Source organism: Vidua chalybeata, chromosome 4, assembly GCF_026979565.1.
Source record: "Vidua chalybeata isolate OUT-0048 chromosome 4, bVidCha1 merged haplotype, whole genome shotgun sequence".
NCBI classification, from domain to species: Eukaryota; Metazoa; Chordata; class Aves; order Passeriformes; family Viduidae; genus Vidua; species Vidua chalybeata.
The window spans coordinates 12,622,464-12,683,411 of NC_071533.1; the positions used below are offsets into that span (position 1 = coordinate 12,622,464).

The window sequence follows — 60,948 nt, forward strand, 5'->3', positions numbered from 1 at the left end:
CCCATCTCCAGAGGGCACTCCATCCCATTCCACAACAATTGTCACAATACAGAATTGCAGTCACCTGTCTGGTCACCGCTGAATAAATGAAATAGAGGCTTTTTGTCAGATAACTAAAGATGAGGAAGTCATTGCAGAGAGTGTCTCTGACCAAAGCAAACTATGCAATACATCAGTGAAAGCAAACCTCAACCTGCATTTGTGGAATGGTGGCTACAGCAACACAGCCATTCCTGGCCTAATTGTGTATCAACAGTTAGAGTGTTTTAGAGAAAAATAAAGAATATATTATAATTAAGTATAACTATGCTACAGATATTTACGTTCTGCTAAAGATAAAATGCTATACAAATGTAACAGTATTTTTTTCTCTATGATCAGAATACTCTTTTAAAAGCTTTATGAAGGAAAATATGTTCTTTTTCAAAAGCTTGGCTGAAACCCTTGGCTGAAGAGCATTAGCCCATCACTTACCTGAGAGACTAGCTTTTATGGATGACTATGAAAGGAAAAAATTTTGTCAAGCCTAATTTTATATTTTCTACCTTTGTCAGCTTGCATGAGTAACTTCCATCCCCTTTTCCACGGCTTTCAATATATTAAAAATAATGAATAAAGGGGGCTCTAATGGGAGAAGTCAAATATGACAAAATAATTAAATTACTAAGCATCCAGAAATCTCTTGCTTTCCAGATCTATGAGTTAAATATATGGCAATTCAATTTCCTTAAACACTTGACAGGACCTATTTTGTGTGAGATTTATTTGCTAACAGGCTTTCAGTCACATTAAGTGTTCACAAAGTGCATAGAAGCTGTATTTTACTGCACAGTCCTAATTGAGCTGTCTGGGCTAAAGTAGCTGAATGTTACAGAAATGTTTATTATACAAATCCATTTGCTCTCAAACTAGAAAAAGACATTCCTGTGCATTTGAGTGCAATTTATCCTACAAAAAAGAAAGCAAAAGATCTTTTATCACCTTCTTAGATCAGTGAGTTATGCTTATGGACTTCTTTTACAACTCAAAATCTGATTTCGCTCCAAACTGCAAAAGAGCAAAGTCTCAAATGCCTCTCAGTTATTTTTCAATTATGTTTAATATCTCTTTCTAAACAAGAAGTATAACTTAGTGAATTGCAGCATTCCATAGCTACCTCAGCAGCACTCTCTGACTGGGGAAATAATGTATTTTTGTTTTCAGAAAACATCTTGTTGTCCATTTTTGCTGTTTTTCCTATAATTTCATTCAGCGTTTGTTTTTCCAATTCAGTTGAGCATCTAACCATCCAATTTGAGTTAAATGTTTAGACACGCAAAAGTCATACAGAAAACAAGAAGTAAAAAATCCTAAAACTTGCATGCAAAGCACAACTGTAGCTGAAATGTCACACATCTCCAGAATCCATATCTACGTATCCCACAGGTTTTCCTCATGGCAGCAAAGGAGGTAGATGATGGAAATCAACTTCTCTCAAACAGGAGATTAAAATCCAATTCTATTACAGAGTAGGGATGCATTGCAGGACCCAATTCAAAAGGTAAAAGCTGTAGCAAAGGTATTTTAGATGTAAGGATCTTAAATAAAAACTTGACCTGTTGTCCTCATTTCTAAATACTTCTGTAATTTCTTATTTAAATAAATAAATGGTCTGAAAACAAACAAGCAAAAAACCCCACAAAGCAAAACAAAACCACAGCAAAAAAATTATATTTCTCTTGAAACCAAGCTTTTGCCTCAATCTGGTCCTAGTTAGGCAACCCAAGGTAGTTCAACCTGGAAAGACAAGAGGGCAAAAAACACTGATGAAAAGCAGAATTTGAGAAGTGTGTTCATTTGTAACCATAAGGATCCAAAACAAAGTAATCTAAAAACCACTTTTTTAGTAGGTCTCCTTCCCAACACACCAACACCATAATTATAGGCATGGATATTAGACCACAAGGTGGAAATGAGCTTGCACACAGGACCATAAAGTAGAGGAGACTTCTGCTCTCCTCTCAAATCCTCTTTCCTACCTCTGCTTTTCTAACTATCTGATTTTATTTTATTTCATTTACTTTTCTCAAGTGTCCTCTGATTACAGTTCAGTGTCCACACCAGAACTGCGCCTTGACTGACTGATTTTTCCCCCTCTGTCCATTAATTTAATAGTAATTAAAAATTTCTCTATTCACATATTCCTCTATACAGATAATCAAGAGGCAGTGACTTTGATTGATAGTCTCTGTCATGGAAACTGGAGGATGAAATTTTTTGAGTGAGTTGACTTTCCTTGAAGGAAATCTGGGTAGAATAATATGTTCCAAACTATCACTGAGACATATTTTTGCCACATGCCACGTTGCTTAGAAAGATGGTACAAATACCAGTGATTGGCACAATGAAGGAGATTTACTGCAGCCATCTGAATTCCTTCTGCATCTCATTTGCTCTGGAACATATCATCTCCTCAATATTCCTTGACCCTCCTTGGTGGCATGACTTATCAACAGAATGAGCAATAAAACTACAGTGAAGCAACTTGCATTGCAGAGAAATTAATAGCGGAACTGGATCTGATGGAATTCAAGATAATGATGAGATGTGTCAGCAAGGAACAGTGTCACAGGGTCTTCACAAGATGCAGATGCATGTCAAACAGAAAAACTTCATGGGCAGCATCTCAAATCCCAGCATGGAAATCGTTAAGATAATTCCGACACATGCTGGTGCCAGCAAAAGTTTCAAAAGGGAGAAAACATGAAAGCTGTTTTCCTCAAATATTAAGAGGTGTGAGTTAACTCAGTGGATTTGAAAGCATTTGAAGCTGAAATCTACCATTAAGCTCACCTTTAAACAAATGGAAAAAAAACCCTGAATACAAGATTAGTCTCCAGTAAAAAAGAGAAATCCCGCACAAAAATTTCTACTTTGTTGAACACCTTTCTCAGTTCTGTTTATTAATAATGTTAAACAGCATGACTTTTCATCTGAGACAAATTTGGTAATTTTGCCCTTCCCTCTTTTCAAAGCTGGACAGGAAATACCTCCTAATCTTCAGTAAAATATTGCCTGGGATTAATTTGAATCTTGCTTCCAAGTGGATTTAGCAAAGTGATGTGAACCACTTAATATAAAAGCTCTAGATGATCTTAAACATCACATATGTTAAACTAAGTGGTAACTATAAGTAACACTTTTAAGGGCTTCAGGACAGGTCTCCCTGAGATGAACAATTTGGTTGAAGTGCATATTTTGGGAAAAATTGTAGTGTTGGTTTGGGTTTTTTAAACACAGATTAACAGTTTATTATGAAAAAAAGAGCATCATGAAGATGTATTCCATGAAATAGAGTGTGGTGAGATACATTAAAACTTCTCCTCAGTGTTTCTTTTGCTAGCTTTAATATATTCTTGCTTTAAGGTTATTGCTTTAATAAAGTGCCCTCTGCCATTTTATGTTATAGTGGCTTTAGCTTTTATGCTGTGTAGTAAGTAATTCTGATTAAGATCTTCTGTCTGTTCACTTGCCATAATAAGTAATTCATCTTTTATAAATATGTCTGACTTGACACCACTAAAACTTGAGGGACAAAGCTGAAAACTTGAACCTAGGCAACCCTAAACCCCTTAAGCAAGGGGGACTTCTCAGCACCTCATGACTCAGCAGCAGGAAGGGCTTCTTTAATAAACCTTGTCTGAAGCTACCACTCCACCCATGACATCACCTAAACAATAAAAATTTAAATCTTCTAAGGAGACCTAAAATACTTTTACAAAGGCTTTACCTTGGTATTTTAAAATACAGGGATTTCTTTCTGCTCATGAACACTAGCTACAATGTTTTTACATGTTCTATTATGGTAGTTATTCTATTATTATTCCATTGTATGTAAAAACAGTATTAATAATGTTTGTGATTCCTCTATTTCACAAAAAGCCATTTTTGGACAAAACAGTGGGTGGATAAAATAGGAAATAGTGCAAGAAGCTGTTTATGAGGAAAGAGTAGCAGAGAGATGCTATTTCAGTCACATCTGCCACAAAAGGGACAGTTTAGAATCACACTGTCATTGCTGCTGCCACACACACTGGACAAGAAGACAGAGTAGAGATAAAATTCAACTTTGCTGCACTTTCTTTAACTCAGCAGGAAAGAAACACTGCCTGGCAAAAAGTGCTCAGCCTTTCCATTACACATTCCTACTAAGCATACAAAGCTGCCAGGCTTCCAGCTTCCTTCCACTTCAAACAAGTGTTAGGAATACCTTTGAATTATTAACACTTTGAATGTGTTAAAATGGACACTGGGAAATGCCACTGAACCCCTACATTGCAGGGAACAGGCTCTGCTTTCAGGCTTCCTTACCAGTTGTCATGGAAGCTACAGCAGAGAGGTCACAGTTGTAGGCACACCCCCTTTCCCTGTCACACACACCTGTGCTAGCTCCACTCTCACTGCTCCCATGGAGTTGTTATTCCAGCATTCTCATCACTGAAATGAAAGGAGGGAAGCAAGGCCTCAAAGCTTGTTTTTTCATGTTAGGCAGATCCCTCTTTCCCTCTCCCAGTAAGCACTTAATACAAAGTTTTAGTATGCTTATTGTTTCACAGAGACCAAACATCAGGTTTCTACTGAACATGACATCATCTGATCCCCAGAAGCCTTTCACACAAGGGATTTAGACACACAAGTGAAGTGGGAACTGAGAAGTTGCTCCATCTCTGCCTATATTGTGTCTATGAATAAAATTAATAAATGACTCCATGCTGCCAGGCCTTTTTTTAAACCCCAAAAAAAAAAAAAAAAGAGCAAGCGTCTGCATATTTGCAAAAAGTTACACTATTTTCTTTAAAAAAAAAAAAAAAAAACACTAAACAAATGAACTTTCCTGCTTTGGGCGGCTACCCTGTAGAACATTCTGGCCATTGCTTTTATCAATTCTTCAAAAGAGTATTTTGACAAACAAGTTGAACATTGAAACCAACAGCTGCAATTTGGCAGCCACGGGTTTTCTGCCTTTCATTTTAATAATGTTTCTGCCCAGCACTCACAGCTTTTGTTATTCCAGCTGCAGCAGCCATAACTCATGTCTCTGGGGCGGTTTTGTGTGTATGCTTTGGAGTAAAGAGGCCTCGCAGGACGTCTAATATGATGTCCTTTGCAATCCATTATTAGAGTGTGAATCACCTTGCCAGTTAATCACACCATTATGAATGCTGAAGGCATAAAAAAACCAAGAGGGATTGAAATACCTATATTTCCAGATTAAGGAAAGCTCTTTAAAAAAAATTGCAGGCAGACTAGTGAATATAGGTTTTTGAACAGTGCCAGATTGGCACGCAAAAGTGAAAAATTTTAATCAAAAGGGCTTTTTGTCTTAGTTGCTTGAAATGATACTGGAAAAGAAAGGGAAAAATATGCAAACTTCCATCTTCTGCTAAAAATGGATATGCTGAAGTGGGAATTCAGTGCACTTGGAGTAAACCCAAGATAATTTCAAAAAATAATAGACAAATACATCAACCTTCTATTTACCTGCACTGTCATTTGAAGCTAGCAGAGGCTGATGCAGTTAGTCAAAGTCATCAGCAGCACTGTGGAGCAACATTAATCTCTCACTTGTTTATGCATTAGTGGCCTCCTTACTTCCCTTGCGTGTACTTTGCTGCCACCTCCAGGATACACCGGATTTTAGCCTCGAAGTTTAAAAAACCTTTTCACCAACCAGAAGTTATTTTGCTCTGAGGTGCAGTATTTGAAACTGTAAGCATGGTTTTGGTTTCCTTGAAAAAGGAAACCCCCAAAACTCTGTTTGCAGACACCATACATAAGCATGGGTGTCAGGATAGCTTACAGATGTTTCTTCCTTAGAAAAATAAAATGATGCTTTAAAATAATAGCCTGTTTAGCATCATGCTAAATTACAGCGGAAACCCTATTTAAAAAAAAATTATGGCATACACTCATTGCAGAGTCTTTTGTGATTATTATTGTCCCTAATTCCAGGACAAGAAAAAGGAAACAGAGAGTTCTTAGCTGGAAGTATTTTATAAAGTTAGGATTTTGTTTTTCTCTTTCAAAGCAGTCATTCAAGGCACACTCCTAACCCTCAGAAGTAGGCAATAATTGCAATTTTAAAAAGGTTCCAAATTCTCTACAATAAGAAGGTAGTGGCCCTATCTTTCTCCTTTTCTATTAATGAGAGGATCAGGTTCAAGTGGATGGAGTATCAGGCATCATTAAGAAATTCTTTCTTCCAAAAGCCATAATGAGGTGTCACAGTGCAGAACTGTACACAGTGGACTACAGAAAATTTGTCCTAAAATTAAGACTAACATTAGACTAGAGGAAATCCTTTTAAGATGCTATAGAATTAGTAATATCTGCTTAATATAAACAATGCAAAAATATTCAGAAGTTGCTAAGTCTAATGGTATGGACTGGTTCCTGAAATAATATCTTTATTATTTTATTACTTGATCTTTTGGTATCTTCAAAAACATAAGATTTTGAAGTAATCATTTACAATCCTGAAGGAAAGCTCACTAAAGTGATTAATTAGTTTCTATATAAAAATAAGATTCAGTGAAAGCTAGGTCATACCCTACTAGGGCTTTCATTATTATTAAGAACCTTTCTATCTCAAAAGTATAGGATGAATTTCACTGTCTAACACCTATATTCCAGGTTTTTCTGTGCCTGATTAAAGACAGCAATGGAAAAATGAACATATCACACACCTTGGCAGAAATAGGCTGTGCCACTCACTGGATTAGGCATTGCCACATTCTTTCTCTGCAGAGAAGATCAGCACAGGTACTGTACACCACAGAATTTACAAAACAAGTTTAGTGACATTAAAGCAGGGTCTGTAATTCATTAGACTTTTGCAGAATTTACCTTACTAGCACAAACCACGTTTTGCCTGGCTTTTGCCAAAGCCTGTGGAGACAGAAGCTGCCACACAAAAAACAAACATCTTTCCACGGTGCAGCTCAAGCACTTTGCCAAGCATCATTAAAAATTATGTATTTAGGGTAAGCTGTCTCCATTTTTACTTTATTCTTACATTTATTAAATAAAGACTTCTGTTGCTTAAAATGAGGCGTGTGTTCACTGGGTTCTCCTAAAATTGCTTTGCAATAATCCAGCCAGAAAAAAGTATTTAATATGATTTCCATCGATTTCCTGTACCAATGATTACAAATTTATCAAGCCATAAAAATGCATAGAATAGACTCTTGCTGGCTTTACAACAATGCTGAACTTACCTTTTGGAAGTCAAAAGGCTCAGTTACTTTTCATCTATTTTAGATAGAATTCACTTGCTTTCCAATGTGACCAGAATTTGAAGAAGCTATTAATTGGTACACAGTAAATGTAATATTCCTTTATAGCTCAGGAGAGCAGTGTGAGAGAAAGAAAAGATAAAAAATTCAGTGGAATATTTGTATATAACCTGATGAAATTTGACCCTCAATCCAGAAAACAGAAATATGCCAATATTTCAGAATATTTCAGAACTACTACAAAAATTATAACACAGGAAAAGAACTGCACTCAGGGTAAAGACTCAGTTGCCTGAAAGATCAATCCATATTGAAATACTGCTCTGGGACCTTGGATTAATGGGATCATTTCCTGAAAATCCCTTTAAAAAGAATCATACTTTGAAGATACTAAAATTTAACATTTATTTATTAAATTCAAAAGGAAAACCTGTGCTAATTCACAGCATATCAGCACCTCATCAACATGGCACAATGGGAAAAGGGTGTGTCTGCTAAAAGAAATACAAACCATGAAGTAAAAAGGATTTTGGGGATTGTTTTCCTTTTGGTTGGCTTTTTTTTATTTGCCTTTTACATGCTCTGTAAATGTTAGAATTTACACCCCAAAATAAACCTGTAAATAGAGAAAAGGTAGAAAATAAAATAAAAATAGTAAATAAACTGAGACTTCCCAATTTTCTGTTATTCACATCTTCTTTTTCCTATATAGAACAGAAATAAAAGGCTCATATCCCCTTTAAAACATGTTTCTACAATACATTATTAAATCCATTTCTCTTAGGATACTTTATCCATTTTTTTTTCACAGCAGCAAGCTGGATCACTTTTTCCCTCACTACTGTAAACCTGCTATAGTTTCCCATAAACATAATCCTAATTAGATGTTCATCAGAGACAGACTCACTCCTGCTGTCAATACTCTTCACCAGAAGCCATGGATGTGACCTGCCCACTCTGACTGAAAGGTCAGGCATCAGCCACATGCTGTTTATTTGTCAGCTTCATTGATAATCCTTGTGCTTCCCCTCCTACTTCTAGGAGAGAGATTATATTGTCAGAGACCTCCTAACACAGATGCAATGAACTGCTCAGAACCATGAGATGAGTGTCCATGGCTGGAAGAGGAAAAGGCAGTTACATTCTCTAAGCATATCAAGATGCTTTTGCCATCCTGATTAATTAATTAATTATTTTTCTGGAATTTATGGCCCTAACAGAGTTTATACACTCCATTACCATGTAGTATCATCAATGTCCTCTTTTTCAGGTAAGCCTTGTCTCATTTGTTAAAATACAAAAATGCAACTTTTTTTTAATTGTTTACACTGCTGTTGTGACAGGACTGCTAATTACACTGCTAATGTAGAGAAGAGAAAGAGTTCCAGTCTCCTATGTGGAGTATTAATCCCAGTTTCTGACACATTTAAACCTTGTCCTCATCACATGAGGTTGAGTAGAAACAGTATTGCTTTGTGCTGAAAGGAGGAGTTAATCCTTCCTTAGCTTTGCTCTATGAACTCTTTGTTCATAAGAGTACAGCAACTCTAAAAAACCCAAGGGGGTATAATTTATCATTTCACACCACTGCTGCAAAAGGTGGTCAGAGTCTCTAAATTGCCTGAACACAGGCATAAAATTTATGATATCAAAGAATACAGGGAAAAAATCCACATCAAGATAAGCCACAAAGGAAAAAATTAAATTAGTGACCACTGTGGGCATAGTGCAACTCCTATTTCAGGCTAAATCTCATTGAGATGAGAGTCCCAAGACAGTCCTATTTAAACTAATTTAGCATAAAACACCACTCAATACAATGGTGGCAATATCTAGTCTCAACTGTCTCCTGCAATTTACTGTTAATCTGTAACAGTCCCCACCTTCTGTGTAATGTCACGGCAGAAAAAATAATAGTTATAAAGGCTACTTTAAAATAGCATTTCCAGTTACAGACAATTAGTTGTAATGACGCTGAGGTACCCTAGTGCTTCTATTGAAATGTAAATATTTGTGATTTTAACAGCTTACTATTCAAAGCAAGACAAGCTACTCATTTACCACACTTCCTTTATTCAGAACACTTTGAATAATATTTGCAGTAGAACACTTTGAATAATATTTACAGTCAACATTTTATTTTTTTCAAGGAAAGTAATTTTTTTTCCATTAGTTCCAAATTTATTGTCTTTCAAATGTTCTTATCATTATTGCTACTAAATACTATGGCATCTTTTTCAGAAATTATAACTGCAGGAAAAGGGAAAATATTTCAACCTCAAAAGCACATTGTAAACAGTAAATTGGCCAATTCATAACTGCTGTGCCTGAAATAATTGTAATAATTTCCTTCCTATATTTTTGCCTCAAGATCTCTATCAATAACAGGTTCTTCCCATTTGCCACCCCTTACTCATAGGCACCCTACCCAGTACGAGTTAGAAAGGCCAGCACAGCAAAAGCTAAATTTTAAGTGCTATTTCCCACTTCTCCCAACTCACCTCACCCAGCAAAAAGCAATGGACATGAGACAGCAGGAACAGGCAGCTGAGAAAAAGAATCACACAGAAGAGTGCCCTGAAGATCCCTTACTCCCTGGAATTCTGGCTCTCAGCACCCATGGAAGTCAATGCCAAATATTCCAGTAAGATCCCACTCTTTGAGAAAGCAGTTTTTGTAGAACCTGTACTTTAGCTGAGAGAAAATTATGCAGTATTCCATTATTTACAAGGACAAATGATTTATTGGTATGCTTTTTATTCCCCAGAACTTGTTTAGGTGTTCACTTCACAACTGCACTGAGTTTCTAATTCTGTGCAATTCTATGCTTGAACAGTAGGGATAGGTATCATTTTTTGTTAGTGTTGTATTAGAACAGTCCATTTTCTCCCCAATATGTGCTTCCTTAGGAATATTTTTACAGCTGCTCTTCAAGTCTTGAATTTTATTTTTCATAGTGGATGTTCTACTTGTGTCTTGTTCTCCCTTCAAGATTACACACAATCTAAGTAGACTGGAATACCTCTCTATCAATATTTTGCAGTTTAGCACATAAAACAGGCAAAAACATTTCCAATGGCCTCTAGGACACTATCTAGCTGAATATAAGTAAACAAGTTTAGAGATTCAAGATTATTCAAGATTATTTCAGATTATTGCAACATATTTCCCATTCATTCCTAGTCACTTTTTAAAGTATCAGCATTTTTTCAGAAGTTCTTAGCAATTATCATCCCATGGTAGTCCAGAAATTCTAATGATTTGCATAGAAACAATTGATACTGGGCAAATGTTTTGCACCGTGTTAAAGCACTGGGCAAGTTGCACGTCTGGAATAGCTCTGTTCTCACAGATATTGGAAAGGCATTTTCACTACTTTAACCACAATTCAATAATAATATGATGTGTAATTTTTTTAAAAAAATCTAAATTTATTACAAAATAGAATGCAAGACCTGAACTGCTATAATGGGAAGGGAGAGGATGGGGAAGTAAAAATGTTCCCCAAAAAGTCCCGGGTTTCATAGTTACTCCTTATGCCTCTGCCTTCTAATTCTTTTCTGTTCTTTTCCTTCCTACTTCATGGGAAAATAACAGACTTTGGACAACCCATTTTTTTCAGTCCAGCCATTCAAGCCAGGTTGCTCCCAGAATGGGAATGCACAGTAAACAGGATTCTGGTTTCAAATTTGTTGATCATTATTTAAAGATAAGAAGATGCTAGATAACACCAAAAAGTTAAAAAACCATCAAGCACAATTCGCTTTTCACTGAAAAAAAACAAAAAAAAAACCCAAAAAAAAAAAAAACAACAACAAAAAAAAAAAAAAAAAAAACAGGTAATCTCTGGAAAGCTTCTAAATGCAAATTTTGGTATTTCAGACTATTTGAGCTCTTAAGGGCTGTTACTAAAGGAAACTGCTAAGCCTGTCCTTTTGCTGGGTGTGGGAATATGTACATCCACAAACATATAACCTAACCAGAGAGAGTAAATACCTCAGAAAAGTTCTGTTTTCATTTTATAATGTATTCTACCTTTTAAAACTAAAGGGATATTCACAGAATGACAAATTTTCAAAAAGCAGCAAGATCAAAATTTGTTGATTGTATGGTCATAGTTATATATGAAACGGATTTTAGGCCAGAAATTAGTCATGATTGCATTTATACTTTAAAACAATGAGTTTTGGGTAATCATTCTCACAAGTTTCACAAAACCACATAGTTTCAAACTCAGTGGGAAGGTAATAAGAGCTCTCTTCTGTTCTAATTTAACAGAAGGGAAAGAGATGAAATTAAGAGATGCATGATGATTCCCAAAGTCTCCCTAAGGAAAAGCAAGTTATTTTGTTGCTGGGGCCACAGCAGCATGCCAAACAGCATTTTTGAACTTGGATACCCTTCTTAAAATTGCAGCAGTGCACTTAATGAGCCATACTTCAGAGGTGCATAAAATTAGGACTGAGGTAGACTGCAAACCTAATAAATCTTTCATTAGAACTTGTTCAGGTATCACTTTTCCCAATGTCATAATGAAACTACAACTGAGGGAAGGCCCACTGATTCCAAGGAAGAGTCACACTCCATTCCACAGTGACCCTACTGCTTGAGAAATGCTACCAAAGACTTAGATAAAACTCTGCTTTTGACAACAGCCTGTTTAATACAGGCTGAACCTGACACACAATCATTGGTTCACCCTGCCAGCCAGAGATACAGAATGCTCCTCAGGAGTCCACAGGAGTTAGCAATAAACATGCTTGCCAGGTATTTCCAAGGGTATTATGTTGAGTATTTTTTGCAAGCACTAAATTCAGTGAAATGGAATGGGGTTTACTAAAAGAATTGGCAATTATGAAATTAGCAGTGGAGTGTTGATAGTACCGGAGAGTCTTGCCTTCAAGACCCTCTCTAAGCAGCAATAAAGGGTTTAAAGAGAATCTAGCTTAGTGTGAACTTGCAAACAAAATAAATTTATTGATAATAGAATAAGCCGCAAGACCACTCAAGACTCCTTCCTCCTGCTGTCCTGTTGACCTTTTTCACCAGTATAGGAACAATTGGTAGATGGTAGAAACCTGCCAAGGAACTATGGAGCTGGTCTAGGAGTTTAAGACATATCACCATATCACCATATCTTATTTTCTCGCTTGAGAATGACCAGCCATGAATCAAAGTTCCATAATTTTGAGTCATTAGGAAGACATTTCATTCCATCATCATTATTTACTGTGACTTGACAAATATGGTGAACTGCTAAGAATAATGGCATCTATTTTCTTCTAATTTTTCTGGGAAAGAAGGAAGATATGTGCATCCCTACTAAAGGGCATGTGTCATATCAAGGTATATGCTACAGATGCAGAAAAAGACAAATAATTTCAAAGTGAAAGTTTTGGAAGACTTTAAAGGTCTTATTGCAGTATCTTCTATGCTACTCAGGTTCAAGTCATTTAATAAATTCAACAGCTTAAAGCTTAAAGGATTTAAGTAAGGACACATAGTAGGAAAAGACACATTAAATGTAAAAACCATATTCAGATGTAGCCATGCTAAAAAATAGAGAAATTGCAATGAGCCCTATGCTTAGGAGAGGGTATTGTGCAGTTAATGTAAGTAATGAACCTTTCATGTGAAATGATGTAGTGTCACAACTCATTTGCATCCCACTTAAAGTGTAATTAAGTTTCCCTGACAGCATGGCTTATGGCTGAAAGAACAGACCTGGCTGCTAAATTAATCCAGAATCCCTCTAGTTAAATAACACTCTGCAAAGAAAACTTAACACACTTTCATTTAAAGTTCCTCAACTTACATTTAAAGTGGCACTATACAGAATTTCAGAAAAATGTTTTCAAAGACTTCAAGATGCCCTCAGTCACACAGCTGACTTGAAAACAGGTGCGCTGAACCCACACCAAGGTTTGGCCCAAACCACAGTGTACAAGACAATGCAGTAACATGTCTAAATGTTACCATTTTGGGGTTATCTTGGAAGTGATCTACAACATTGTAGGAGCTCCTTTACCAGGACAGAGTTCTCAAGTGCAGAGAAAGATGAAAAACATAATGAAAAGGTGCTACTAAACTAACTACAGCAAAATAGATGACCATCAGTTAGGTCATTACCTGTAATGATACCAATGTCCGATTTTTTGATAGAGTAACATCCAGCAAAAATAAGCTCGGTATTAAACAGGTTTTTTGATTCTAATTGAAAGAAGCCCAACTGTTAACCACTCTTTTCAGCCACCTACAAAAATCATTCCTTAAAACCAAGTTACTAAAAATATGATAGGAGTGAGGAGCGAGTGACTTGTGATCTGGAGAGTCTCAGAGGGAGCATTACATTGTGGAGTAGTACTCCTAAACCACAACAGGGAGTAGCATGTTATGGTTTATGACTCAGTTTATCCTTTACTGATTTTCATCCTAAAGGTTCTATTTAGAGCAAAGTTGAAACACCCCAGAATATATATAATCCTGTAAAGTCCATATGGATCTAAGAAAAGTTAACTTATTACCATGAACCATAAGTATGGACTGTCCAGAATAAACGCTGTCATCCTATTTTCCATTTTATTCCTACCTGCATGTTACAAACAGTGAGGAATCTGTGCAGTCTCTCCATGATTCTGAAAATCTCATTAGAGGGAATACCATTGTGGCCACCGGAAATAATCCAATTTTAGCAGAGTCACAAGATCACTCCCAAGAGCCACCCTGAAACACACTGCATGAAAATCTGCAAAGTCAAAATCTGTATCAAAAAGGAACAGGTACATTGTGGCTATAATTAAACTGTAGCTCTTACAAAGGTCTGAGTCCTTTCCTACAAGGGGAGAAGTTGTAGCAGCTTTTATTTTTTGACTAGTGAAAAACAAAAATCGTGTTTGGCAAAATGATCTGATGTTCTGGAAAATTACTTTACTCCATAGTTAAAGAAAGGGCAAGTCGGTAGCAGTTAGAAATGTTCAAAATAGACACAAAAATCATGGTTTTAGAGACGGTAGTAACAGAACATGAACAACCACATCTCTGAATTTGAGATATTAAGCTATAGCTTTTTAATATAAATACCATCACTACTTAGAATATTGGGAAAAATAATTTCAAGTATTTTCCATTAAGGGATTGTTTCAGGAAAGTTTCTTGTGCCCAAGAAGAGAAGTTTAAAGCCCTGCTTATCCCTCTGCAGTCAGAATTTATAATAATCAACACAAAACAAAAGAAGTATTCAAGTGTAGCCCCTTAGAACTTGAACATTTGCCTGACTGTGATTTTCAGCATGAGACAACACAGTTTAACAAGCTGGATCAGATGTTTTTTCATGTAGTTTTAGTCATTACTTGGCGATAGGAACAGATTTATCCACATCCACAACAATAAGGCAGTTGGCTCCCAGATCTCTCCCAGATTCCATTTTTGACTTAACATTTTCAAATACACCAAATGGTAACTTGAGATGAAAAGAACAGGAAAATACTCTGCATGTAAATTCTATGAGTTCCCACAAGCAATTTCCACTTAAAAATTAAATTCTCTTAGGTGTGATGAAACCAGAATTTAGTCTCTGGCTTTCATATGAAGTCACTTGGAAGTCTACCACAGTACTCCAGGCCTCATATGTATCTTGCCAAATACTGCTGTGTATTGGACACACATTTCAGGGCAGCAAAATTCAATTTTGCTTTAAATACAATGAGGTTTAAGTTAGTGTAGCAAGTAATTATAAGGAGTTTGTTGGCATTAACAAACCAGAATTGTATAATAACAATTGTATAGTAATATTGTGTAACATTACAAACATAAATGCTATTATATTCCCACCAATCAGGTAGCTACACATCAAAATACTATTTTTTTTTTTTTTAAGCAGCATAAATATGGTTTTTTGACTGGGACTGAGCAGGAAATGGTGTTCTAATAGAGTTAACCAGAGACCACCTAGGGTCCTGGAGGGAGCCAGAAAATTCTGAGGTTCTGTGGAATCACCAAGCCTAAAATTAAGGAAGAGCTCCCACAGTAGTTTCGTCTCTAACAGCATTCTGCTCAAGTTCTGAAATCAGGACCACTGCACACTATAAATCAGCCCTGGACCTTTGAAGTCAATGGGTTCCCCCATGTAAATATACAAACAGCTAAATATATATATATATATATATATATATATATATATATATATATATTCTCCATCAGTTTATATATACCTTCTGTATTTCCTCTAAAACATTCATTCCTTGGAATTGTATGCAAATAATCAACTTACAAAGGATGCTCTGTATTCTCATTAGATTAAAGGTCCTATTGCAGATGACATTCTATTCTGAATTGAACCTCAAACACATTCAAGTCAAAAAGAAAAAAAAAAAAAAACTTATATTGGCCTTAAAGCCCAATCTTGTTTTTTTCACAAAAAGAAACTGTTCCTACTCACAAATCAGGTCCATGAATCTTCTTTAGGTATTGGATAAAATGGTTATATATTCTTCCACTCCCATTCAATAGTGTAGAATTCATTCTCCTTAGGTGGCAAAAGCTTTCAATGAATAAATGAAAAGAGAATCACAGAGTAATTTGGGTTGTGAGGGATCTTAAAGACCATCTCATTCCAACACCTTTGTCACAGACAGATTGCTCAAAGCCCAATCCCGTGCAGCCTTGAACACTCCCAGGGTTGTGGCACCCAGAACTTCTCTGAGCAACTTATTCCAGTGCCTCACCACTTCTCAGTGAAGAATTTCTTCCTTCCATTTAATCTAAATATGCCCTGTGTGTAGATATACTAAGAAATGCAGGCCTTCTATCAAAGCACTAAGTGGTACCATCAGTTTTTCCACTTTTAATTTCCATTTGAATTTTTCAAATTTCAAATTTTTCATTTGAAAACCACTGATTTTTCAATCAAACACTGATGCAAGGGTACAAATTAGTTTCTATGTTTTAAACTTACAAAACAGTGTGTGTGGACCTTTTGGGTCAAGACAGCCATGTCTAAACCACTACCACCCTGAAAGATAACTGCTTTTAAATGTTTCATTCACTCTTACTGGGGACAGTGCTCATAAAAGTAATACCTTTTTTCTTCTACAGCTCTCTCAAAGTCTCATTAAAAACAAAGAACAATCATGAAGTTGTCCAACCATGTTCTCTAACAACAGACAAATATAAAACATTAAGATAAATCAGGAAAATTACTCTCTTCTTTAGCCTTGATTACTGCATGGTTAGGTGTTACAATACCTGCAACAACCTTAGTGCTACCCATTAGGACAGAAAGTGGTGGATGACAAAGAATATTTATGTGCTTATAAGAGCATTGAGCTTCACTTTAATTCACTTCATGTCCTTGCACAAACACAAGATGCTGCAGACATGCATAAAAGTGCCTCCACATAAATCTAGGGTTAAAGGATACAAAAAAAAATCCTTTAGATGAGATGAAGTACTTTGTTGGAAAAGACATTCTATTATGCACTTAAGTGTGCAGTTAGCTGAAAGTCTGAGCTACTGAAAAAACATGTTTGCATTCTGCACAATGTGCCACAGTGAGGTTGGACTTTCTGACAATTAATAGCGGAAAATCAGCTCTGTATTTCATAAAGCTTAAGTGTAAACTTGAATATGAAGAGATACTCACAGAACAGTTTTCTGGTTTACTGGATAGCCTGAGCCAAATTACAAAGGGTACAGTGCTTACTTTTAGCATAGTAAAACAAATTAAATGAAATTTACAAGTTTTAGAAACCAGAAGGAAATAAAGATCACAGAGAAGATGGTGAAAAGAACAATGGTCAATTGGAAAACCTCTCTGTACATGGAAAAACTAGGAAAAACATTGAAAGAAGAGATACTAGAGAAATTAATTTTACCATTATGGTTCTCACCTATTTTTACATAATTAAAAAATCCACAATTATTAGAATACCAGATTGCACTTTTTACTGATCACAAGATGATCCAGGTGATGCCCAGCAAGTCTCAGAATTTGGCCCAAACTTGATTCAGTCTAAATGCTTGTAGACTTGAAATCCAATCAATATGCAAATCATTATAGCAAGGCAATTCTAACAGAGTTTTCTGGGAACAGCAGAGCTGATTTAAATAGCCAGAATGGACATTTGAAATTACAATCTTATCATCTACCACAGATTCCCTCCCATGCCCCTTGCAAAATTTGGTGTGACTTCCCTGGTTTCAGTTTTCCAATTCAACTTGATTCAAAGTGCTGTACAGGGGGGCTCGCTGCAACATAGGGCCTGACATAGCCAATCACAAATATCAGCATTCCAGATTGGGTAACAGGTGGCATCATTTGTTTCCTCAAAATTAGAGCTCTTCCTGTGTGCAATGGCTTTTAACATCCAGCCTTTCAGATCCACACATCACTTGAGACTCTGCCAACCTTTCACCAGGAGATATGGAGACAGCCTTTGATACCAGTGCTAATGGAGCTTAAGCAAATGTGAAAAGCTTCAGACTGCTTCAGAAAACTTGCTAAGATATCAAATGCAAGCAATGTAGAGCATACTAAAAGGTGACAATAGGCACACAAGCAAAGAAAGTTATCCTTAAAAAAAAAAAAAACCTCAACGTACTCCTGTTGTCTCCACTTGTGTGAAGCTGGTGATGGATACTCAGCAAAATCAGAGTCTGACAGAAATTACAAACTCTTCTAACCAGACCTAAGATTCTTAGGTGATTTCTAATGCAGTAGAAGGGCTCAGGGAACATGGAACACAAATCCAATGGAAAGCAGGCTTCACAAAACGGCTTTTAATTAGGATGTTCTAATTAGATGCTGAAGAGACACAATCACCCACAATTAATTCTACTCTTGATATGGCTTAGGGAACATCTAAGGAAACAGCTAAGTCAGAAAAAACACAGACGGTTTAACACTTTAACTTTCAAACCTGAATCTTCAAAGAGGCAATGGGAAAACATACCTTACTTTTTCCTCATTCACTAAAATTTCTCCCACTGTGTGGCCTATTGAAAACCAAAAAACTAGTTTTGCATAATACCTGCAATTTATTTTTAAACAATCCAGTCCTTATGACCATAATTAGATTCATTACATCTGCTGAAAAACTAGGCAATTAGTAGTTCTAATAAACTAGCCATTAACTTGTGCTTAGAAATGACTGATTTTAATTGCAGTATATTTAACAGTTTAAAGGAATCATCACATTTGTCAATTAGCACTATCAATTTTTAATTAAATGATCTTTCCACAAGAGGAGCAAAAAAAAAAAAAAAACCAAACCAGATGTTTCATTAAGTTTATACGGAGTAGAGAATTCTTCTGACTAAAATGTAATTTTTAAGGGCTGTTTTGGCTAAACCAACGTTTTGAGATGGAAATGTTGATACACAAGCTAAAGACAGAAAGGAGAAAAGTTGCACAGATCTTCAGACAAAGGTCTTCTCCATTCATGTTTTTGTAGTCTTGCTAATCAGAAAAAAAATAGATTTCATCAGAAAAAAAACCCGGACATTGTTGAAAGCTACAGAGGACTTTCAGAATACATCTATGAGTCACAGAGGGAGGTGTTAATAACCAAAGTGATTATTTACAAATCATATCGCATTACAGTGAACACAAAGCAGTCCGTCAGTGCAGGTGATACAGAATCCATGCAATAGCCCTCATTTTACCAGATAAATTGCACATCTTACAAGCAAGGCCATCAGGATTTGAAGCACTTCAGGCATTGTAGACTCAGGAGGATGAAAGCAAAGACTTGGCACTCTGAAGCTAACACATGGAGAATGTGATTAGTCTTTCCTGTATCATTTACTAAACCTGCTAATTAATCTGGAGGGCCTCACACAAGCATCAAATAGACAGACTAACTGATATGGAAAGCAGTCCATTTACTTCTCTATTATACCTAAACAGGTGCAGAAATAAAAAGAAAAAAAAAATCCACTTCTCATTAGCTCAGACATTCTTTTCCAATCCTAAATGTTAAATCTCAATAAGTCTTGACACTTCAGAGGTGCAGCATGTGAAAATGGACTCAAGTCTGAAGCATATTCCAGTATATAAAGAAAATTCCCCTTGTCTATAACAACTCACTTTGTGACTTGAAAAATTCTACTGTGAGCACAAAAAGACATGTCAAGCCAAAAGCACTGGCAAGATAAAGATGTCTCCTTTTAGACAGCAGCCTGCACTTAAAATCCAAAACCATTTGTCATGCCAAAGACTTTGCTAATGACCATCTCTTCAACAATATCTGAACAGATAAAATATAGTCCCCACTTCCTACTCAAAGAACAATATTAACACTAATCTGACAGAGCTTGATGTATGAGATCCCTTCAAGGAAGACTTGACTCTTGCTTTGTACACAGATTTTATCAGCAATTTAAGAATACAAAAAGATAGTCAAAGCTATCTAAGAATATAAGGAAGTATGATGGGTGTTACTCTGAACAGTGATTTGTGATATAAAGGCTTCACCTATTGTCTTCAGCACAAAAGAGCCTGCAGAGGTGACTGAAGGAGAATATATCCAAGAATATAAAGGAGCACAGAAAGTCATTGCTGCATCAACTACTCAAGAGTTCAGAGGTGATCAAGTGCTCTGCAGCCTTACACATTTTATATTTAATTTCTGGCCTATATGATCCTACACTCCACAGAACAACACTTATCATGTCAACTTCACTGAGAGGGTGATCAGACAGGAACCAGAACTGTCTGCCCAGTTCAAGAAACTGGAAGGGAAGTGGTGGAATCACCCAAGTCCCTGAAGTGTTCAAAAAATGTCTAATTGTGGCACCTGGGGACATGGGTTAGTGGTGAGCACGGCAGTGTTAGGTTAATAGCTGGACTCAGTCTCAGAGGTCTTTTCCAACCTTAACAATTCTATGATTTATGCTATGCTCTCATTTCACCCTATAGAGAGCATGAAGGGAATGAATCTGTTACCAGTAAGACATGTGGAGATTTCCCATTCCCTCTTCATTTATGGCTTGCACTTAGCCCACAACAGCAAAGTCTGAGCTTCCCAATTCCCTGAATTCTGGCAGCTTTCTTCTTCCACTTCTCACTACCTTTGCTCAGCAAGAGATTTTTGAGAACATCCGCAAGGAGCTCTGCTTTGCCCCCAGCTATTAGCACACAGTTCTAGTATAGCCTGTAAGTAATGAGGAACCACTGCAGGGAATCACAAAATAATTCCTTCAGTTGGTTTTCCAGCTACAAGAATAGCTGCAGTGTTTCCAGCCAACAATCCATCCAGCACAGTGACCTTTTTACATAGGTAGATGCCTAAAAAAAGTAAGAAAGAGAGAACATGCTTATCCTATCACACTCCCTATCAAACTCAAATTATTTTATGCTGAGAGGATTTCTTTAATCTGATTCTATATACTTTAAACCCATCACTTCATCTTTCTGCCATGTACCTTTTCCAGTCAGTCTCCCGCTGAGTCCACAGAACCTTCTCAAGCACACAGTGTTAAGGGAAATATCACCTTCCTCTGCTCCCAGCATGGCTGCAGACATGCCCAACCTGAACAGCAGGCGCTCACAATCAAAGGGCATTCCCATCACATAACCTGCCCCTGCCAGGCAGAAAGAACACTTCCCACTGAAAAAGTCAAACCCTGGCAATTCTACTTGCCAGGGGTGGATTCCTGCTCCAAGCAGATTTCTGCAGAGAATTCACCTCTCAAGCTGCGCTCTTCTGAAGCTTCTGAAAAGCTGTTTCACAGGAATTACAAAAAGACTCCTGACAATATGGACCTCTCACCAAGTCTCAACATTTCATTCTAGAAGTCATAGGAATTTAAGGAGGTACAAGACCACAGTTCACTCTTCTGACATCATGAACTACCCTTCCTCTGAAACCATTAAATATTTTGCTGAAATTAAAAAGGTTTAAAGCAGATACTTGGCATAAGAGGTTACAGCCCACCCTGTTAACATTTAGGAAACTAATATGCAATTTTAAAACAAGAACCAGTTCTTTAAAGTGCCAGACATGATTAAATATAAATGCCATGGCTTGTATAAGCTATAAAGCACTGAGAAAGTACCAGCTTCCAGTTTCATTTGCTGAAGGAAGCAAACTCAGCAGTAAGAAGTGAACCAATTACATTGCCTAGAATTAGAGATGAATAATTTTATGACAGCTACTAGTGGCACCAAGATATAAATTTCATTGCCTGCAGAGACTGAGTTCAAGAGAAATAACTCATGAAATGAAAAGCAAGATTAAATTGGCAACAAATGCACGCTACAGAGGGAATTTCCGTATTATAAAAAGGTGACATATGAAAACTCCTTTTTCCCCCACAAGAATCTGTTCCATATTCCAAGAAAGCCACTGGACTAGTCTGGCTGGGTTTTAAAACAGCAGCAAGGACATGGTAATTTAATTTTACTTCAGTAATGTTTACTTCAGCTATTTTAACACTATTTAGTCAGTTCTGGTCTACCACATTTAAAAATACGTTTGTATTTGCAAATACACTACATAACTGGCAGAGAGTATTTACACACATACTTCATGATAGTCCCTAATTCCTGAAAACGAAACGAGCATATTTTGGTATGTTCATAGCCAGTGCAGATACAAACAGTGCCTCCTGATCCATCACTGGAAAGCCTCCCACAGACCCCCTGCAGCCAAGGCTTTTACTTGTTTAGAAACAGAATAATGAAAACAAGCAGTGCCTTGAAAACAAGCTTGGATAGAACAGAATTCTCCTGACAATACTAATTTCAACAGACAGACAAGTAGATAGAAAAAGGCCTAACTGCAATACAGTTTATGATAAGTGTTGTATTGATCTCACGGAGGCCGTTTACAAGTTTATACACAGCTGTTTATCCAACCTGCGCAAATAAATCAGGCTTAACGCACTTCCCTGTACTTTTGCTGAAGCACTGCTCAGAGACACTGCAGCAAACTAAAGCACTCAACAAAAGAAAAAAGAAGGGAATCACCAACTAAATAAATGCAGGTTAACTATCAAATTTCAGCACCATTATTCTAAATGTACCATAATTAAATGCAATGAATTCCACTTTAGAGATTGCCCTGGTACCAGGGAAGAATACTTTTAAATTTTATGCACAGCAAATTATGCACTGTGCCATTAACATTCCAAAAGGATTTTTACATGGTCAGAATTTAAAACACAAAACATTCTGTGCTGTGCCTTTCAGAGGCACAAAACAGCCTTGAAAAAAGGAACTGCAAGCAACATAGTACTCAACATCACATTCAGCAGTAACTTATCATCATGGTGCTGGGAAGTACAAATAGTAACTCACTCATGTACCTAATAACTAGAGCAGATAATGCAGTAGCTGTATCAGCCATAGCAATCAAAATGTATGTAGTCCTGAATCAGAGTAGAGCTTCCTAGTTCTAATATCTGACCTGGCATACCAGAAAAAAAAAAAATTTAAAAGTACACAAACACATGAGGAAAATTTTACTCCTGTTAAGAGCTTTGTGTCCAAAAAAGCCCCAAAAATGTGCAGGATCATTACAAGAAATATTAGATGTTACCTGATAGCCTAAGTTGCTCCAGTTTTGTATTTAAGGTACAAATCACACCTACCATTAACAAACATTACCATTCAAGCTTTCTTTACATAAACTTTTTTTTTTTTTTTTTTTTTTTTTTTTTTTTTTTTTTTTTTGTTTGAAGAAAAAGAATTTCCTGTCCTTCTTAAGCCACAGTTTTCACATTGTTTCACTGCAGATTGTTCAAACCACTGAAGCCTCACCCTTGAAGGGGTGTACCACCTCTCACAAATCAGGCTGTAGTAAGAGAAATAAATTCTTTCAGAATTCAAAACAGCCTTTTTGGAAAGTTTGCCAGAGACTATCCAAGACATTTGCAAAAAAATTTAATCCAGAATAGCATTTAAATCATTTGGACATCGCAAAACTATTTTTATACTACAGATTGACTGACACCTTGTAGAATTTATCTTGTGTTGGTTTTGTCTCAAAATTTTTGAAAATAGCCCTGCAGGAAAGCAAGCATTAGAACTGTAACTGCACAGCATGACAAGTGTTTCTTAAAACAAAGATGTCTCAAATAAACCAATATAAGCCACCATCAGCTTTACTGAAATATCCTTTTTCTAAAATCAAGGATACAGCCAGAAGGAATGGATCTGGTTAAGGATAACTAGGCTGGCAGCACCAAGGCACAGTTTAGACAACCTTCTCCTCCCACCTAGTGGCAAGAAGCATAAAGAACAAGGTCTTTGGGAGTGCAAACGTAATTTCCATTTTCTCGAGCACCTAGCATTTGCATTTCGTACTGCAAAGACAATGGTTTCACTTTAAATTATTTATTTAGGGAAAATAATCTATTTCCCTCCAAGTTCATCATTTGCATCCAGAGTCAAATCTGAAGCAATCAGTTTGAAGTAGAAAGAGATGAATATAAGAACAAGATATGAATAAAAGATTTCATTTATTGTCCTTTACATAAAAAGTATCATTCCTCATATGAAAACAACTTTTGTGAAAAAAGCAGTACACCTGTTTTGAATCTTTGCACACAGTTTTTTGACAAACTGTTTTAAAAAAAGCCTAGAAGTTTTGCAAAATAGCATTTTGGTTTTGACAAATTTGCAAAGCAGCTTTGAGACGTCAGTGTCTAGAGGATACTTTATTCAACATCTATTGAATTACTCAATATTTCAGACTGATGTCATTCTTTAGAAAACTGTACATGGATAGAAGGTAGAAAAGAAGCCAAACAACTAAATGTACAATACTTACAGTTTTCAACAGATGGCACTTTACAGCAAGGAACCTATAGTGTCTTATTGAAACAGAGCAAAAGCAATTGATGGCTGAGTGCACTGACATGCCAAAGTCTGCCACAGAAAAAGCCTAATATCTTCAAATTTGAAAGCACAGTTCTATAAAACTGGAAGCACAAAGAGCTAAACAAAAACTATGAGCATGCTATCTCAGATATGAACCACGCCAAGATGTTCTTCACAAAAGTGGGATATTCCCACCTTCTTTGCTTCTCAGGCAGAACTTGCAGCTCGAGTTAAGCTGAAAGACAGCAAAGCAAATAGGACCATCAGAATGTGTTTATTACTACATACTATTTTAAGCTAATTTATATAGGAGTAAATCAGCAGCCACAATCAAGCAGCAACTTCTAAGCTAGACAAAAAAAAGAAACATATGATTTGTACATCTTGTGAGGGTTTACAGATTGGATGTTGCCACCTAAGAATAGTCACTATTGTTAAAATTACTCATGCTCAAACACAGAAAACATACACCTAGAGTACCTCCAGCCCTCATTGGCATGGAAAAAAAATCCTCAGACATCTCAGATTAATTCTTAAAGTGATGTGACAAATCTCAGAAAAAACCCATTGGAATACAACTATACCAAAAGATTTTACTAAGCATGATTTGTCCTAGAAACTTCACCTGAAATACATAAAACCTTTTTTAAATCTATCCTCTGCACCCAAACACCATTAGGAACTCCACAGAGAGGTCTGTGAGACAGAAGTAGTTCCCCCTTTGGCATTAAGTAAGGGAAAACTTCAGGCACAGGAACATACAGGAAAGGGCAGTGATGCCTCTTGCAGGGCAAGTACTGAGCTTCCAAAATCAATGACAGCTACATTCTTCCTCCTGATTGTAAGCAAAAAATCTAGGCACATAAGGATCTCATTCAGCAGTCAACAAACAAACAAGCAGCAGTGAAAATACAGCAGAAATGCAGCAACTATAGAAAGTCAAAAGATTCAATCCAGGTATTGGCCTTGTCAGACTTCAGAGCTCTCTCAAAAGCACAGCTGCAATTTCAGCACATTTTTCTTCCTTCACTGGTAGCAGCAGATTCATCTCTTGCACAGATGAAAAACTCCAAGCCATTCATACATTTAGAATCAACAGATCCATATGCAGCTCGCATTTTGCAGTTGATTTTCAGACTAATTCATGATTTCGGTGACAAGGAAAACCTTGCTAATCTGGAATCTATAACCTCTGCTCAGAATGAGGAAGTTGTTTCCACACAGCTCCAGCCAACTTCAACATTATAAAAATTTATGCCTCAATCCATTCACTTAGTGAGAGATTTCCATATATCTGATTCAGGCTGCTTCCAGTCTTCTCCTGTTAGTTCTTTCAGGTTCAAGTCTTTGAAAAATTCCAAACGGTGACTGCAAACAAAAGAGAAATAAACAAAGTCCTAACTTTTGTAGTTACCTGTAAGAGCAAAGACAAACTGAGAGTAATGAAATCAGCAAGGAACAGTTTCTCCACATCATTTCATCTACTACCAACATCTGAAAAAGACAAGGTGTTTATTTTGACAGTAATTATTTCTTACTATAGAAAGAATTCCTTCTTAAAAGGTATTACATTCTCCAATTCAACACAGAGAAATAAAAACATCCATTTGCCACAGAACACTGATGTGTTTTATTAGCAATAGCTCAAAATTTTTTAAAATATACAGTTGCAGAAAGTAATTTTTTCTTAAATAAAGTGAATAAAGGGTAATTTATCTAAAATTTACCCTATCTCACCATGACTGTATGTTGTGTGACAAGTTTTTTAAGAGCTATAGTGTGTCTTCTAGAGCTGGTTCATTTATACAAAATGCCCAGGAGTAACAGGTTTTACCAGATCATCTCAGCCTCACAGGCAAAGAAAATAAACAGGCCCAAAGCACAATTTAAAGATCCAAATTGTCTGTTTTTTTCTATTGATACTGGGTATCCTTTAATGATATTTTTTTCATTTAGTCTGCCTTTTCAATTTTTTCCATAGCATGGAACCATCTGTAGAGGAGAAAGCTTTTAGGACAGTAGGGGAGGAGCAGAAGAGATTTACAGAAAATGTACCTGGTGAAATTACCACTAAATGGCACTTCAAGAGGAGGTGAAGTCAAGAAGGAAAAGTAGAACAACCTACCCATGATTTAGATGAGGAAGGTGATAAAAGCAGATATCAGTGGTACAGAATGTACAATTTTCTATGCACCTAGCATGCAAACCAAGCACTAATTACAATGCTTTATACAAAGTACAGCACCATGGACCCTGAGCTAAGCACTAGAATAAAAATACTAGGAGCACTCAATCCAAAAACCAGATCAGCTTTTTTCAGCATTCCAACAATAGTGCAACCATTTTACAGAAGAGCTCATTTTATGCTTACAAATCTGGTTCCTGTCCTTCCTGCAGTTGGTGTGGAGGCACAGGATAAAGTGCTTCATATTTTCTCTCTTCTCCTGAGCCATGAATTGCAAACGCATTGAACTTGTCAGTGCATGGTGGAAAGTAACTCCAAGGAAGAAGAGCTTTACCCTCCCATTTGGTTTTCATTCTGGTCACCTCAAACTCCAAAGGAAGTTCTTCCTGCTAAAGGAGAGAGGAAAAAAAAAAAAAAAAAAAAAAAAAGAGGTATTGGCCATCTTCTGATCAGAAAGTAGGTAAATAAAAGTCATTATGAATGTACTTGACCACTTACTTTCCATGCTTTTCTTCTGCCAGCTAGCAGCAGCAGTAAGTACTGCCCATGGCTGTCAAAGAATCAGAGCAGAGTTTTCCTACAATTATGTCAAGCTGTTAGTGCATTATACAACCACAAATATGTGCATTCCCCATACTGACGCAATTTCTGTGTCTAGTCCCCCTCATACATGTGTCTCACAAGCATTACAATTGCAAGTGTAAGTTAACTTTTGGGTCCTTTTCAGTGCTGTACTTACGGACAAAGCTCAACTTCTAAATACTGCTCAGTTCTGTCACTCAGAAAGAATGCTTCTACCACTGAAAAAAAACAAACAAAAAAAAACCAAACAAAACAGTATTTTATATTAACTATTCTGTAATATCCTGAGATCTTCATATCCCATTAATACAACTTAATTTTCATGGGTTTTGACCTGTGCCATGCCAGAGCCTGACTTGCTACTGACACATACACAGTAACTATTACCCAAATATTCAAAATATTGTGCCACAATTCCAACTTCAGGAGCTCTTATTTTAATTGCTATGATGACAAAGAGCTTTATAAAGTACTGTACTGACTTTATTAGCTTTACCAATTTCAGTTTTGAAAACACTGACTTTGATGCAGCAGGAAAATAAGAGGATCGTACATTCAGAGCAGGGCACACACCCCATAACTATAACTGTTAAATCTCAGAAATCATAAGAAAGCATTTAGCTCTTCAATGGTTCTTCCCTGTAGAGGGATATTTTGGACAGGGGATGTACTTGTACTCCCAGGTGTACTTGAAAGCTGCATATGACACGTGAATCACATTTCAGGAACACAAAGTAGAACTACAATGGTGGTTCTCATATAAAATTACAACGGTGCTTCTCACAGCAACATTAGTAGAAAACTTTAGTTAGAATTATGATACGACTGATACTTTTATTTACTTTTACTTAAGCATATTTATTATAATAACACCAAAGAGGTGTTAATAGCATTTTAGTAGACCTTGAATGAGAATAGCTCAATAATCAGGAAGTAAGGAACTGCTAGAAATATTCAATTCTTGCATTACTCAAAGCAATGAGTAAAAGTGACAGGAAAGGAGAAAATACCCAGCACTAGTATGAGAGTTTTCCCCATTTCATTTGGCTACAATTTTGAATTGAACTTCATGAGGTGTAATTTCTGTGTTTCACACCTTCCTCTTCCTCAAAGGAACTTTGGAAAAATGATTAAAACACTTAACTTCTTAAAGTACAAGTAGAACTCGTCTTTAGGGTTTCACTTCTCCCTCCGCAAGGGCATTTAAATATATATGCCACAAAATTATTTTGATGTTCTCTGATACTTCACAAGTTGTATCAGTAACCCAAAAACTAAGTTTGAGTGCATATACTATTGACAGGATCAGGACGTCAACTTCAAAATTATTGAAATCAACCCAGATCACTGAACTCCAGTTTTGGGGGTTTCCTTAAAAAAAACAACTATCACAGATTAAAAAGTCTCTTAAAAAAAAAAAAAGAGCAGGCATATCAAATACAGAGGAACATCAGTGTCTACATATTTGTAGGAGAAGAGTTACACTTACCCTCATAGTCCCACAGTCCATCAAAAGGTTTCCCTGGCTCTCCGGGTGGTGCTGGAGGATCATTAAAGAAAGGAGCACGAACTTCCATCAGCAGTCCTGCATTATCCGGCCTCAGCCCAATCGTAACCGGCTCATGGCTCACAGGCAAACCATCCCACGTGTGTTTAATTCGAAATTCCATCTTCAGATACTGCACAACTGAAAAAGGAAAGGTCTGTCCAAGATCTCAGATTCCATCTGCGCATGAACTGCCGTTTGGTTGCCCAGGAAAAAAAAGACAAAAAACAAAAAAACACACTTTGGTACAAAGTCAATTACCAAATCGTGTTTATAGACGTCAGAACTGAAACAAACTAGCTTTGTAAAAAACGAAATAAACAGTTATGTAAATAATGTTTCTCATAGTGTTTATACCCGCAGGGTTACAAATGACTCTGAAGTCTTACAAAGCTTTTCAAACATACATCTACATAAATACCTTCCAAAACCACCAGAAACATTTATCAAGCGGACAGATAAACAAAACAGTCTCTACTACATGAATTTAGAGGATTTGGTAACATCAGAAAAACAGACTGAGAGGAAAAGTTTAATGTTTGAGACACAAGGAAATGAAGCAACTAGCTAGAGCTTTCATTTACAGTCACTGCAAATCGGCCTTTCCTTAAACACCTCCAGGGACGGTGGGCAGCTCGTTCCAAAGTCGAATCACCCTTTCTACAAAGAAATTACTCCTAAAGTCCAGCCTGGCCGTCCCCAGATGCGGCCCCGGGCTGTGTCCTCTCCTCCCGTCGCTGGTTCCCCGGGAGAAGTGGCCGATCCCCGCCGCCTACAGCCTCCGACGGGCAGCACCTCCCACAGGGCTCCGCGCCGCTCCCGCTTCCCCGCTCTGCTCCTGCGGGCACAACCTGTCTGTTTTCCCGAAGGGAAGTTTAAGCGCCTCTCCTTAACGCGCTGCCCCCAAGGAAAGTTCTACGAGGCGCCGCTCCCGCCCCAGCGCCGCGCCACGTCCGCTCCCCACGTGACGGGGGCGGCGCTGCGGGCGGGCCGGGGGGAGCGGCCGGGCCCGCCCCGGCCCTCGGCCGTTGTGAGGCGCCTCCGCGGGGCTCTGGGCCGGCCGTGGCTGCGCAGGCACCGGGGCTGCGTCCTGGCCGAGCCGCGGTGCTGGCACCGGGCTCTGGGGAGGGAGCGGAGGGGCGGCTCTCCCCGCTGCCCCCGCCCCGGGGCACCGGCGGGTGAGGGGAGCGCGTCCCGCCCCGGAGCCGCCGCGCTCCTGCCGCCTCCGCTCCTCCGGCACGGGTCTGGCTTTCCTTCCCTCCCCTCCAGCCGCACAAGAGGCTTTCCCCCCCGGAGCTTCGTGGAGTTTGCTTTGGGAAAGGCGGGAACGAGGCACGGCCCGGTGAGTGTTGGTAGTGAGGGTTTATACTCGGTAGCAGTGAAGGTTTGTGTTCCGTAGCTTTCCCAATGAGGAACAGCATGCTTTTAGTTAGCTAAACACGAGCAATTAAAAGCTGCTAATGAGGCTGATGGCCAAAAACGTGCGTTTTTGTATGAATGGCTCTTTAGTTATGAAACCACGGCGTTCCTTACGCTTTAGTTTCACTTGAAAGCTCTCTTTCCAGTTATTAATGAAATTTGCTTTACGGACTAAAATCGGTATTTTTAATTATGTGTTACTTGCTGGGTTTAATAGGACTTAACATGACCTAATCAGAGTACATCTCAATTACTCACCAACAAAATAACTGGCCAAACAAATTTGCTTCTGCTGAGTTTCTTTTCCTGTAAGTTGGAGATGGGGTAGGCGCTTTGTCCCTGGGAATGTCACTGTCCCTAATTAGTGCTGCAGAACTTGGCAGCGCAGCAGCAGGACACGGTGCATGCAGCGTTTGCAGCTCCATCACTCAAACCTCAGACTTTCATTGGGTACCAAGTTCCGTGTGGTGCCAAAAGTGAAAGACCAGCTTTTGATTCCAAGGATTTCAGTAGCAGAAAAGTTTCTGTCTGAGATAACACAGAAAATCTGTATGTTTCTTGTGCTTTGCAAGAGTATTTATTATTCTGTGATGTGAAAAAATTATGGTTTTTTTTAAATACTGGAATGTTGCCTTTTCATATGTATTTCTTTTGCCTGTAGTTTATTTTGTAAATCTTTAGAATCTAAGTAGAACTCGGATTAAATTCACTGTGAAATGGTGAATTCCCTTTCCTATCAAAGAGTTTAATCCTTTAAAAAAAAAAAAAAATTCTATATTTTCACAGGACAAGATTTGAAGTTGGCTTCTATGCCAGCTGAGCCCTAAGTTGTTTTTGGCCTACTCTGAGCCTGGTACATGAATTAATGTTTCTCTTGCTTCATGAATGTGAAATTAAAGTTCTAAAACACTGAATATGTATAGTACATCTGAAAAGAGATTTTCTAAGCAGTAGAGAATGTTGTAGTGTGTTTGTTGTGTTAAATATGTAACTGTAAAGAAGGTTGAGTTTTACCTGAATTCTTTTTGAAATATTAGGAGCCAGACCTACAAATAATAATCCTCTGTTCATTACGTACTTTTGTGATACACGTTGAACTTTTTTCAGAATGTATTTAATGCTTTACTGTTGAAAGTGACCTTCAATCAGTAATGTTTAAAATCTCTCCCTTTTTGCAACTTTTGCATCTCACATTTACATCCTTTGGCTTGTAAGGGCAGCAGCTTTCCTGTTTCCTGGCATTCCTTCGCTGTTACCTCCTTTCTATCCCCACTGTCTTTTTCCCATATCCTCCTGTAGAAGTTGAGAACTAGTAAAAGACAATGGGATGTGTATCAAGAAAAACAGGCAAGAAGTTGTTTAAATCAAAATATAGCCATTGCATTCCCCACTTTTTTTTTCCTCTTTGTTACCCATTGCAGTTACAAAAGTGTTACTCAGATTCTTACAAAACAGAACAAAAATAATTCTTAAAGAAAACTGAATGTGACAGGAATGGAACTCATTATTACTATTACGGTTAGTTTTTTTCAAGTCCTGGATATTTTTAAACAGCTGTGCTAAATAGAAGAATTTTAGAAGCTTTTTTTTTTGCCCTCAAAGCCTTATATTCTTAAATATATTTCTGACTGCCCGTCCCGTTTATGTAGATAGAGGCCTGTTATAGCCATGATTCTCAAACATGGTGTTTTTCAGATCAGAGGCTAAAAATGGCACTTGGACACTGTGAAACCAGTGAGGTTCTGAGAATTACTGCTGAGCAGGTATGTGAACTCAGGGATGGAAGTAGCAAGATTTTTTTTTTATTATGTTTTGTGATAAACAACTTTCCAAATATGGAGTACAGCTCACTTCAGTGTTGTCCGGCCCTGTTTTGGGTCAGTCCATCGTACAAAGCAGCAACAGCGGAAAAAACCTGCCCTAACACTGAATTAGGGTATTTATAGTGAATTTCTGAAAGTTTTATCCCTGAAAGAGCACTTGATTTCTAATTCATTGCACTTTTTCACTTTCATAGCCTTCCCTTTCCTAAGAGACTGGTCTCCTGTTGAGGTAGCTTTTTGTGCTGGGTACCATAAGCCTGTCTGAAAGCTTGTGCAGAAGCTAGGGCTTCAGTGCTTTCCTGATGCTGAGATGCATGGAAATGAGCCAAGCACTTAGACAAACCCATGATTGTTCTTTTAAAATTGTTTTGATTTTCCCTCAGATGTAATTATGCTTTAGATCAGAGCGTGTCCAGGAAAAAAAAAATCATTATTTTTTCATATTGGGCTAACATTTGAGGGTTTCTGAACATAAACGTGAAAGTGATTCTGTGGCATGTTGTGTACAGAGTACAGTTTTGGGTTTCATATAAAAGTTTAAAACCACATATGTTTATGTGCAATTACTAATGAGTAAATCACTATTGCGTTGCAGGAACATGCCCTTGGTGGTGATGGCAAATCAGGATCCAGGATGATGGACCAAAGGTAACCGATTCCAAGTGATAAGTGGGAAGACTGCAGTGTTTTTGAAGGAAATTGTCCTGTGCTCACAGGAGTGTAAATATCCAGGTGAACTTGGTCTTGTATACATGTGTCTGTAGAAGTATTACTGTAATAGTTGTTTTTAGGTGGTATTGTGTTTATTCAGTAAATTAAATTACTGACTTTACTTCCACAAGCTGTAAAATAAAGGATGAGAGATGAATGAAGGAATTTCTAGTCAAAGTTTCAAGAGAATAAACAAAAGTTCTGGTAAGATTGCACTGATCTAGGTAACGCAGGTAACTGCTGTCTGTTGAGATTGGAGGATGTTTTTAAAATTTTTTTTTACACTTTTCATTAAGAGTTGTCTATCAGTAAATGGTTTCATGATCACTGTAATTTCCTTTTACAAAAATAATCTAGCTTTTCTTATTAGCTTTTAATATAGAATCTTCAGAGAATTGCTATCAGTTATGAAAATATTAGGAGGGAGAAAGTGTAGAAGTACAGTGTTACGCATTGTCTTACAGGCCACTTTACTATTGTATGTGAAAGCAGCAATGAAGTTTAGTCTTGTAATATTTGGGATTCTGTGTGAATCGATTAAAAATATTTATATTGTATTAATAGTAATTTATTATGTCCCATTAGATGTTCTATTTCTGTTATGTAGGACCCTTGCTGTTACTGATCATTTTTAAAACTAGTGATTAAATTTGTTCATTTGATTCTGGGGAATGTCAAGCTTGGAACTCAAGAAAAGTGACTGCTCTATTCTGGCCTCTAGATTAAGAATTCTTTAAAGCTAGTTAATTATCAGAGCATTTCAGCATTTCCAAAGCTCATTCTGATCGTGTTTTTCAACTTCTTAGCTTGTCAGCTCTAATCACAGGGTATGGAAAGCAGGTGGAGGAAATGAGAGAACAGCTGCAGCTTTATCAGGTATGGGCATTCCCTACATTTCAGACTGGATCTTCTTTTAGGGATGCGAATATATTGGGCACTAGTTTTTTTCACGCTTCACAAAGCTGCTGGACTGCAGGCTGCCTCAAGGGGATGAACGGAGAGCTTCTGTGAAAAGGTTGGGAGATTGTCCAAATTGCAGCAGTGTAATCCTGGGGGTTCAGGTGGAAGGGATCCATCTTCCTTTCATATGACTGAAAACATAAGTGATATTAAAACATGGCATACAGAAAGCACTTTTTGCTTGTGATCATCATGCAGAAGTTACACACTGCTTTTGGTTTAATGCACTTAATTTACTTGATCTGTCCATCATAAGGATTTTGCAAATAGTCTTGCAGCCTGATCAGTTTCAGGAGGCAACAGAAGCACTATGGCTTCCTTGCACTAGGAAACAAAATAGCCAGTTTGGTTCATATAACTTGAGCTTCTCCTCATTTAATTTCTAAGCTTTCATCAAATGCTTGCAGCATAAAAGATAAGTTATTCACTCTACCCCTAAAAACTTGTGTTAATTAAAAATCAATCTGTAAGAGCCATAAGAATTTCAAAAGGTTAAGTTTAATGGCCATAATAACTTCCAAATGCTGAGGTGTAACAGGACTTGGCAGCCATTAAATTCGAGTGGCATCCTGTGACTTGCCTTGAAAAAGCAATTGACTTTCATTTACTGTATTATGCTGGATTAAATTGACCATCTTTTACAGTGTCAGACAGAAATACAGGGTGACAGAATTAACAGAATTTGGAAATTTAAATGAGTGCTTACTTGTGAATGTCTTTGTGTCAGGCACAAATGGGTGAGATGAAGCTAAAACTGGAAGAAGTCACCAAGGAAAATGAAAGGTAAATAATTGCACTGCCATGTTGCTACTACTGTTTCAAATTATTTCTAAACATTAAAAAGCTTTTTTTTCCTAGGACCTTGAAATCTTCTACTAAGTAAATTCAGGATACTAATGTTAGAGTCTTGAAGTACTTGGTATAGATTACAACACCAGGTATAGGAGATTTTACCATGTCACTAAGAACTAGATGTGAAACTATTTCAAACTGTCCATTTTGTTTATAGATCATAATTTAATAGATATAAATTTGACTTGGAAGGAAGGAGTATGTACAGGTGGAAGGCACAGTATATTTCAATTGATAAAATAATCCCTTTTAAAGAAATACCTTGCTGAACTTAGTTCTTTGAATTTCAGGCTGCATGCAGAGTTGAAAGAGGCTCTTGAGAAGCAACTGGAGGCTCTTCCTTTTGTGCATCTGGAAACTGATATTCCTGCAGATGAAGGCACAGTGAGAACCCTTCAAGAAGAACTACAGCTGGCAAAGCAAGTGTGTGAGATACAACATTTCTATTGTTTTATTTCTCTTGTTGTGCTTTGGCAGATTGGGGGAGGTTGTTTTATTTCTTCATTCAGAAATCATTTGCTCAGAGTTCCTTGAGGCTGCTTTGAGCCCCTCTTGAACTCAAAGATTGAAGAACGTCTTTCCTAGATTAATAAAATAATTTTTCAATATTAACTTTTGTCAGTAATTTTACCAAGTTGACTTGATCTCTATGTCAAATTCATGATCAGCAACTCCATGAAATATTTTGTTCAATTCAAGCTTTTTGTAATAGCTTGTCATTTTAATCAAAACTATTGTAATGTGATATGAGGAGGGAAGTGTGGGATGTAGAAAATAGTATCTAAATGTAAAAACACAAGCGAATTTTGTTCAGTTTATTACAACATATCAATTGAATTTTGGTACTTGAATAGTATCTATACTACAGGCCTGCCTTAAAGACCTGTGAAAGTTTGAGTTCTTCAAAAAAAAAAGCAAAAAACTGGAAGTGGAATTTGAACTTCCAAGCACCTGTTTTTCTGCACTTGAATTTAAATTTAAAAAATATATATGCAGAGAGAAGTATAGGTAATGGCATTTCTTCAAAATAGAAGTTAAGACCTGTCCTTTTAGACAATGACAGATGAAGACAAATGTGCTGTAACAGAATATTGTTCTGTAAATTAGGAAAAAGATCAAGCAGTTGAGCGCTGGCAGACGTTGTCACAGGAGCACGACCGACTTCAGCAGCAGTACCAGGAGCGCCTGACTAAAACACACATTCTCATAGCTGAAAGGAAAAAGCAGAATGTAATTTTCATTTATTGTTGTTCTTTTTTTGTTTTCGTATACCTATATATATACACATACACAAAATATGCATGTGCATATAAATAATCCTGTGTTTGAATTTCGTGGTCGGAAATCTTCAGGACAGTAAAACATCTGAAAAAGTTGCTTAAGATTTCTGAATTCTGAGGTGAAAGTTTTTCATTATCTGTTCTTCTGTGTTCAAATAGCTGGAAAAGTAGTCACCATTTCCTGCTGCTATTCCGTAAAGAAGTAAACAGGTGAAAAAATTCACTAGTCTTTGTCTAATGCTAGCTTGCATTTAGCAGCGTATTTTTCTTCTGCTGAATCTGTGGAAGGTCTTTCAGGAAATGCTTAGAAAAGTTGTTCTGCTCTGATGAGCTATGTAAAGATGCTCAGTGTGTGAAGAACTAATAGAAACTTGATGCATTTATGTACTTTGCTATGTGTATTTCTAGGAGAGAACCTACAAATTCTTTTACTATTTCCTCTATTTTCAAACACACTTGACTTGTGGGCACAGCTACAGCTTACCTCAGAAATATTTTTTTACTGATTTTTGGTTTTTTTGTGATACTGAGTTCACCTTGGCGATGTGATCTTTTCTGAGAAAGAGGATAAGTGTCTGTGCAGCTGTTGTACTCTGTCAAATTTCATAATTATTTCAAGGAATAGTTAAGAGGACTCTGGTCTTTGTGTGGTTCCAGCTTTCTGCTCCTGTTTCTAATATTAGATTATTTTTTGTGTTGTCAGTTACTAATAACATACTCATGCAGAAGAGTATAGAGAGCCATTGGTAGCTGTTGTAGGGCTTCCAGATTCCATTTCTTATTAGTAACTAAATTTTAATGCCACCGTGACAAGAACAAGGCTGAAGAGCCTTTTATTCTTAAATGCTACTTGTCTCCCAGAGAAAACAGCTCTCCAGTTAAATAAACTTTTATTTCAGGTTTAGCTTTCAATCAAGGGGCAGCAAACAGCTGTCAGAAGTAAATAGAAAAAGTCAGATCAAGTAGAATTAGAACTGGCAGAAGGCAAGGAGGAGAGGGGACATCATTAAGCACTGGATGTAGAAGGTAAGGGAGAGGCAGGAATAGGTTTCTAGCATATCCTTGGCCTTGAGACTGTTAGATAGTACATTTAGAAGATACTTCAGCTCAGGGACTTCAGTCCTCTCTTAGCTCTGAAGGCACCTGGCATGCTGCAGATGGCTTTTCTGAGTTATGCTAGTTCTCCTAGAATGAGAAGTGTTCACATTCAGAGACTCAAGAACTTAACTGAGCATTTTTTTAGGGACATGAGATGTCCTGTATGGCAAATAACAAATTAAAATGTCCATAACAGGCATTTTTTAATTAATGGGTGCATGTCTGTTACTTTGCTTAGCAAAAATGCTTATAGTAGCATCACAGTCTTTTTGACTCTTTAAAAGCACAGTGTACTTTAAAAAGTACATGCTTTAAAAGCAGATGTGTACTTTCATGTTTTCATAGTAACTGCATGTGAGTTTTGGAAGGAGGCAGTTTGTGGCCCAGGGAAAATTAGATAAATTGTTCAGTAGTAAATCTAATTTTATGGGGTACGAGGTCAACAGCTGAAAACAATCTAGCTGAAATCTATGAAGACACACTGAATTTCCTGCTGCATGTATAGTTTTAAAATGTTTTCAGCTGACTATGAAGCTTTCTAATTATTCGCTCTTTCTGACTATAATTATTATAAGATGCTCTGAATTCTCTTTTTAGGATCAACTGACTAGCATTCAGCAGCTGACTCGCCAACTGCACATGGTGAGTGAAACCTTCTGAACAGTGAACTAGTAATTTATTTCTTTTCCTAATAGATCCTCAAAGTACAAAACCAAAGCAAAAAGGCCTTCATGCATACCTGGTGTCACTCAAATTTGCAACCTTCTCCAGCAACCAGGAAGCAGCGATGGCTTTATTCCTGAACGCCAAACACCAGGTCAATGTGGTTGAGAGGTCAGCTTTTAATATTATGTGAGGTTTTACTTTTACACTTCAGAGGTAAGCTTACACTCAGAATTGCAGTATGTGGCTAGTGTACTTCACACATGTCTTCACAAAGGAAACCTGTTTTTTATATTATGCTCTCTTGCATATGTTAGCTCTGGCATATTTTTATCCATTCCTGTTTTGGTACTGCTGTCTTCAGTGTCTTTGTCACCTTTATGTACATTTTGCTGAGCTCTTATAACCTTCCAGTGCTTTATCCACATCCTTAGACTCTGAGACTTCTTAGTTAATAAGATTTAGCCTAGGCCTTCCAAAATTGACAAGCAGTTTTAGTAGAAAGTGTATTGGAAAAAAAACACTGCAGACCCTGACTCAGGAAGAAATGATGATGTCTGGCTCCAGATCAGAAGGCTGAAGGATCTGCTTTATTAAACCTACACTATATTACATTAATATACTATTTAAAGAGATTTATACTATTCTACCTACTTACTTCTTATTTACCTAACTAATTACCAAAACCCGTGACTCTGCTGAGAGTCCGAGACAGAGCTGGATCTGATTGGTCATTGAACCCAAACAACCTTCACCAGAATCCAATCCAGCAAGCACTTCAGGTAAACAATCTCCATACCAAATTCCACATGGGGACAACAAAGGAGCAGAGATAAAGATTGTTTTCTCTTCTCTCTGTGCTTCTCCTGAGAGACAGAATTATGTCTCTCTGTCCAGAGAATGTGAATGTCACAGAAAGTGTCAAATAGTTTTTTGTTGAAAAATTGAGGTGAAGGAGGGGGTGAGGTTTTTGACTGGGCAGCTTGTTTTTGATTCCTGTATGATTTTTTTGAGTGTTTGTTTACTGGCAGTGCCTAACAGTCTACTCTTGTTTTTATCACAGAAATATTCTTTCCTCACATCAGAGAAAAGAGTTAAGACAATATTTAAGATAAAGATAATCCATTTGTTTGCATTATCCAAAAGACATTTGGCACCATCTGTTACCAAAGGCATAAGGATGTCATGGGATAAAGCATCAAGCCTTTTTTGAACTAACAAACTGAAAAATAGGAAGTGAGGAGACAGGTTAATTAGCCATGTTTTTTATTGTGTTAAAACAGCTGTGTTTCCTAGATGTGCCCAGGTTGGAATTGTTCAGCATATTTATGCATGCTCTGGAAATGAGATTCGGTATTGAGGCAAGAGTGTTCACTGCTGATGTTAAAATATTTAGGGTAGTAAAAACTGAAATAAACTGCAGAAATTTTCAGAAAGACCTCATTGATTATCTGAGTTCATTTCATCTGATATTTTGTTGTTATTAATGAAACCAAAATAATAGATCTGGGCAAGATGGGCAAGATGGGGTTTTTACTTTGAGTACTCTGTGGTGGTCTTGAAATGAACTGTTAACACTCAGATATTTTAGAAGCAGGAAGTGCCTGAAAACAACTCTTAGTAATGGTTAAAAAAGCAAGAAAACATTAGCAATTAATAGGAGAGAGGGGAGAAAAGGAGAATATTCTGCATTTTGAATGCTGCCTGCCATTGGGGTCATCTTTACTATCTCAGTGTAAGGCATGTGTAACATGTTTAACCTTTTCAATATTATAATGAACACATTACAAATAACTCTTTATTTCACAGACCAATCAGCAGTTTCTGAAAACTGTGACAGAACAAGATGTGGAACTAGAGCAGCTACGAAAACAACTGAGGTATAAACCAGGCAGATTAAAAAAATAATTAACATCTTTTCTGTAGCTTTTCCTCGCCTGCCGCTGTGTCATGGGCCTTGTTTGTACTGCAAGCTAATTTCATCTTCATAGTTAAAATGGTTTCAGTAACTGTCTCTGAAGTTTGTTAGACATCATTAGTGTTATGGTAACATATTTCCAGTTAGTGTTGTTTGGTTCAGCTTTTCCCTGAAATAGGCAACATTTGACCTTTGCTTTAAAAGAAGAAAAATTGTCAGTATCACATCACAATTGATTCTGAAGATAGGCTTTCATTAGAATACAGTTTGCTGAAAAGCCAGTTACATGGTTACTGATTACAGTTCTGAAATGTGAATGTTCAAACAAGCTTCCAAGTCTTAATTTTTTTAATAAAATTTCCTTTTACCCCTTATCAATAAAGAGCTCTAAACCATAGGTTCTGTGGAAGTTGAAGGTAAAAGAAGTGTTAATTACATTCCTGAAGTATATCAAAGGAAAGGAGAAATAATACCTGTGACACAATTTAATGATTATTTGTGTTCACAGCTGAAGTCTATTCAATGCCAGTTTGCTATGTCTCTTCTCTCTTTTAACTAGTGATGGCTGATCTAAAATTAAAATTTAATTTCATTCAACAGTGGATTTATGAACTGAGAGTAAAATAAGAAATTCAGTCATTATTCATCTCTAGTTACAGACACTGATTATGTTCAACTTCCTCTCAGATCACCCTAGAGTCCTTGCACCCGTAAAAACAGTGGTTTACTCCCAGTGTTAATGGCAGCAGCTCTGTCTAGCCCTAAAAGGTGCTGCAGTGTTTCTCCAAAAAGTCTGGAATATTTTCACGAGTTGCTTCTGTAACATGAAGACGTAGTCTGTATGGATTATATAGCATATGGTGCAGACAATTCTAATCCTTTGGGATGTTTTCCATAGTTTTACTTGATTTATGGTAATAGAGTACTAAGTCAGGAATGCAAAAGTAGATTTAAAAAAAAAAACTTGTGTGTTAGAGAATTGAGGTTTAAATTATGTTTGTATAGCCTGGATAAAACACACAAATGAAGAAACTTGGCATAGCTAGGGCATGAATCTGCATTTCAGAATCTTAAAGCTCTTAAACAGAGATAACTTGCCAAGATTAGGTTGAAGATATATTTTACAGTAAAGAATAAAAGCTGTATCTTTAGAGTCAATTTGTTGATTCTAAACAAATCAACAATCATTTTACAGAGATCTGTAAAATGCAGATCTCTGAATTTGATGTGAATCTGAACCTGGTTGTTAAAACGCATTGTTAATACTTAAGGTGTTCTGATTTTTATGACCGTTTTTCTTCTTTTTCCCTTCTTATGCTGCCTTTTGAGTTCTTATTCTGTGTTACAACACTTCTAAAATATTTTGCAGGAGTCAATGTAATGTTATTCTGAATTTATCGTACTTCTTGTAGGAGAAAGATGCAATGTTTCAGATGGCCTAAGGTAAAAGTTTTGGGCCCACGCTGAAGACTGTGTTTAGGAATAATGTTTTTGTTGTAGTTTTTTGCATCTTAAAGAAATTGTAATCAAATCAACTTTTCCAATTAACTGGGCTGAAATAAAGTATTTGCTGTAAAATTGCTTGGGTTATGTATATTTAAGATTTTCATGTAGGTACAGTATGCTTGACTTGTACGCTCTTAATTCAAAATCAGTATTTCTAGAAGAAATATTTTCTTGAAGTTGATTGTTATAAGCATGAAATATTTTCCAGCTTCTCTCATGACTACTGGTGTTGCAGTTTGCATGAGCTAATCTAATACGTGTTTGCTCTCTTTTACCTTTATGATAGTCAGTCATTGGTTTTTAAATTTAGCCTCATATGCAGCCTGAATAATTGGGTTACACCCCAGGTGAAGGCTCTCTGTATCTTTCTGTTCCCAAGTCAGAGGAGTCAGAGGGTTGCTTTTTTCTACAGACTTTTCTACTGAGGATGAAGAGCCACTAGTCATTAACATGATTCACTACCTTCTTTTTTTTTTTTTCCTCTTCTCCTTCAGCCCACAAAAACTATTCAGATTACAAAGCACATCAGCTAAATTCTTTAGAAGTGTATAATGATTCTTTTAATTTCTAGTCAGATTGCTTTAAAAAGTGAAATCTAATTCTGCAAAAGACTTCTCTGTTATGTATCTGTGACTAAGTTATTGAATCATTGAAGTTTTTGATTTCCTAGTCCTTCTTTAATCAATGCATACACCTTCCTTATAATCTATAACGTAATTTCCACAGGACTTTTGGTATTTGGTATTCCTCTCTCTCTGTGCCACATAAGGAGAAGGAGGAATCCTCTTCTGCCCTGTGAGAGCAGTATTGTGGATTTTTTCTGCTCTTCACAGCTATTGTGACAAAGTTTTAGTTGAGCTGTTGTTTTCCCCCCCCGTAATAACTGGTTTTATTTATATACAGGCAAGCCAAAATAGATGGGCAGGCAGCAAATGCTAAGCTTGAAGAAATGATGGCATTGAAAGAGAAACTTCAGAGCCAATTGGAGAGAAAGGTATCCTAGAGAAACGAATCATTTCTGTTGCAACTGAGCGGGCAGTCTTTTTCTGAATGCTGACATTAAATGAACTGCAAGTTGTTATCTAGCTTGTTTTATGTGACTATATCTTTATTTTGTTCAGATCTGGATAATACTTTCATTCTTTCCAGGAAGAAGATAGGATGTCTGCCCAGGAGAGAGAAACAGCATCTGACAAACGCTTGCAGCAAATGCAGTCTAATATAAAACAGTTAGAAATAAGGTAAAGAGACCTCACTGTGTGTTAGTAACAGGATGCATGCAAAATGTATACCCTGGCTCTGCTAAAATAGGGGGGTTGTCTGTCTTTGCATGTTTTGTGGCAAACACGTTAGAAAGTAACAAAGAGATGTTTTTGACGATCCCTCTGAGGCTCTCTTGTCCATTTTCGTGTCTGCCAATACTGACAATCATAATTAAACAATAAGAATTCCTGAGCTGCTGTGAAATTACCAGTGGTTTTCTTTCTCTAAAACTATAGCTGCAACTTCATTGCCCACATCCATTTATTCAGTTTCCTCCACAGAGGAAAACTTTATTTCTTCTGGGGCTGTTCTGTTCTGGTTTAATATAGAACATTTTCAGTGATGTATCCCAGGATATCACTGGGATTCTTCTAATGATCTTCTGAGATTAGATATCTGAGTTAACTCCTATAATTCTGTTTCTTTCTAGGGCTTGATTGATCATCAAACTCAAAACACTCTATCCAAAAACAAGCAGAAAACAATGCAATTTGGGCAATTTATGAATAGACTTACTAATAGCTCAGTTTGAATGGATCAGTGTCTTAATTGACCATCACATTGTCAAATTTCTACTGTCTCATAGATTGTGTGTGACTGTTCAAGATGCTGAACAGCTGAGAACAGAAAAAGTAGCCCTGGAGGAACAGATCAGAGAGCTTCAGGCCAAGTCTGCCAGTCTAGAAAGTGAGACATATGATGCTGTTGCAAAAGTCCAAGATTGCATACAGCTCTTGGAAGAAGCTAACCTGCAAAAAAGTCAGGTAAGTCATTGGATGAAGGTGTTTCCTAGAAATGAGGATATTTAGGATACACAAGCTAGCTTTTGTGTCTGTTGTGCTAAAATTAGTCATGCACAGGGAGCAAGCTGGAATGTGACCGCTCATCACTCAGATTTGTCATACAGTATGAACTTCAAAGCATATGTTGAGTGCCTGGATAAAGGTCATCTAAGTGATAACACTATACCTAAACACAAATCTTCCAAAGTTTTTGACAAGAGTTCAGAGTTGCTTACCAAATACTGGTGTCAGGAAGAAAGAGGAAGGTTCTGTTACAAATTTATAACTGTTAAAGACAAGGCATAGAGAACAAGGAAAGTGCAGCATCATCAACAAAGAAACCTAGGCATGTGGAGAGCCTTAAAAGAAACTTTTATATACAATGTGTGATTGAACTATCATAGAATAACTTTTATGCCAAAAATATTGATATGAAAACATGGCTCAAGGAGCCAAAAAAAGCAGACAATTCTTAATTTACTGCTCTAGCTTAAACATCCTGAATTTTTCAAACTGGGAAGAAAATTCAATGAACATAAGAAAAAAATATAGCGTTCAGTTAATGAACAGAATAAAAAACATGCACATTAATATACATATCTTTGTGTTTCAAATTGTTTTCTCCTTGCTCTGTAGGAGATTGAGGTGGAAATTTTGCTCTGGGTTCTTGTGCTTTTTTCTGTATAATTCCATGTTCAGCCAGAATCTCCCAAGTCCCAATAGAAAAAGGCATTTACTGACACTAACTCTTTGTGTGGTTCCGATTTACAAGAATGTGCATTTAGTGTCACATGTTTTCAGTGTCAGTGTTACTGAGTCTCAGTGTCAGCTACTCCAAAGTAAAAAGGAAAAGAAGGTGTCTTTTGAGCAGTGTGTGTTTTTCTCTTGGTGCTCTTAGTATCACACTGACATATCAGTCATATTTCATTTTGTTATTTTTCTTCTAGGCACTCTTTGGGGAGAAACAAAAGGAAGAAGAGATCAAAAAACTGCAGGATGAAATGTCTCAACTTGCAGAAAATACAGCTGCAAGAATTAGAAAGGAAGTAAGTTATGGTGGAAGATGTTTAGAAAGAATGGGAAGATGTTTTTGGTTTTCCTGATAGTGAAAAGCTACTGCTGGTGTATGGTCATCACGAGCAGTTTTGTCACAAGAGTTTGGATAATATAAGTGGCAAGGCAGCATGCTGATAGCACCATCCTCTTCAGCATTTATTTTCCAGACATGTGTTATAAACAAGAAGCAAAATTGTTGGTGTCTCTGCAGACACTGGTATGGAGAAGACTGCACTGTGAAGATGTGAATGGCACTTGCGGTGTCTCCATTTGTGTTTTTTTTTCTCCTAAAAAAACCCCTCAGTTAAAGTAGTATGGATTGATAATAATCTTTCTTCTAACCTTTATCTCATAAGAGCTGTCAGTTATTGCAATCCCAGGTATTTTCATGCCTTAAATACATGCACCACCTGTATACTACATATATATGTCAAAAAGCAAGAGGGGGAAAAAGTTTGTGGGCCTAATTTTGTAGTTTGTTTTGGTCACAGGTAGACACTGCAAAGAAGCAATGTAACATGCAGGTTTCTCGGCTGACAGAAGAAGTTTCAGCTCTTCAGATGGTATGGGGTTGATTGATAAAAATATTTTCATTAGCAAAACATTCAAGACTTTTGCTGATCAAATACTTCTGCTAGAATTTAGTATTTTAGGTCAATCAGCATGTGATTAATGAGTAATTGTGTAGGACGGTCCTCTGTTACTGTATAGCACATTACATCCTGCATGTCCCCAGAGATGAGTTCACAGGCATTTTGAAAGTGAGATCTGGGCTCTAGAAAATACTTCCCATATGATGGCACTTCTTAAGTATCCCTGTTTCTTTCAGAGACACACTAAACTCAGCCTTCCATGCTTATCTCTAGTTGTGTGTGTACAAAGGAAAGCTGATATGAAAGCTGAGAAAGTGTCCTAAGAGAAAGTCTGTGGGTCACAGACATCAATTTCTGAATGAACCAGGAACTTGTAATAAATTATGCAGGTGACCAAAAGAATTCTGTGCTTATGCACCTATTTATGCATTAAATTTATTTTAAAAAGCTTTCATTTGATATGTCTTGGTCTGTATATTGAATGATCCTGTAGAGAAAATAATGAGCAGGTAAATATAATCAAATGCATCTATGGCAGTAGCAAGAACTGCATTTACACTGGAGGGGGGGGGGGATTGACTTCAGCACTTCCTGAATTTCTGTTTTGATTTATTAAATCATATTTTAAAATGACTTCTGTGAAAAGGAATGTGGAGAAAAACAAAGTCAAATTGAACGAGCCATTAGAGAAAAGAGAGCAGTGGAAGAAGAACTTGAAAAGGTAAGGCAACTGTATGTATTTTTACATCACATTTAAGATGTCTTTACAGAAGGAAAAATACATAGATTTTTTTTCCCATTTTTCATGTATTTTGCCCTTAATTTCTTATTTTATTTTTGAGTAGATTTTCTTAATTGCCGATTTTCATATATTTACTTTAAGGTTGTTTGCTTTTTTCTTTTTTTTAATCCAGAAGGTCTTGTAAAGCTGCAGCACCAAACTGAAAAAGAAAGTTCTTTGAAAAGTGTAAAAAGTAAAAGAGAGATATTTAGCATAACCAAAAGAATGCTGATACATATTCCAGTTCAGATCAATAGACAGAAAACAAAATAAATGTCTGATCAGATATTTGGAAACTTTTCTCTTTTTCAAGTGGCAGCAACAATGCTAGAAATACAGTTTAATTTTAAATCATGGGAAAATAGAATGCAATGAGGAGTAAACTCATATGTAAGTTTACTCTTCAGATTTACAGGGAGCACAGAGAACATGAATCTGACAGTAGAAAACTCGAGCAGCTGCATCAGAAGAATTTGCTTGCAGAAGCTGCCAAGGATGACCTTCAGCGGAGTCTACAGATGACAGAAAAGAAACTGAAACAACTGGAAATGAAGTAAGTGATGTTACAGATGTTTACAGAAGGAGGAAGAGAAAGCAATGGTAACTACTTCAGACTATTTAAACTGTTCAATGTGTGTTGTTAGGGCTTTGTCAAATCCTTTTATTCAGTAGCAAACATAGTATCAAGATACCATAACTGTGAAACTAAGATTGATTTTATCAATTCCATCTTCATAATAAAGTTCTTTGCTGATTTGTGGATAGCTTCCAGTCTATATCTTTCATTCTCTGGTTCAGGAGTTCTTCAGTTGCAGCCAAACTTTCCTTCTCTTTTAGCTCTGAGGAAGAGAAATCTCGTTGGCAGGAAGTTATCTGTAAATTGCAAAGCACTCTGGATTCAGAAAGAGAAAAGAGTTCCTTTGTCAGTGAACAAAGACTAAAACTTCAGCAGGAGAATGAACAATTGCAAAATGAAATGGAGGGTTTGAGAAAACTGGCGGTAGAGGCCCAACAAAGAGCTAAAATAAAGGTATGGTTTTGGTTTTTTTTTGGTTTTTTTTTGTAATGTAAGGCTAATATTTGCTTAGTAAGGCAGCAGTTCTAAGAAAAAAGCATAAAATGTTTAAACTAAGATTGAGAGTTTCAGTGATGCTTCCTGGTTGCTGCTGAAAGGTAGTTTTATTATTGCATTGTGTGTTCTCAGAATCCATGGGGAAACTCAGTCTCTGCTAATTAAATTGTATTTTAATGTGTATTAAATTCTCCTTGATCAGAAGACCCCAAATGTTCTTTGCTTTAAATAAGATGAATAGATTAAATAATGCAATTCCCAGTCTTTGTTTATTTATTGTATCTAATGTGTCAGAAATCTTTGTCTGACTTTCTGCCCAGAGTGTTCCTCTACTTGTGTGTCCACCATGTTGTCAGGGCAGTGTGTAACTAATAAATAATTTAACAGTGGCTCTTATTTTCTGGACAGAGGAAATTGTTCTCTCTGCTTAGCTGCAAACAAGAGTATTAGCTGCAAGCTGGTTTGTTCTTTTTGAACATGTTCCATTAAATGCCCCTGAGCAGGCTGCAGATGGGATAAGGAATCAGTAGTAACGTCAACAGATTCAGGGTACCTGTGGCTTCTGGAGGGAGGAACAGCTTTCATCCTTGATATGCTTTCTGAACATGCAAAGCTGGTACTTTCCCCTCTGCAGTGTAAAGATACCAAATAAAGGGATCTGAGGATCTGGAGCAATGAAGACAACCTCAGTAAGCAGTTTTACAAGGTGTGAGTGGGGACCAGCTCAAATCTGGCTTCCACGTTGCACTACAAGATAAAGAAAGCTGTGAAATTGAACAGGGACTCTTGTACAAGTCCAGAACCCTTTGCTTAAACAAAGGATGAGAATCTTGTAACGGAGAGGTGGTGGATATGAAGCACAGAAAGCATACACTAAATCTTTGTCTGTCTCATTTTTAATTGGGCAGGCTTCCATTATAGTCATAGATAAGATTTGCTGCTTGATTTCATTTCCCTCTGATGTACAAAGGATTGCAGATACAGTTATGAAAGTCCTAAAACATTTAGCTAGATGAAAAAGAATCACCTTTTTTCTGTGGAGGAAACACAAGGGAGAAGAATAAAGATTACTTACAAAAATAAGCATACACATCTCATTATCCTTTATTGTCAATTGTCCTATTTGCTTAAATTGGCTTTGGGAACACGTATCTCTGAGTATATAATTAGAAGTTTAATTACTGTATGTTACACACTTTCAACAAATGTTTATAAATTTAACTCAGGCATTGTAAAACAAATGGAAAAAAAAGGTAAAGAGCGAGAGATTTGATTGTGCAGGATTTGTGGGGTTTTTTTAGATAAGCACAATGGAGCATGAGCTTGCAGTGAAAGAACGTGGGTATGAAGCTCGACTCAGGGAGATGGAGGACACCAGTCACAAGTCCACTACTGAGCTCAGACGTCTCTTGGTAGCTCAGCAAAAAGCAACAAACAGGTGGAAAGAAGAAACAAAAAACCTCACTGAAACTACAGAAGCCAGGATCAGTAAGCTGAAGTAAGTGCCATTTTGTTCTCCTCCTGCAGTGTGGTTCAGATACTGTTTGGGGTATGGCAGTAGATCTGTGGTGAAAAACCATGAAGAGCAAACCATCCAGACTCAAAGATGTCCTTGCAGCAAAACAAACAGTGATATAAACAGAACCTGTGATGCTCTCTGTGAAGTCAGCACTGAAGTAAAGCTTTCACTGTTTCATTTTCTTGTAGATAATGTGGGAGGTTTTATAATGACAGAAAGTAAATAGAATATATTACTTTTGATTTTTCTCTGTCAAGATACAGCACACTCAATTTAGACAATTTTAACTTTGGATTATGAGAACTTCGGTACCTCATCAGAAAAGCCATAACATCAGTTGTGAAGTGAATCTCCAGACTTCTAAAATAAACTGGACAAAAACCTCTTGAAATGTATATCTAACGTGCTCTTCTGAACAGTTGCTGTTATAAATGAAGATAAAAATGGGTTGTGTGTTTCTCCTAAGAAAAAAATGGTATAAACTTTACTTTTCTCTTAATTCATCCATATTTCTAAGCTCATGCTTGTATTTTGCAGTGTAGAATATAAGAATATTTTTTAGTTTTGCAAGTTTCCCCTATGCTTTATTTCATTTCTAGGCTCAGGAAATGCTGTTCAGTTAGCTCAAGTAGGCTATTAATTTGAGATTAAATTAGCCTGGTATTTTTATAGAACTGTAGAGTAGTTTATGTCCTCAAGATCTCCTCTTCTTCAAAACTGGTTAAAAATTGGAGGAGGTTGACACACTGGTCCACAACAATTGCTGAAATAGGAAGCCTTATTTCATAAGTCTAATTTCTTTAAAATTAAAGTAGTTAGAAAGGGATATAACATTGCATTACCTTTCAGTGGATTTGAGAACAAAAAATCAGGTTATGCAGCTCTGTTAACTTGATACATTTGAAGCAGCCCTTTAGTCACTTTAAGTGATGCACTCGTGTGGTTCTTTGCTCAGACTGTTTTTAGAAATTGCTTTACTATCATGTTAACGTGGAAGCAAAGCTTTTCCCTATTAAAACTTGGAACCAGTGAATTCTACCTTTCATTTCCTTTGGGGTAGTCTTGGGGTTTTTTCATATTTTATTATTAATGTAATGCTTTACATATTCTCAGCTTCAATCATATTTCCAGTATCCCATGCAGTTTCTGTAGTTGCAGTTTCTGAAGCATAGCTTGGCTATCAGAATTCCAGTGGTGTGAGTGGAATTAGAAGCCAGCTCTCTAAACACAAGCCAGGAAAATCTACCTTGCCACTACTGTTAACCTGGATATCCATCTTTGCAGTGAAGGATATGCTTATCTTTGCCTTCCCTAAGCAAACAGTTACAGGAGGCTTTTTACCCTATCTGTTCAGATACAGGCTGGCTTTATTTTCCTTTAAAACATCCAGCATTTTACAAAGGTTATCATTAAACAGTTCTTTAGGAAAGGGAAAAGTCTCTTTCAGAAGACAAGAGTATTGAGCCTGTTTGTGAGACACTGCGAGCTGTGCTGATTCACTGACAGTTTTAGTGGTGTAGCTTCACTGTATGTAATTAGTTAGCTCTTACTGATACTTTTTTAGCATCTTTTGTAAATGCAGTAACTGGAGAAGAAAATTATTTTGCAATCTTTCATGCTAAGGTAAATTTTAACTCTTAAACTTGTAGTTTATTTTCTGTAAATCAAAATACAAAACTTCACAGCTGAGCATCTAAGTTCATCACTAGATCCTGGATGTGGTTCAGCAGATTCCAGTTAAAAGGGGAAAATTGCAGACTTCCAAAATAATTAAAGTTATCTGTGATACAGCTGTTTTCCCTCTAAAAGCTTTACTGTTCAGTGTTAAAAAGTTGTTACAGCAAACCAAAAGATTCAGACCTTATTTATCTGCAGCAAAATGCTGACATAGAAAATACAAGGAAGTCTGCTTTGTGAACTGGATGAAAAGTGGGTAATAAATCTTGAAAATGTCCCTATTTATGTGACTTCAGTAGACATTTTGGTGCAAGCCTAAAAACTAATCAGTTACTTTATGTTATGGTTTGTGTGTTATGCCTTTTCATTCGGTGTAAGCTAGAAATAGAAGTCTTTATCAGGCATTTGCTCTACCTGGCAAGGAAGCTGGCAATAGAAACAGGAAGGTTGTCATTTAGACTGACATCAAGAATTTGGTGTTAAATTTGTGCAGTGATGCTCTGATATCATGGTGACAAGTAGTCTAACTGAACCTTATCAGTATTATCTGGAAATTTTAAAGCCAGCTTATTTTTCACCTTCTGTGCATTGCCAGACACTCAGCAATGTAGTGCAGAATGCAGTTGGTATGAAAATTAGCTCCAGGATTTACATTGTAGTAGTCATTCAGCACAAAAGTCCTTGCTTTTACTATAAATGTATAATTATCATATTTCTTTTCATCTGTCACAATAACATTTTGAGTGCAAGTACAGAGCAGCAAATAGCTTCTTACTGTGTTGGGAACTAAAATCAAGTTGCTGATCATTTAAAAAACAGAATAATTTTGCAGCAAATGCATTTATCAGGGAAATTTCATTAAGAACACAAAATAAGACTGATACTGGTAATGGATTAATTAATCTGTTGTTAATTAAATGCTGTGTTTGGAAGGTCTCTTGAGGCTAATGCAGGAAGTGTTCTCACCAAGCCTCGTGGTGGGGTCCAAGAGAACAGAGGATCCATGTAAATAACGTGAGCAAATGCAGAGGATGTGTTGGTGCCATGTAGCAGAATTTAATTTTTTAACAAAAATATAGTTTTTAACAAGAATCATTACTCTTGCAGCATGCTAATGTGTTTTATAGCTGAGTGTTTTTTTAGGAAGTTACAAACTTCTTAACCAAGTCCTATCCATGTGCATGGGGGAAGCATTTTAGATTGCATTCTGCCAGGAGGTTGCTGTTAGTGCAGCTCCCATAAGCACTGACTCAGTGTCCCATTTGTTAGTGTAGGTGTTTCCCATTCCTTTGCCTGAAAGTCATGTTGGTTTTCCAGTTCTGTCCTCATTGCTTTCATTTTCCATGTGAAGGTGTCTGAAGCATTTTGGCTTCTTTATTAAACTTACCAGCAGCAGCTGCTAACTTTTCCACATTCCATGCTGCTCATCTGTCATGTTCTAAGTCTGCAGGGTTTTGTTGGTGAGGTGTAATCTATATGCACAAAGGAAGCATTAAATAATTCTAAGGAATGAAGCAACATCAGTGGGTTTTTGAATTGAAAAAAAATTAAGTACATTTTGCAAACTGTAATGGTAGAGCATATAATGTAAAAAACATAAGAATCTAGTAGATCAGTGGAAAAACCTTTAGGTAGAAGTGTTGATAAGTAAATTGATAATTCCAAGCTTCATTGAAAATTATTCTGTGCTTTTCTGGACCTGTGGATTTCATTCAAGTTAAACATGTAACTGTTGCTGATAAAACTGAACTTGGAATTCAGAACCAGTGCTGAAACAGGAGGCAGTGCACTGAATACTTGCAGATTAAGTTACATTTACATTTTCTTCATACAAATGTATTACAGTCTTCATTTATGAGAAAAGCTTTCTTCCCTCTGAGCATCTTGAGATGCTGCATGCATCTTAAGGAGAACTTATTGGTAATAGATCTCATCTTCACCTTGCAGAAGGGCAAGGAGCCAGTTTTGCTTCACACTCCTTGTGCCAATCAACCCTGAAGGTAACTAAGGAGATCAGTGCTCCTTGTGACACGGGTCATCATTCCAAATACAAACTTTGCTCTTGGCAGGATGGCCAACAACTCACTGCCAAGTTTATGCCCTTTGTTCCCACAGTGTCTGCTCTGGCAGAGTCAGAAACCAAACTGCTCTGACCCCTGATTGCATCCATGTTAAATGTACTTTGAGTTCTAATAGTATGTACTGAAGTGAACTTAGACAGCAAATGTTTACAATTATAAAATAGTAGTAAAATAGTATCAAGTGAGTGTTCACTGTAAAAAGTTGTAAAAAAGGTGATCTTTCATATTCTTTATAGGGGGTTATTTTGAAAACAGAAGTATAGAAATTTTATAAAACTGTCAAACTTCTTTCATAACTCAAAAAGAGCTTTTAAGTCTTGGTGAATAATTTACGTATTTCATGTTCATTACTCTGATTCTTGAGTTACTAATTGATTCTTTCCCCCTCCTCCTGTTTATGTGGAATGTTGGCCAAGTAATCTAAATAACCAAATCAGACTTAATGTTGAAAAAGCTGTTTTGATCTCCAGTGTCTCTTCTCCACAAATGAGTGTTGAATTTGGTAAGAACTAGAAGCAATCGATGTTGCAGTACTGCTGATCTGCAGGGTGTACAGCTTTCAATTGTAAAGCTTTAGGCTCTCAGTTTGAATTTCCCAAAAATTTAAGGTGATCTGCCTTTGACAGCTCTGGTGAAAAAATCGGTGTCAAGTGCTTTTTACTTTTCTTGTCTTCATTTGAAATAATTTACGTTTGAAAGAGGGTGAGGAAAGCATGCACAAGTTTTTAAAGGCTCTTTCTTTCATTGAAGCACTGTAATCCAGAAGAACGGTTCCTCTGGCCACATATTGGGGAAGAGACTGGCTGAGACTGCTCTTGTTACCTTACAGCATCACTGTAAAGCTCTGTAGTTCTTCAGACTTCAGCTGAGAAGAATAAATGACAGCGCATAGGAAGTGGAAACAGCAATACCAAAGGAATGTTTAGGAAATTTGTAAATTGGAAGGAAATAAACTTCAGTAACAACAGAACAGAGGGTAGAATGGGAAGGATTGAAAGAGACAGTTCTGACAGCAGAATTTAGGCAAAACCAGGGTAACTCAGTCTGCCAGCATCTGCTCAAATAAAATGAAGTGACAGACTGTATGCAAGTTTTAAAAATAAAGGGCAGATGATTGCTTTGTTCTGCAAAGCCCACCTTTACAAGTCTGATTAATGCATAAATACAAAAGATGGTTAATACCATCTCATTGGCATATCAGTATTTTTTGTAGACTTTCATGTCCTTACCCTGAGAATGAAAAGTTGGGGTAAATAGAGAATTTTGCAGGTAAGCAAATAAACCCTTGCCAGTCTTTGCACCAGTGGCCAACACCAAGGGCTTATTTTTATTGAATGTGATTCTGGTTGGAACAGGGAACAGAATAAGATTTACTTGAATAAACAGAGTTTTCTATTGAATCAAAAGACTGAATCATCACAGAATGCCCTTCAGTGGACTAGATCTGGACAACTGCAAGCAGGGAAAAAGGTCAATCCTCTAACTTGAAAACCTGACAGGAAATTGACAGTTCTCTCAGCTTTGCCATGGATATTGCTTTGGCATGTCAGACACATGGATGATTGCTCAGTTTAGGTACTGTTTAGCTTGAATAGGGGTAGAAATAGGTGTACACAGGTCTGTTCTTCTACAAAACAGTGCATGAAATAATTTATAAACATTGGCTTAAACTATAAAGGGGGACAAGTTTGCTTCCATGAAACATTGCATTTGAGGAGCTTTAAAATCTGAACTCTAATTACAGAAGTAATAAAATGCAGTAACAATACACAGTGTGAACAAACTAATAAGTTAATAATCCTATTCAGCTGCCATTATTGTCTAGCAGCAAGATAAAACTTTTGGGAGGGGAAAAAAAAAAAAAAAACTACTTGCAGCATAAACCCATTTATTTGAGTAACTATACAGAATAGCTTTATTTCCTTAATAGTCACTTGTATTATAATTGTCAGTACCTAACAAAAGGGAATCCTTGCCATATTGTTTTTATATTTAAAGACTTTGCTTAGCTAAAGGCATCTGACTGCAGCTATTTTGGGTGTCTTTGTTCCAGTTTTTGCCTCTGACACATTTCTTTGTCATAGTTAGAGTCCCTGACTCATTGGTAAGCATGTGTAGGATTTGGAGTTCTCTGTTTTTATCTTTTCTGTGATTTAAAATAGTCTGCCTCTGAGGAATGACCTTTTTTGGTGGCAATATATGAAGTGTTGGCCATGAATGCTTTCTCCTTTTCCCTGCATCCTGAAGAGTGCATGGAGTGAGTTGCATGGCATCTTGAGATGAAGAAGTTGCCTCATTTTCTGAAACATTATTCTTGGCTGCACTTGTGCAATGTTTGGCAGCCATAGCTGCTTATTTTAAGATGTTCATTAAAGAAAAAAAAAAAAAAAATCCAGGATGAGAGACAGCTGCAGGTACTGGCAGTATAGAAAATTTGCAATTACTAAGAGTAACTGAAGCATATTATAGTATAATTCAACCAAAAAAACAGCTGGCACGTGCTATATTTGTCATGAGAGCTTTGCAGAAAGTACTTGCTGCAGCTGGCGGATTTATCACTCGTCTGCTGAAATGCTGGAAGCTCACCTTTTGTTTCCCACTCACTTAGCAAAGACAGTGTGCAGTGGGGGCTGATGTAATTATCCAGCAGTTGGGATTATTGCTCAGTTCTAATATTGAGAACTCATAAGTTGTATTTGGGGGAGGGTTAACACTCAGATTGAATCAATTGTCTAGCTCAATAGCCATCACATTTCCTTATGCTTACAAGGTTAAACTGTTTCCTTTTAAATATGTGTTCAGTGTGATCTCATTATAAAGATAATTTCTTGATCACAGCTGTGTATGAGCCTGTAAACTCTGTTTATGGTGTCTGTGCTGCTAAGCATGCTAATTCCATACCTCAGCACAAGCACAGGAGACCGGCTCCTTTCAGTAACTGGGAATTTTTAGGGCATCTAAAATTGGTCTCCTATATTGAAAATGCCTCATTTGATGCTTAGTACTAAAATACAGAGGGCAAATTACAAAAATAGTGTTGCATACTAACATACTGTCTTGATCCTGCAATCTTAATTCTTACTTTATATAAGAGTGTTCACATGTGATAACAGGTATAACCTAGATGTGATTTTAACTGTTTAACAGCATTGAAATATCTGCCTAAATGCTCTCATTTCTGTGAAAGTTCAAAGTTGTTGAACTGTTTTTGTGATACCTGCCTGGGGCTGGTGAAAGAGGTTAAAAAGGTGGGTTGAGAACAGGTGAGTGGAAACTCCTCACCAGATGAGTCACCAGTGGTGACCTGATGTTAAACATGCATTGCAACCTTGTATTTCAAATACCATGTATCAGTTTTATGAAACTTTTATGAAGTACTAAGTTTAAAAGTTTATAAAAGCAAATTATTGTTGAGAACCAAGTGTCATCATTAAAATAGCAGAGTTTAAGGTGAAGATCTGAGGTTAAATTATCTGCTACCTTACCTCCATTCCCTCAAAAATAAAGGCTTTAGCTTCCCTTGCAGTGCATGCAGTCTCAGCAACAAGTAGAGCATTTAAGGTGAGGTGGTAGAGACGGGTCAGAGGTTACAGCAGCTCACTTAGGTTGCATCTTTCCCTGGCCAAAATTACTGGAGTTGTGTCTTTAGTCATCCTTCTTCTTGTGCTGATAGAAGGCAATAACTGTTTCCTTTAGGCACTAGCTCAGAGATTGTCATAATCCAGATGTTTTTTTGTCTTCAATACTGTCTAATTTGGGGATCACTAAAACTCATTCAGTATAAAAGTGAAAAGACTGCTGTTGAAGTAGTTGGTATTTTCCTTTTCCTCACAATGTTTCACATTGTTGTCTGTCTCACAAGTATAGAATGATTTATTTTTAGGTACTTCAAAGCACCTTTAAAAATGCCTACATTGAGGTCTGGTTATGGAACACTAATTAGAATGTTAATCTCAATATTGAACTTACTGTGCAAAACACAACTTATATTTATTGCATACTAGATAGCATGCCTCCAAAATAAGATTCAATAAACAGGAAAAAAAAACCCTGTAAAATGTCAAGTGCTCTTGACAAAGTCTTGCTGATTCTAACAAATACATCTTGTTCCTTTGCCATTACAGTTTTGAACACACAGCATGAAGAAGTGCTGTGTGGTGCTTTTGAAATGGGTGTTTTAAGAATAACCCTGTAATTAAAACCCACCATAAGCCTCCACAATTCATGGAACTATCTATGAAATTACATTCCAATAACTGAAGTACTACTGTTTGCCAATCAGCATCTTTTCTTCTGATTCCCAGAAGTGAGCTGCGTCAACAAAAACTCCGTAGCCAGGAGCTCATTTCCCAGCTGGAAATAGCAAATGAGAAGGTAACTGAGGTAAGATAATGCCTGATGTGACAGCTACTTTCAGTTACAACCTGATGTGCATACACTTAAAGTCTTAGCAGAAACCTATTTAGGTGAGTTATGTTGCTGGTTTAGAGAAAACTAAGGATTTTTGACAGAGATAGTAACAGCTGGGAAGCCTCACTGTTTCTTGCTGACTGACATGTTCCAATGGCAGGAAGACAAATGAACTTTACTCTCAAATTACCAAAGTGAAAGGGGAAATCATCTTTCTATCTTTCTAAGTGACTAATCTAGCAATTCTGGACAAATTTCAGGAAATGTTTCTGAACTTACTTCTGCCTGTGAATCCCTGCAAGCCCCAAAACAGGAGCAGGCACACTGGGATTATGGATCATGTGGCACATACAGACACCAAGTTCTCCACGTGCTGTGTGTATGCAGAATTTACATTCTGTGTCTGTATATAAATATAGCTAAAAGCAATATCCATTAAAGATTAAGGGCAGGGTTGTTTTGGAATGTGCATTGTTCAATAATTAATGGCCACTTTAGGAAAGGGCTTTCCTGGCAGCCTTATAAAATCTGTGATAACATCCAGTTCTATCCAGGATAAGTCCTTCTGTCTTGTTTTTTTTTTGTAGTGCTGTGTTATTAAGAGGACAAAAATTATATGAGAAGTGAGTAAAGGCTGGTTAAGAAAGGCTTTTTACAGACCCTTTGAAGGGAACAGAGGAAATCTGTAGCAGATTTATCATCCCATTTGTATTATCTACTGTATTCCTCTTTCTTCTGAGCTAAATAGCTAAAACATTTATGTTGTAAGGTTGCGTGGATTAAATAACTTGAATTAAAATGTCAGCCTTAATCCATCTTGCTTCAAGGTGGTGAAATGAGTAAGACTTCCCCTGCAGACTGATTGATTGGAAAAGTCAGATGATGTCACATTTGAGCTGGAAATTCTCTGTGATGTGTCAGCAGTTTGTCCTCAGGCTTTTATTGTAAGGGGAAAACAGTTCCACTTCTGACATTCCTCTTGTGTTAAGCTTCTTTTTGCTACAGAATTAGTGGATTCAGTGAAAAAGAACTTGGCATTGTGATGAGAGATTCTGTTTCCACAGGATGAGACGTTGATGATGGAGTATCGGGAATACATCGACAGGCTTCAGAGGCGGCTGAGCCAGGCAGAACAAAGAGCAGCCACAGCATCCCAACAGGTACCCAGCTCACAAAAAGTGTTATCCAAGCACATGGAATATGCAGAAGTACTCACTTTATGTCATTCCTGAGGCAGAGGTGATCACTGATGAGCAGTATTACCAACAGAATTTTAACAAGCTTGGATTTTGGACATGTCACCCTCTGACAGGATGTTTATTTGACATCTTAGGTTTGTGTGTAGAAACCAGTTTGATATGAACTAAACCTGCATGGTTGAGAATGTGTGAATGAAGGTGTACAGGCCTTTCCAGCTTTAGAAATGGCAAGTTAGCAAAGATTAAAAAAACCCTTAAATAACTGTAGCTCCTGTTTGCTGGTCTGGAGTGCACCCACTGCAGTTACCATTGGCTGTGTGTTACAGCTGCAGCTCCTGCAGTGGTAAAAATTGTGCAGACAGAGTAGGAAATGCTTGTTTCTTTCCAGGCCGTTGGAGAGACAAAGGAGAGAGAGTGTATCCCTCTCAGTATTCAGTTTTTCCATAGTGTTTAAGCTGTACAACTCGAAGCAAATCCCATGGGGGTTTATACACTGAGTTCATTTTTTTTTTGCCAAGGAAGTTCATTACTCAAATTGGCCTCCTATTAAATAAAGATGGTCTTTCTGCCTCCTGCTTTTTTTACAGATTTAGGAAAACCATTTGCAAATTACAGCTTGTTAATGCAGGTGACCCATGTGAGCTGCAGATAGATGATATTTGGCTGACCTAAATTGCTCAGTTAGGACAAATGGCATTTTTTTTCCCAACAGCAGTGAATAAATGGGCATAGCTGCCAAGCTGTCATAACATAAGCTGTGGTTCCTGGCTCTAAATGCTCTCTGTCATGACAAGGTCTATTCAGCTGCTGAAGATTTGCTTTGAAAGACGAATTAATTTTTTTTAGCCTCCTGTTTATTATGTGGATCTGTTTAGCTCTAATGCTTCTAAGATGCTGTCTTCCCATAAAAACCCAAACATCCTTATGTCACATTTCAAGCAATAAACTCATGGCCTTGGTGCCCATAGAGGAAGAGGTCTTGCTGTTCCTGAAAACATTGGTAATTAGCTGTTCCTCGCCAGGCTTTCTCTGGAAGATAACAAAGAGATTTGACGTTGTGCAGCCCAAGTGCTGTTGCCAGACTTCAGAACTGCCTTGCCCTTGTGGCAGAGGTTACTGCAGAGGCCTGGCTTCTCCGTAGTGACTTCGGAACTGCTGTGCCAAGCCCCTTCCTTTTTCTCTCCACCCCAAAAAAACAAATACTGGCACTGTCCCTGCTAAAGGTCTCCCATAGTACTGCAAGAATGTCCTCTCTTCTGAGTCTGGGTCTTTATTCTCTCCTAGGCCGCAGAAGGCTGAATGTTCCCATGTGAATTCCATCAGACTCAGTGATGATTCTCTCTATTCCTAACCTATAGGCTGAGGGCTGCTTTCTGGCCTGTGTGTTCTCACTGCATTATCTGCCTTCACTGTAAAATTGTATCAAATATAGACTAGAGCTGGACTAGTAGGGAGCCTATAAATTACACTTCTGTTGTGGTCAGTTCAATGACTGTAAATCTTAGCTTATTCTGAAATAATAGTGATCAGTAAGAAGCATAAAAAATACAAGATAATGTTTGCACAAGTTTAAAACATCTATCCTGTAGGTGTCTTTTAGTGTATTCCTGCTATGTATCATCTTGTATTCTCTGGGATCTGAATTAAGACAAAAGCAGTAGTCATCTACAGAGTACATTGTACATCCTGCTGTTCATCCCAAAGTCACACTGCCTGTGCTTGTTCCCTCTCCTTCATGACACTTTCAGTATGGAAGTTCTACTGTTACTTTGATCCTACAAAGAATTATTACAAAGCTATCATCTGCTTGTGTTTCATTACAGCTCAGTCTGATTACTACACAGAATAAAAAAGCTGCTTCCCTGAGGGACCTGGAAAATATTTAAACATGTGTTTTTATCATTCACCATGTTGGGAGTTAAGAGGATTGCTGGAGAAGCTTCATATTGGAGCACTACAGTCAAAAGCACAGCAAGGCTTGTAAAACTTAAATTCTGGTAAGAAAGGGAGTGGCTGAAGATCCTGTCTCTGTATGCACAATAAAGATTGGAAGAAGACTGCAAAATGTTGTCATTCAAGTCCTTTAATGTAGCAGATGAAAAAATCTGACACAGTACTGTGGCACATTCGTGTTTTTTTGGTCTAAAATCTGGTAGCTCCAACTGTAATGAGATTGTGTACAGGGAGCAGGTAACACTTGAAATTCATCTTGGCTGTGCTCATGTGCAGTCAGTATCTTTAATTTTTCCTTATGGTGCAGGTAACTTGGGAACAATTTGAAGATCCTTTGTGAATTATAATTAGACTCATTACAGCATGAGTGCCAAAGAGTTGCTCTTTTGATGGTCAGTGTTTGAGCTGCACAATGCCTCTGTTGCCTTCCAGCGTGAAGAATTCAGTTTGGTTTGGTTTGATGCCCCTAAGGTGCAGGTAATAATGAAAATGCTGCTGTGGTTACTCAGTTTATTCCTAAGCTCTAATCTTCCTGCAGCTGTGCTTTTTATTCTTAATATACTTAATATTCTTCTTAATATTTCTTCTTAATAAAATAATTTCTTAGTTATTTTACAGTTCCTTGCTTTTCTGTTAGTCTGCTCCCTTGGCTTGGATGTATCTGGGAACTTCCATTCTCTTACTTCAATTTGCACAAAAGTGAAGTCATCCAGCCTTTATACCTTTTGAAATAGTGGGTTTCAGTTGTACAGATGCCAAGATGTGGGAATCCTCATGTATATGGGGTTTTTTTGGTAGTTGAGACATGTCATGGCTATCATTATACAATTACAGCCAAACTCCATTTTCTCTTTTTATGTATATTACAGGCATTCAGTAGGTGTTTAACTGATTTTGGAAGTGTTCACATCTTGGCCTTAAGTTACATAATTGCTTGTCCTTCCACTTAAATGTGAAGAGTGCAGTTCTGGTTTCTAACCTCTCATTCAGCTGCTGGGTAGTGCTTGCCCAGTGCTTGATGGAAGTGTCTCATTTGGATTAATAAACCTGTGTGTCCATGGCAGTGGATCTTCACCATATTTGCATTTTAGAGGACGGAGCCGGGCTGATCCCCCTGTGGAAGCAGGACTTTGGGCTGCCTCCTGAAATCTTGGCTGTTTAGGTAGAGCCTGCAAGATGGATACACCCTTAGAAACAACTCCTGCTTCCTGCAGTGAAAGCCACTAGTTCCTACAGTTGTTGCTTTTTCTTTTTGATAGATGCCTCTATCCACTGCAATCTCTAAATCTCAGTTTTGGTTAAAAGATGTTGAAGATTCTCCAAAACAACATGGATACATTTTTCAGAAGCTCCAAGCAGCTGTTTGGGTGAGATTTTCATCAATCAGCAGAGTGATACAGAGGCAGGCAAGTACCAGGCACCTTGTTTCCATTTGCATAATGCACAGCTGAGATGATGACAGGCCACCTGGAAGATTTTGTGTGAACCATTAATCCCCTCCACTCTTCAAAGGCAGGCTCTGGCTGTGAAGTGAAACCTCGCTGTGGAAGGGGCAGGCACTTCTCAGATTTGGGTATTTGTTCCTGGAAGCACAGGGCACCTGCATGCTTCCCTGTTAATTATGAGTATATTCATTTCACCTTGGGGTGCAACTCCTATGTGGTGGCTGTTTGCCAGAACAGGAGCTGCAGGGATTGACACAAGCACCTCATGGTGAAGGGAAGGGGCAGGAGAGCAACTCCAGCAGATGACACAGGAAAGGAAAAGGTTTCTGTCCTGGTCTGCCTTGTAGCACCATGAACAGGAATGTGGTGACAAGGAGCTCATCATACACCCACCTCCTCCTTTCATTTCCCTGAGGTGGCTAGAGGAGGCTGCTCCCAAATTAGGAGGTCTTTTTTTCCCCAAGATGGATTGCTCAGG

The 60,948-nt window shown here is 37.3% G+C and overlaps 2 protein-coding genes and 1 long non-coding RNA gene across 13 annotated transcripts; 1 reads left to right on the plus strand and 2 right to left on the minus strand.

Moving 5' to 3' along the window:
* Window positions 1-23,718: 23,718 nt before the first annotated feature.
* On the minus strand, window positions 23,719-29,359 carry C4H4orf33 (chromosome 4 C4orf33 homolog). 8 transcript variants are annotated; one of them, XR_008430712.1, is made up of 6 exons: window positions 28,353-29,359; window positions 27,021-27,081; window positions 26,780-26,831; window positions 26,468-26,670; window positions 24,859-25,464; window positions 23,719-24,331 (listed from the first exon to the last, which is right to left on the minus strand). XR_008430712.1 is itself a non-coding variant. In XM_053941493.1 (6 exons), the coding sequence occupies exons 2-6, from the start codon at window positions 28,531-28,533 to the stop codon at window positions 26,049-26,051; spliced, it is 666 nt and encodes a 221-aa protein (XP_053797468.1). In that variant the 5' UTR covers window positions 28,534-28,600; window positions 29,025-29,359; the 3' UTR covers window positions 25,609-26,048. The 8 variants fall into 8 exon arrangements, 6 of the variants coding, with proteins under 6 accessions (XP_053797470.1, XP_053797471.1, XP_053797469.1 ...); XR_008430713.1 differs by lacking the exon at window positions 24,859-25,464 and adding an exon at window positions 25,511-25,590; XM_053941493.1 differs by lacking the exons at window positions 23,719-24,331; window positions 24,859-25,464 and adding an exon at window positions 25,609-26,217 and having other exon boundaries at window positions 28,353-28,600; window positions 29,025-29,359.
* Window positions 29,360-29,426: 67 nt separating this feature from the next.
* SCLT1 (sodium channel and clathrin linker 1) lies at window positions 29,427-59,137 on the plus strand. 4 transcript variants are annotated; one of them, XM_053941537.1, is made up of 21 exons: window positions 29,428-29,751; window positions 31,524-31,591; window positions 32,247-32,299; window positions 33,169-33,238; window positions 34,050-34,105; window positions 34,465-34,597; window positions 35,282-35,404; window positions 37,150-37,194; window positions 39,025-39,095; window positions 41,543-41,633; window positions 41,789-41,880; window positions 42,489-42,666; window positions 43,632-43,730; window positions 44,232-44,303; window positions 44,980-45,054; window positions 45,522-45,667; window positions 45,952-46,144; window positions 47,488-47,684; window positions 55,768-55,846; window positions 56,938-57,033; window positions 58,896-59,137. In XM_053941537.1, the coding sequence occupies exons 2-21, from the start codon at window positions 31,538-31,540 to the stop codon at window positions 58,956-58,958; spliced, it is 1,986 nt and encodes a 661-aa protein (XP_053797512.1). In that variant the 5' UTR covers window positions 29,428-29,751; window positions 31,524-31,537; the 3' UTR covers window positions 58,959-59,137. The 4 variants fall into 4 exon arrangements, with proteins under 4 accessions (XP_053797511.1, XP_053797513.1, XP_053797512.1 ...); XM_053941536.1 differs by lacking the exon at window positions 58,896-59,137 and having other exon boundaries at window positions 29,427-29,751; window positions 56,938-58,881; XM_053941539.1 differs by lacking the exon at window positions 35,282-35,404.
* On the minus strand, window positions 46,740-51,399 carry LOC128787418 (uncharacterized). Its single transcript, XR_008430716.1, has 3 exons — window positions 51,323-51,399; window positions 50,770-50,854; window positions 46,740-46,814 (listed from the first exon to the last, which is right to left on the minus strand). It is a non-coding gene; the product is annotated as an uncharacterized LOC128787418 (long non-coding RNA).
* Window positions 59,138-60,948: the final 1,811 nt, after the last annotated feature.

Excerpts from the sequence above, each read along its gene's own strand:
- C4H4orf33 (XM_053941493.1), bottom strand. The coding sequence starts at position 28,533 with ATGGAATTTCGAATTAAACACACGTGGGATGGTTTGCCTGTGAGCCAT. Across the intron at positions 27,082-28,352 it reads TGGACTGTGGGACTATGAGG|TGGTAGAAGCATTCTTTCTG; the intron begins GTAAGTGTAACT and ends GTTTTTTTTCAG. Across the intron at positions 26,671-26,779 it reads GCAGAAGAAAAGCATGGAAA|CAGGAAGAACTTCCTTTGGA; the intron begins GTAAGTGGTCAA and ends TCTCTCCTTTAG.
- SCLT1 (XM_053941536.1), top strand. The coding sequence starts at position 31,538 with ATGGCACTTGGACACTGTGAAACCAGTGAGGTTCTGAGAATTACTGCT. Across the intron at positions 31,592-32,246 it reads TGAGAATTACTGCTGAGCAG|GAACATGCCCTTGGTGGTGA; the intron begins GTATGTGAACTC and ends ATTGCGTTGCAG. Across the intron at positions 43,731-44,231 it reads CTGCAAGAATTAGAAAGGAA|GTAGACACTGCAAAGAAGCA; the intron begins GTAAGTTATGGT and ends TTTTGGTCACAG.